We start from the raw sequence: 60,948 nt of genomic DNA, 5'->3' as shown, positions 1-60,948 counted from the left end.
TTTATTAAGCCTGTATTTGATGCTTCAAACTGAGAATGTAGAGTGGTATTAGCTTTTGCAGTACAGTACTTTTAATGCAAAGTGCACAATTTTATTTTAAGACATTAAATACTTAATGCTTTACTAACCAAAAACATTGTGGTACTAGTTTTAAAAGCAGTCCAATAAGCTTTCTGCTCTGAAAACCCGGATGTCCGAGTCTTGCCCGGGCGCATGAAGGCAGCGCCGCTGCTGTGCACGGGGTGTGACGTGGGGGGGGGCGCGCTTAGAGTTGCGGAGTCGGAGCAGAACTCACTTCGCGTTCCACGCAGCGCTGTCAGCACCGCGCGCCGCCGCCGAGCGTAAAAACGCGCCTGCATCCAGCCGAGCCCTGCGGGAGGACCGTGACGAGGCCCGCGGGCCGAAGAGGAGCGCGGAGCGGAGCGGAGCGGGCGCACATGGACGCGCTATGTAGCCGGACGCACGGCTCTTTTCACCGTTTCGCTCGAGCCGAGGCGAAGTGAGCGGCCACATAAACATGCTCACCCCGACGCTGGCCTCGCTGCTGCCGCCGCTGCTGCTGCTCTGTCGGATCTCCTCCGGCCAGTACTCAAGCGACCAGTGCAGCTGGAAGGGCAGGTGAGCGCGACCGTCCTGTTTATTAACGCTTTAAACTGTGGGAATGAGGCGCGAGAGGCGGCCAGTGAACGCAACACACCGCGGGCAGCGGAAATTAGCGAAAAAGCGCCAGTTAAAACAGTCCAGGATGAAAATAGAGCGTGACTTTGAGTTGTACGATGTCACATCATGACAAAGTTAAAAATAACTGTTTACTTCTCTTTTAGTAATTAGCAATATATTTAAAATTAGTTCATTAATCTCTGAAATATGCACATTGTTCCATGTGCAGATGCTTAAAATGGCTCGTGCAGATTTTAAAACCTCAGGCAGCTCATACTGGAAAGTCTCGGCTCCCATCAAACATCTGCTGAAATGTGTTTTGCACTCGAGAGGCTGTGCCTCGAATCGTGCGGTTTTGCTTTTCATCCTCCGCTCAGGAGGCGCAGGCGAGATCCAGGACTTTGAGCCCTCCACCAATAATCTGTTGCTCGTTAGTGAGACTCTCGGCTAATCTGCTCTAATTGCACGCAGAAGCGACGAAGTTAGAACGGACTTAATTAGAGGCGCGCGGGGCCTCGGCTGCATGTGCTCCGCATGTGCCGGGGGTTACTTTAGATCTGTGGCAAATCTGAATTTCAGCATCTCATTTTCAGGAAGCTGGGCGTTTCTTCCCCGGAATCAAACCGCCAGCTTGGCACGCTCGGCCCGGTCCACTGCCGATGGCTCGCCGCCTCTGGCTTTGCCACAGGCTGACTGACACACTGGCTTTTTCAAGGCCTTAAGTTCTGGAGGGAGGCGCCGGCGCCAGGGTCCAAAGCGCTGCCCGGACGAGCCTCTTCCAGTCTCTTTGGAGGCTTGAAAGCGGGGGGGTCGGTGCGTGACCTGCATTCGCACCTGCATGCAGCCGGCCCGGCTACTGTTGCCGTCTGCCCGGGAGCCCCCTATTTCCCCCGTGCCGCTCGCGAGCTCGTCCCCGGGGAACAATGCGGTGGGGCCCTGTCGGCGCCGAGGTCGTTCCCGCCGCCGCGGCTCGTGACCGGTCTCGCGCGCGGGAGGAATGCGCCCCGGCGACCTCGGTGGGGGTCCTGGCTCTAATGAATCCCTCTCTCTGCCCCTCCAGCGGCCTGACCCACGAGGGCCACGCCCGCGACGTGGAGCAGGTGTACCTGCGCTGCTCGCAGGGCTCCCTGGAGTGGCTCTACCCCACGGGCGCCATCATCGTCAACCTGCGGCCCAACACGCTGTCGCCCGCCGCCGCCCGCCTCTCCGTCTGCATCAAGCCCTCGGCGCGCTCCAGCGGCACCAACGTCTACCTGGACCGCGGCGGCGAGCTGCGGCTGCTGCTGCGCGAGCAGGACCAGGCCCGGGGCAGGGCGCAGTGCTTCGGCATCCAGGAGGGGGCGCTGTTCGTCGAGGCCGTCCCGCGCGCCGACATCAGCAGGCGCATCACGGCGTTCCAGTACGAGCTGGTCAGCGAGCGGCCGGGAGCCGGGCCGCACTCGCCGGGGGGTAAGACGAGGCGCTGGTCCGAACGGGCCGCCCCTTTTGTGCTTGGATGCGCCGTGCGCCGGGTGCAGCCATCTACTGGTGGAAACGTTTATGAAGTTGGGCTCGGGTGGCTGGAAAATGGAGGTTTGCTCCAGCTCTGAGTATGGAAATGCTAACACCGAAGCCAGAGTCCATTTTTCTGCTAGGAGTGTCTGTACATTTTGGTTTGTGGGGCCTGTATTTCTTGTACAAAAAGAAAAAAAGAAAGGTGAATATGCATTAATCAGAATGTGTTCGCTTCATGTACGCTGCTCTTTACGGCCGGTGTGTCGAAAGGGGGCCGCGGCCAAAAACACGGGGCCCCGGCTGAAAAACAGCCGTGTGTTTTCACGCGGCGTACCTGCCGAACCTGCACAGCTTCAAGCTGCGCAACTGTGCGAGCCACTGTTTTTTCTCCCCCCCTCCCTCCCCCCCCCCCTCCCTCCCTTTTCCACCAAAAGCAAAATATGAGCGCGTATCGGGCTCACATCTGTTTTACGGCTCTCTGGGTTCACATATCCATCCTGCGTCATTACCTGGCACCGCAGAGCGAGCGAGCGAGCGAGAGACGGGGGAGAGAGAGAGAGTTCAGCTGAGTTGTTTTCCTCCACTGGGCTCTGCTCTGCCACTGTGATGTGGTGTGATAGAGCACTGGGATGATTCACAAAGACAGTGGTCTCGTGTCGTCTGAAGGGTGGACTCATTGCTCCTTCTCCTTCCTCGGTGTGTTTTTTTCCTCCCTCTGCTCCTTCAAACTGGCCTCTCCCTTCCTCTTCTCTCTGACCTGCTGTTCTGGGATTGAGTTGCTCACCATCGACCTGGAATGTATCTCCAAACAGATGTGGGGAGGAACTTGTAGGAGCATATATGCTTCCCTCTCTCCCTCACTATTTCCTACCTCCTAATTTCTCCCTGTCTATTTATCATGCTCGTGCTTTGTTTTCTGTCCTCCTCCCTCCATGCGTCTTCCCTTTCTCCCTCTCTGGCTGTTTGAAGTGGGTTCCTGTCTGTGCCGAGCGGTATTAGCGAGTTGCGCCCCATTACAGTGGAATGCGCCGGGGCCCAGATGTTGCAGGGACGCCGTAGCCCGGCGCTCCTGTGAAGTGGTTCCGATCAGAGCGGGCGCCGCGTGCGCCCGGGCCGCGGAGAGATGCTGACTCGGCGCTCGGCCCATTCCTGCGGTTCTGTTTTATGTCTGACATGTGAGCCCTGCTCCGGCTCCGCTGTGGAGGAACCAGGAGGGGGGAAAAAAACCCATTCCTGGTTTTAGGCTTGGGATCACTTGCGGGCCTGATGCTGCGGCGGCACCGGGTCAGATCAAAGCGAGCTCCGCTCCGAAGCCTCCTGGTTTTCCAGCTGTTCGTCGGCTCGTGGCTGTCCGACCTCCGACCCCTCCGGCGCTGCAGCAGCGCTCCGTGTTGCTGCACACGCTGACCTAAGACACGCTCCCCTCTCACCCTTAAACCCTCGATTACAGGCGAGAAGACTAAAAATAGGCTCTGGCTTCTAAAGATGAGGCACGTCAACCGTCTGCAACAGTTTTTTTTTTTTTATGCCACAATGATTTTTATGCTCAGATGTGTAAGTCACTGTAAATCCTCATGCAGCAAATGTAAGCACATTAATCATTCCGTGTCTACTTCAGTAGGGAGACGTTTACTGCTGACTCAACACCCTGACATCTGCCCCCTTATCTTTGCCTCGCGAGCCCTTGAGTGCCGTTTTAGCACTAAAGACCACAGAGCGTGGGGCCAATAAAGGCGTTCTGGTGTGGCCTGTCGTACGACCACCTGAGTCAACTAATCATCGCCTCCCCTGCTCTCATTTAGGGCCCTTTACGCTGCTGTAAAACACTTAGGAGAGCGGGCCTGTTGTTGTCTGTGGAGGAATCACAGACGCACACTCATTTTTAACAAACAAACCCTTTCGAACTGTTTCCTGTCCGACCAGAACATGTGTTTGTGTTGCTTTGCCAGATATTATAAGTGCATTTTCAAACGTTGGCTCCTCATTCATCCGTTCTCTTTTTATTTCCTTCCAGCACCCTGTAAACCCTGCAGTGATGCTGAGATGCTTCTAGCGGTCTGCACCAACGACTTTGGTAAGTCAGTGCTGGTCAAATGAATTGTATTTCTGCTGGACCTGAATGGAAGCATCATCAAATCCTGCTCCGCGTTCACAGTGGCGCGCGGCAGCATCAAGAAGGTGGAGCAGGAGGAGGAGCAGACGTCTGTGACCGTAGGAATCAGCCGCGTCTACAGGCAGAAGACCCAGGTCTTCGTCCCCGGCGGCGTGAGGGTGCGGACCTGGACCGGCCGCATCCACATGCCGCCGCAGTGTGGCGTGAGGTCCGGCGAGGGCGAGTTCCTCTTCACCGGCACGGTGAGGTTCGGCGAGGCCTGGATGGGCTGCGCGCCGCGCTACAAGGACTTCCTGCGGTTGTACCGCGCGGCGCAGCAGCAGGGGACCAACCCCTGTCACGTGGACACGGACTGAGCGCCGGCAGACAGGACGGGTCCTCACTGGGTGGGGAGGAACGTGGAACCAAATGTGGGGAGAGAGGACGGACGGACGGACGGACCGGCCGCGGCGCGGAGCTCCTTCCCGTTGCCGAGGCAACGCGAACCCAACGCAAACGTCGGCGACCGCGTTTTAATGTAGCAGAACTCATTTGGTTTTTATGTGTATAAAATGTGAATGACTGGTGTATATTTTGAAGCTCCGCTGGCTTTGTGAAAAGCTGGATGTACAGTTGTGAAGGTTTTTTTTTGTTTTGTTTTTTTGACAGAAGTGTACAAAGTAAAAGCCTCTTATTTTTATTTTGTTTAAAAAACTATTTACAATTTTATGCCTGACTTCGTTGGCTTCTCAGGCTGTACAGTTGTAAAAGAAAACCCAACCAAAAAAAGATAAATCCTCTTTTTTTGCCTTTGAGAATAAAAGCTTTTATTCGCTGGACAGTGTTATTTATATAGTGTAATGTGAAATCTACAAATCTACAGAGAAATTCTATTTTTTGGGTTTTGACTTGTATGAAATGGAGAATAAACCAATAGAAGTAGTTTTTCCTGGGATTCGTGGTGTAGCTTCACTCTTAATTTTCTTTAATGGTAGTTTAATTTAATTTGACACTAAGGCTGAAAACCCAAACTTAATATTTAGATACACGTGGCCATGGTGGGTAATAATCGCACCAGCCCTAAAAAAACGTTTCCAATATTTCCTTTGGACTGATAGTCCTCATATGATGTGCATTAGCCCTGAGCTGGAAGCGTCTGCCAGGGGCAGCGAGAGATTGATATCAGAAGGTTGTGGTGGATTCCTCCGCTTTGGTTCCTGTGTTGATGGGGGTGGCTGCGTGTCAAGGTCAACGTGAAAGGCCTCTTTGTTCCAGCGTAGCGGCCTGGTATGAGAGAGAGAGAGCGAGCGAGCGAGGGCCGAAGACAGACCTGAACACGGCCCAGAAAGCAGCGCTCCAAACTTTGATTGACACCTTGCTTCTGCTCGGGCTCGCGGTTTAAATAAAGCTATTTTGTCGCCGTTCCGTCACCTTAAATCAAACACAATCGGCCCAGGTGACGTCCCGCCGGCGCCGCCTGTGAAGGCAGCATCCAGTTCGCGGCCGGGCCTTTCTCCGTCGCCTGCCTTTTCACTCGGAGCGGAAACGCGGCGCAGAAAGCCTTTCAGCGAGACGTGGACGCGGACAAACGTTTTTCCAGACAGCGCGGCGCGTTGAATTGAAACGTCTGAATTCCAGCTGAAAGGCAGCGGTCCTGAAATCGCTCACTGGGAAATGCAAACAGAGTTGCCATGGCAACGGTACCTTACTGAGAACCTCCTCGCTCGGGCTTTGGCGCTGGACGCCTTTTGGAGGAGGGCATTAATTAGCTGTTGAGTTTTCCACTCTTTCAGCTGTCCTGGCTGTCAAACGTCCTTCTCTCTGTCTCTGGGTCGGCGCTGGTCACGGCTGCTGGTGTCATGCACATCGTTCAGGTGGCTGCGGTGCTCGGATCGCATCAAATCTCACTCACAACGTCAAAGCCAGTCCTGGTGTGGAGAAGCTGCAGTCTTTACCTGGATCCGAGGCTCTGACTCAGCGGGACCATCTGGCCCAAACCAGACTTGATGATTGTGATGTCAGACGGGGCTCGTGGCCGGACTTAAGGTTCGGCCACGGCCTCGGAGGGCGAAAGGACCCCCGCGGAGCGGTGGCTGATATTTTATGCCTCTTTGGGGAAAAGCGCTGGAATGCGGAGAATGTGTTGACTTCACACACGCGTGCCCAGCCTCCCCGGGCGCTGCTGCCTTGATTAACTGGAATCAATGGAGCCTCTGTGGTTTTTACGGTGCGTGTGTGTGTGTGTGTGTGTGTGTGTGTGCGCGCGTGGCCCTAACCCCCTGCACATATAAACACACCGCCCCAGCGGCGGCCACCACCCACACGCAGCCACTTGCAGCTGCAGCGCCGACACCTCCGACCCGACCCAGCGCTGCCCAGAGGCCTCACAGGCGTCCATTTCAGGATTAAAATCAAAGGGGTTTTTTTTAGCAACTCCTCAACATTTTTTTGCTCTACTGTTCAGACGTTAGTTAGTCGGATCATGACTCGAGGGGAAAAACTTCTTCATCTAATTTCCACCGGTTGAATAACCTTATCAGTGAAACGAATCCATGAAAGGCATTAGCGCGTGTCCTCCAGGGACCTTGGGGGATGACTTTCCAAACTTCGTGGCAATTCTACTGAGCCAAAGTCAGTAATCCGTGCTGCGCGAGCTCTAACACAGCACACACGGCTCGACAACCCTACAAGCAGATGTGTCGTTACAATCCCATGCCCTCGTCTCAGGCCGGATTGAGACACCTCGAGGTCAACCTGCCTGGAGATGTGCTCCGCGGCCCTCGCTAATCCCCCACTGGGTCATGTGCTTCCTGCAGCCGCTTCCTCCGGCCCGCCGCTCGCTCTGAAGGGCCACGGGCGGATTCAGGGCCGGGGTGTTGGGTGTCGTCTCACAAGGAGCGACGGCGAGGTCAGGGCACGGGCCTGCGCCTCCTACTATCGGGTATCAAAGGGGATCACGGCATTGTGTGCTCTAAATAAGTAAATGAGTATCAGCGGCAGTTCTTCAAACAACAGGTGTCTCGCTCTCCATTCAGACTGATACAGAGTTTTTGGGATCGGCCAAAATGCAGCTAGAAGCTAAATTAAGAAAATTTTGGTGCCCCCTTTTCCTTGTTTTTTCTTGCTTCGACCTCTTTTCTCGCTGCCGTCGGCTCACGTGGCTCCCGGCAACCGAACGGGGCCCCCGGTCATTCAGCCGAACGCGCCCTGTGTCTCCAGGAGTCTGGGGGACCCCTCCGCACCGAGGCGCTGGGAGTCCCGGTGCCGGCGGCTCAATAAGTGAGCAGGACTTGGCTCAGAGGACGCCGAGCAAACACTCCGCAAATGGCACTTTTATTTACTCGCCTCACGCCCCCCTCCCCCCTCGGCACCCTTCATTTACTGGGATCTGCACGGCCATTTCCAGGGACCCCCTGGCAACAGCCTTGTCAATGGAAGGACAACTTTCTCATGATGTCACCGTGGGACACGATCGGTGGTCTGTGGAACGTCGATGATTCTCATATTCACAATCTCACTGGGACACGTGTAATCTTTGCTTTTGGTTTGACCTTGAACCATAAAAGCAGTGTTTTATTTTGAAGGGATTTTTTTTGATGCAAGGCATTATGGGTGGACTATTAAGGACATTTAACTGATCAGAATAACAAAAGCTGGTCCCGTCACTGCAGCTCTCTTGACTCCATCTTGGCTTTGAATGAGCGCGTTGTTGCACGTTCTATAAAAGCTGCCATTCATCAACACTTGGTCCTCGTCAGGCTGCGACGCCGCTCCTCTGCTCTCGGCGCCTCTCACGCTCGCTGTCGGGTCGGCAGATCGGTCCAACAAGCACCGGTGGCTCTTGCCTCGCTGGTGCACTCCTCCTTGGCAACCGGCCCCCAACCCCCATCCGACCTCTGACCTCTGACCGGCGTTCTGGCCTTTGAGGCAGAGAAGAAAAAAATGGTCCCTGTCTAAATTCAGCCATTAGAATGTGGAGGAGACGGGGACGTGCCCCATCAGCCAATGGCGGCACAAGCGTAGAGTGTGATGGATTGCGTAATTGAACACATGACATATGATGGATGTCTAAATGAGCTATATAATAGGTGGAGTGATGGATAGGTAGGAAGCAAACACTTGTATTTTCACACAAGACCGGATGTGAGCTGTTTGGTTCTGGGTCAGAGAATGTCCCAAAAAGACTCACTGCTTCTTATACAGATGAGTCCTGCCGCTGTTTGGGTTATAAATCATTCTGATTTTATTGACCACTGGAAGGTTTGATGTGTAAACACAATAACATAGCCAGACCCAGCAGGCGTCATGATCCAAGTCAAATATTTACAAAGGGCACATGTTGCAATGTCACATTTAATGAGTTGACTGCGTCGCCTTCATTGTTCTGCCTGTGCAACCGCCGCCAAAAAGCAATGAGAAAAAGCTGCGACGTCCTCGCAAACGTGCTCCTTTTCGCACAAACCAAAGCAGACGCACGCTGGACGATTCAGGGCCGCGCTGGAGGAGCTCCTGGACGCGAGCAGAGCGGTTCCATTAAAACCATTACCGCCGCTAACGTAAACTGCGTCTGAGCCGCGGCAGCAGTTATGGAGGGGGGGGGGCGCGAGCCGCCAACAGCTGAGCAGTCAGCTGGGGGGAGGGGGGGGGGGGGGGGATAGCCGAGCGCGGGGAAAGTGGAGCAGCGGGGGGTCTCGCTCTCATGCTGCAGCGGCGCAGGACAGGTGACAGCCCCTCGGCGACCCCTCGGCAGAGTTCAGGCCCCTGTTAGGTTTCCAGGCACGTGGCTCCTTCAGGCCGGCGAGAGTAAACTGTGGGCGAGGGCACGTCGAGGGGGAGAAGGAAAACAGGCCCCTCATGATAAATGAAGCCACAAATATGAGAAACCTATCAAATATAAAGAGTATTTTTTTCACCCCCCACCTCCTCCTTGACTCACAGCTTGTTTCAATTTTTCGTTCCACTTTCCACTGTTTCCACAGCGTTTAGTCTCGAGTATTGAGGAGTTCCTCTGCCGCACGATGAGCAGAGATCAGTGGGATTATCGCCGCTCTGCTGTGGAACGTCTGAGTGGGCTTCCATCGCAGGCAGATGCTGCCCTCCACAGGAGGACCGTGGTGCCGCGGATCTATAGGGTGAATCCCGACAGTAAACATCCTCCCGCCGCGCTCGTCTGCACTGATGGACCACTTATGTACAGTATTAGCCCACAGACCAACGCTATAATGGGAGCACAGAAAGCCTCTCTACAATCCCTCAGAGACTGCTCATATTTCCAGCAATTGTGAAACGTAGACTCACGCGGTAGTCATAACAAACCCCGAACGAGACCGACGCTGCATAATAACAGGACTGGGTTCATTTGTAATGCAGACACGCTATCCACACACTGATGGATGACTTGGGTCTGTCTAATGTACAGTACATGTGGATGTGAGTAATGAGGCGATAATTAAAGTGTGTGAGCCTGAATCTACGTACAGACGCCGTGAGTAAACACGAATAAAGAGCGCTTCTTCCCGACTGGAGGTAGAAAACTGACAACTACAGTATCTGCCCCAAAAACAACCCAAAAAAAAGACCAAGAGAGAGAGAGAGAGAGAGAGAGAGAGAGAGAGAGAGGAACCCTACTCTCTTTTCTGCCGAGTGATTTGGCCGAGCCTCTACTTATAAACTCATCAGTGGATCCACAGGGGCTCGGCTTTCAGTGAGACTCGAAAGGCTTTTTCATACCAAATTTAGAAAGAAAACACAGTCCAACAGATCAAGTTCAGTTCACGACACTTGGAGAGAAATCCGGTAATAAAATAACAGTCGCTGGCGTGTGAGGGATCCGTGAGGCTGTTTATTACAGGCCTGCGAATGGAGATGACCTTTGGCTCCTCTAACAGACCACCACTGAGCATCACTGACAATAGGTCTAATAATGAATTAGCAAAACAACTGTTTCATTTAATTTTTTCTCCGGTTCTACTGCACCTACAGTGGATTTTCATACACACAGTGTACAGGTCTTCAGAGGAAGAAACATCAATATACAGGACTGGGGGTGGTCGTCACAAAACAGGGATTAATCAAAGTGAAATCACGTCGTCAGTCAGGGTGATTATATTTATTATTATACATATATATTATTCCATTTGAAGGGAACCACCTCTTTTTCGTACTGGGCCACACGATATAAACAGCAGCTGTTTTATTCTGGAGGAAAAATAAACAACAAATATTATAAAACATATCTAAGCTAGCGTTAGCAAAGTCAGCGCAACATGTGGGACACGGCACAATTTTTTATATATATAACGTTTTAATTAAACGATATGTTAATAAAGTTAAATGTTTTTGTCAAATTACATTATATTATTTGCCTTGAGTGAAACACGGACCGTTAACGGCGGACCGGAACCGGAAGCGGTACAGGCAAGGTGTATAACGTCTATGATTAAATCTGGGTAACTTGGATCTGAACTGAGCTCCTGAGCGCTAATCGAGTTTTTACAGATAAAGATCTCATCGACAAGAATTAAACAACTAACAAGAACGCGTAACTTGAACCTTGGTCCGGTTTCGTTTCATTGTTGAAATGATAATAAAGGCTCATTTGACTTGACTTCATTTTGAAAGTTGGCAGAAGTGTTTCATCGCCATCCCGGTTATAGTGAGTCAGCGCATAACCATTAAAAACCTACCGTGATTGAATTAGTTTCCGCTAATGAAACCAGCATCTGTGCTTTTAATGTACGTCGCGATTTACCAGATGCTTTTGCACGTTACTGGTTGTTTTGGAGCTTGATGGCTTAAAGAGTAAATTGCCTTGCTATATATTTAGATGTGTTTGCTGACATCTAGCGGTCATATTGGAGAACTGCGGCGCAATATAAACTTAGGCGAAAACGTAATCAAGACATTTTACATGATAAATAGTAAAACTGGTGCTTATTATTTCCTTGTCTTTATATTTTATAAACATTATAAAAATATGAGTATTTTGTGCAAACGTATTTAAATAAAACCATATGAATTTCTGAAACGCATTTGTGTGTACATGATCATTATCATTCTCTTAATGTTTATGTTTAATGTGTCTTAATGTGTTTATTTAAACCCTGTACTTTATTCTTTTAAAATTCTTGATATTGATGCCATGTCTCCATGTGAATCACAGAGATAAACATTAAAGCTACAGTATAGCTGTATTGTTGTTTTACCTTTACCTTGAGTACTACTGTTGGTAAGTCTGATGTCTAAGTTTTCTGTTTCCATGTTTACCAGGTGGTAGTAGTGAAATATAAGAGGCTGGGTGAGCAGGTGTTGTGGCTGCACAAGGACGAAGGAGGCTCAAATCTCAACGGAGACAAAGCTGCTCTGTGGAGGCCAAGTGAAAGTAGGTGATGTGCAAACCAGTATTCAACCTCGGCATAGGTCTGAAAGCTCCAGAACACATCTGGACTTGTTTGAACAAATTACATAACACAGCTACACAGCATTTATCATCTCAATCTTTATTTACTTAAACAATTTTAACAATAATAACGACTTGAACCATTGTACAGCAGTAAAACCGAACACATGCCATACACAGTCTGAAATAAATAGGACCTTAATGCAAGATGTCAGTATGTACAACCATGGTAGGCAAAATCACCTTCCTGCAAGCTTTTTACACTGTAGAACTCACTTCAGTAACAGGTTCAGAGTACCCAAAATGAGAACTTAATATTAAATAACATAATACTAAAGGCTTCAAATTATGCTTCGAGATGTGACACTGATGTATGGCCAGGACAAATGTGGGCAAAATTAATTTAGACTGAATTCTGGGATGTAAAGAAAAATCATTGCCAAATATCCATCATCATGAAAATTCAAGGGTCAGGTCAAATTAACACTAGCTTTATGCAATAACAGGTCAGCTACATCAGTCAAAGTTCCTGGGGTCACATTTTGTTTTGCTTTGTGCAAATTAAGTCAAATTCACCTGCTTGTAATAAGGAGCCACAATCAGAACGAGGTAACAATATTCTGTATTAAAAATCTATACATTAAAAGTAAAAAAAGGCAAAACCTCCCTCTAATGTCAGCAGTGTCCACTGAGGACGACAACGGACTGCTGTAAATCTCTGGGGAGCAGTTTGTTTAGGCGCGGGTTGAACTCAGGACAGAACCAGCTGACGTTTCCATCACCTGACAAGGAAAGTTCTTCCAGATTAAATAGAGCAAGTAGCTCGTAACAGGAGGAACAAACAAACAAACAAACAAACATTCAGTCATCAACATGGGGTCTGACTCTCCCTCCCCAACCCCACGTTACATATGCATACATGCAAAAAAACTGCAAATAAAAATATTGCATTTTAAAGTATACTGAGATAAATTAGATCATATGAACATATCCCTTTAAATATAATACATTCTGAACTAAAATTCAGTTCAACTGTGCGAGTATGAGTATGCAGGGAGAAAAAGCTGCAGCCTGCAGAGGACCCTTTGTCCCCAAATACAGTTTTCAGATGAACCTTGGAACTGAGAACAGAACTGTGCTGCCTCGGACTTGACGTCTAGAGAGCAACGCGTTGCGCTGACATTCATAAGAGCCCAGTTCAGTTTCAGGCACATGCACATTTGAGGTGGAGACATAGGCATTTACTCCCAGTTGTACTTACAGATGCAAAGAGGAAGTTATTTAACGCTGCGGTCGAGCCAAGTGTTAAAAATGCACAATCCCAATACAGGCAAAAACACAAACACACACACACACACACACACACGCACACGCACGCACACGCACGCACACGCACGCACACGCACGCACGCACGCACGCACGCACGCACGCACGCACGCACGCACGCACGCAGCAACTGTCATTCAAGTGTTCTCTCTGTTCCCACGTTGTATTCGGTGGCTCTGTCTCAGCAGGGACCCTTCATACGCTCAGAGGCAGCATGCCTGGTGGAGACACAGCTCTGGAGGAGGCCACGGAGGTCAAGGGGCTGGGGTCCAATCCATTAACAGTCCTGCATTGGTCAAGAAGAGAATAATGGTGATATTACTGTCTGCACATTTCAGTTGTGGCGAGACCTGTGACGCTGGCTCGTGACTCACGCTTTGTCAAAGTAGGTGGTGTGTAGCGAGTGAGAGAACTTGGTGGCGTTGCTGTTGATCAGCGAGATGTTGTCAGTGGTGTAGTTTTTTCTTGCTGCTTGGTCTTTGGCAAAGTTTCTGCAGGCGGCGAGTTTGGATTCCAGGGCCTGGAGACAAAAACCAGACAGCAGACGTTTAGTCTGGTGGTAAACATCTTTCAGTTTATTCCGTGGCTGATCACATTATTTAAACCATCACTTAAAAAGCTTAAAAATAAAACCCATATTTGTTCAAAAGCACTGGCGATGCCTACCCCAACTTTCCTCAGCAGATCACCAACAATGTTAAGAGCTGAGATTCTAGCAGAAGGAGTGAGGGAGGAGCTGCCACAGCCATTGGTCAAAGCTAGAATGTAGAACACTGACATCAGTACACACAGCTAATAATCATCCATGTCCTGTGTGCAAATATCAAAGTGATATTAACCTTTTGGGCTGATGAAGGGGAGCTCTATGCTCTTTCCTACTGGCGTAGCAGGGAGAGATAAGGACGCTTGGACTGCAGAATCAATCTTGTCGATGTCCAAGGTGGGCGAGCTGGGTGCTGACATCCTGTCTGTAGTTCGCTCTCGAACGGCCAGCTCCTGCCTCAGGTCTGCAGAGGAGCGTCAAGATCATTACAAAGCTCTTTCGCCAACCTTAATGCGTACAAAGGTTATGTGGCTCGTCTGTACCTCGCGCTTCATCCTTCAGCCGCTGCACCGACACCAGGAGAGACTCCTTCTCATCCAGCTCACTCTCCAGGAAGGCGTTTCTCTCAATCGCTTGATTTAAACGGCCCTCAAAGTCCTCAAGAGACACTATTGTGGCCCTGCATGTAGAGCATGGAGGGGGAACCGCTGTTAGCACCTTTTCATGTTCTCTGTTGTGCGTTTAGCGTGTAGCATGACGTGGTTGTGGCACTGTGTCGCTCTCACCGCTTGGCTCTTTCCAGGTCATCGTTGGCCTGCTCGAGCTCCCGCACATATTTGTGGAGCTGCTCTTTGATGCTGCGGGTCTGGCTCAGATCGTCCTCCAGCATGGAGATCTGTTTATAACTCTGGGCATACTGCTGCTCCAGCTTATCCTGATGGAGGGAGAGAGAGACAAATGAGTGCATGTAGAGGAACAGCAAGGTCACAGAGCAGGGAATTTCCTCTTTCACTAAAAGCATGTGATGAGAAAGCAACATATTTTAGGTACAATACAAAAGTCCTCACAGTACGGGAAAACCTGGTGAATCACAAGACAGTGAATCAACATGATCTTCACATTTTTTTGCTTTCATAGGGCCTCTTTGTTCCCAGGGGAGGCCCTCCGCTACTTCATAGTACAGTCATCAGCGGGGCTGCATGCCTGAACTGTGGCCCCTGAGGCACAAAGCCAGGAAAGCATGGTCCACGGGCTGGGGTTCATACTTACACACTGCTGCTGTAAGCCTGCTCACATGTTGGGCCATGTGAAGAGTCACATTATTGCACAGTGTAGTCGTTTACTCACTGTATTGTATCTACGTTGCTGTAATTTGCTCAGCATTGTTAATGATTATCACAGGAGCACACTGGAGGCGTTAACACTGGTCAGAATGTTCAGTGGTCAAGGTCCAAACTTGTCCTTTCTATTTTGTTTCCCTTTATCCTGACATCCCATTAAGGAGTACTGGAGGATTACCTCAATGCCTATTAATACCTACTGTACCACACAGATCAGGCATTGGACCTTGTCTTCAGGATCAAAAGAGCTCAGATAACCTCTTGCATAACCACAGATTATTAGATCACTGCTCCTTGCTCCATAAAAACCAAGCGTTATCTAAACCACTGGGCAGCAGGTACCTTGAGGTTCGCCACGTCGTTCTTCAGTCGCTCGTTTTCAGTCTGCAGGTCTCGTAGGCGGTGTTCGGCCTGCGCGAGCTGCGCCTCCAACTCGGCCTCCAGTTCACGGCTCCCCTCCTGAAACTCCTGCAGCTCCTCCTGCGCATCGTGGCAACTGCACACAGACAGAGGGGGGGGGGGGGTACGATGAGCATCAGCGACCAGCTGCCTCTGAACTGCCACGGCCCACCATTCAGTGGCCAGAGCCCACTGAATGACTGAATGAGCTCTAGAAGAGTGGCTGGCTTTTGTCCTGCAACACGAGTCCTCTTCATGCACGTTCTAGTAATAAACTGACTAAATGAAAAGTCAGTCAGATGCTGGTAGATGGTTAAAATCAGTGTGTAGTTCAGCGTTGAGTCTTTGAACAGACAGCTGAACTGTGCCAGTAGCTCACAGAAACAGGCCTGGTCCTCAGCTGCGGACGGGGTCAAAGGTCATGGGTTAAGATGAATGAGAGCGCAAAGAAACAGCATGAGCACGTTGAGAAACAGGATATGTGTACATGCTGACCTCACGTAAGGTAAAAAAAAAAAAAAAAAAAAAAAAAAAGGTGGTTCTTTGACAACTACATATGTATTTACCAAAATAATGAAGCAGGGAACGACTTTTAGCGCTTTTTTTAAAGACAATTTACCAAACACACGCGCCTGTTCGCCTTTTGTGAATGAGACCGGGGTTGAAGCTGTTGCACCATCAGCTGAATAACGGCCTCTCAGTTGTTCTACACAGGAGTGGAATCCAAGAGGCAGTTGTTGGGCCAAGGCCATTTCACACATACCAGTGGAACAGAGGCTGCTTCATCAGCATGCTGGGACCCAGAACGTCCCTGTTTAGGAGAATGATCATCTCTCTCAAACTTTAACATCAGCTTCAACTTCAGTGTGTGTGGAAGCAAGTCCAGTTTATGATGCAAAGTTGTAGTAATTAACTATACTGGGGGGGGGGGGGGTGTCTAACATTTCCTAGAAAAGCACCAGGATCTTAACCCCGTCTACATGCTGATGCCCAACTCCTCAAATAGAAAATACAGATGGAGCAAATTCACCACTGACAAGCGCCACTTCTACTTATCCCTGCGCAGTCTGTGGTCTCTGTGTGAAGAGTCAAGGATTTGGTCATTTCCTCCCGATTACATCACCACTGTTTGTGGCAATGATTTCTGAAAGCTTGTCTGGTCGTTTGCCTTATTAGGTTCGAACCATTCTTCTTTTTTCAAAACTTTAAACAGAAGGAGCCACAAAAACATACTAAAACTTCTACTTAGAAAAGCCAAATTACTGTGTAATGGCATATTTAAAAGTCCACACAAAACCACATAGTACTCAGCAGATTATCATCTGACCAGCCTGTGTGACAGGGTCTACAGTGTCTTACTGCTCCTCAGGCTTTTTATAGTTTACTGTTGACATATGACTTTTTGGTTCAACAATCTGAGGTTAATAATGTTACATAACAATTTGCGATAATACTCTTCATTTACAAAAGGGCTGTAAACACAACAAAATATCCTTAGGAAAAAAGGCTAAACACGAAAAGCAGTTATACTCAAAACATGTGTTGATAAGTGGTGTAACCTACCTTTTCTTATATTTAAGGGCTTGGGACTTCCAGTAATCAACTTCCTCATCTTTTGACGAAAATTTAGGAATCATCTCTGTGTCCATGTCAGGGCAACCTGAAAATGAACAAGAGCCTCACTGTCATTTCCATCAGCTAAGGGTTGATATGAAAGCAATGTAGGTAGTGCTCATGAGCAGAGAGGCTTTCACAGTTTGCATCCTTTGGCATGTGAGCTCAGATTCTGCGCATTCCCCTTCTTATCTCACTGCTGAACAATGAGGCAAATCTAGATGGAAGCATTGCCCTCATTCCTCGGTGGAGACGACAGCGGCGCAGCCAGACTTTGCTTTAAAGTGACAACACAAAGGAACCATGTCACTTTGTCATGTTATGCACCTGACGTCAGCTACAGCGTCTAGGAAAATAAAATGCATTCATTTGATGTTAACATCACTAACTCATTAACAACAATCTATGGTAATTAAGAGTTGCTAATGGCGTGCAGATCAAAGCCGTCTGCTGTAGTGGTTCTGATGTGTTACAAAGTCTTTTATCCTCTGTTGAGCATTTAACGCTTTACTAGCGTCTGTTCCTCTTTACTGGTGAACTGTTACACCGTACCTTACTCTGATCTATGTGGACCTACAGTACAAGACGCCATTATACACATCTGGAAAGAGATGATGTGGGTGTTCTGTAGGGGGAGAATCACAGCAGCTGCTCTCAGTGCTCCTGATCCAAGATTATTTCGAATCCAAGTGGAAGTCATAAGGATTTCCTGCAGATACTGTAGGTTCCAGAGTGAGCGGGTGTAGCACAGGAAGCCCATCAGCTGGACAACAATTTTAGGTGGCCATTTGTCAAGCCTTGGGAAGTTTGTGTAGGAAAGAAGTGGTTGTATTAAAAAAAAAGGAAAATGTGGCAGTGGCAAATGTGGTTTGGCCAGACTACACTCCGCTGACTCTTTGGCAGATCTCGGAGGGATGGAGACGGTCTTGCTTTCCCTATAAACATTCCTCTGCGATGGCGTCATCAACACATTCACTCCTCACGCGTCAGTACACTGGAACTCACAGGAGAAACTGGAAACGCATATCGGGGCGGACAGAGCCTTGTGTTCTCAAGCTGCTTACTCACATACATGTACATGTAGGATGTTAGTTGTCTATTACTGTATGACTAAGATGAGCTAGTTTAACGAAACCACCCAAAAATGTCTTCATATTATGCACACACAAGCGCACACTTGTGTGATTTGTGTTCTTAATAATCTATTAATAATTTCTGTGCTGATCTTTAAATGATATGGAGCAATGAATATAACCCTGTTGTGTCAAATGGGGACAGACAGGCACTGTACTGGTAACACAACACATCACTTAAATTAAGATTAAGGGCTTAAGCTAGATCATGTATCGGAGACTCTGCCAGGACACATGACAGGCCGTTATCTCTTATTTCAGCATCCAGTGGAGCCGTGTCAGCTTGGCCCCTGGATGCATTTTTTTTCCTTTCCAACAATATGAGCATTGGCTGCGATGGGCCCACGGCCAACAAACACTCTGCGGGGACAGGGACGCCCCTCTGACCGTGGAGGCATCTAGAAATATATCGCCAAAGGAAGCTAGAAGTGAAAAGAGAATTTCCTTCCCCACATTCTTGTCTCTACATCCTCTTTTTGCCACAGATGACACATGATGTAGTCACATTTCTACATAGGGGAAAACGACTGTCGTGGTGCTGCTTCCCTGATCTGGCTCCTTATCTTGATCCCCTGTTTTGAGGTTCTGCGTTATCAAGTCAATGGATGAAAGTAAACATCAAATGTGAATGACAACCCACACAAATAACTGCCCCGTCATTTACAGCCAATACACACAACATTCCCTAAACGATAAGCTGAAATGCTCTACGTTAACACAAACAGAGGTATCATGATCAGAGCACATTTAGCTGCTTGTCATTCAGCTAATTTTACCGCTACGGCCAGTGTTCCCCTCTGATAGCGTTAATTAACAGACAATACAGTTTGATATCGAACGTCGCCGTTAATCGAGAAAACAGCGGAAACAACAAGCTGAAATGAATAAAGGGATTTAAAAAAAAAATCAAAGCTGAAACCTCAACAGTCAAACGGGGGCTCGGGCTGTCAACGCGATAATCACAAGTTAGCTCGTCTCGCGCACGGCTCCGCGCGTCGAACACGCCAAAGCGTCACGTTCCCGCAGTTCACGCCGTTACCTGCTCATGTCAGACCGGCGTCGACTCGTCCGTCTCGGCAGCTCGACCGTTCCGCCGCCGTTAGCACCCAGCACTCGCTCCTCTCGCCCGCCCCGCCGTCAGCTGACAGTGTAGCGACCGAGCGGTGTTTAGGAAACTGCCAACGCGTCTCCCGGAACCGACGTAAATGCCGACTTGCGTGCGTGCGTGCGTGCGTGCTTACGTCACAATATACGGGTTTACGTCGGAATTGGGCAGGGCCGTCGTAGAAGTAGATGCACTAAAACGGGTTTATATATAGAATCTGTAATCGGGTAAAATGTAGTACTAAATGTAAAACTGGCCATTTAAAAAATATATTATATTGTACACATTATGTAGGTTTATATTAAAATGGCGCATATATTTAGTGTTTTCCATTAATTTCAATGGATAATGACCACAAGATGGCAGGCAACCGTCAAACTGCGAACCTTTGCATATGGATGAGGAAATTAAGGAACTAAACCTAGCGCAGAAACAACATAATAGTTTTATAATTACTAATCTCACTAATCTCTCAGTCATAAATGTTTGTTGATAGTGTTTTCTAATGTTTTATTTTTCTTTTAGAACCGTTTTCCCATAACCACATTAGACGTTTTTCATATACATATACATATACATTGAATATATCAATTGATTGGTTGAATTCTGTAATATTTCTAATAATATGCTGAGTTGGGACTTGGACAAGCGCAGCCTTTGCTGTCGTAAGTGCTAGAACTAATCCAGTTGAAGATGAAATGTGAACCAGCTTGTCCTCCAACAATACAGCGGCTGCAGCCACAGGTGGCAGGCCCTGTTTTACAAGGTGCCGCTCTCGCCTCCACCCACAGGCGCGTTGACAGTCACGAGCCGAGGGAACAGAAGTTAGAGATGACTTCACTACATTTACCAAGGACTTTGCCTCTACTCTAAACTCTTTCGCTAACAGTCTCTCTGCTTCGTTTTATTTATCTATTTCTATTCCATGGCATTTCACAAAGATGACTCTCAGGAGGACGCGCGCGAGTGTCCAGTGTGTTACGAGAGTCTGTCGGGCATTGAGAGGACTCTGAGCTGTGGACATGTTTTCTGCCACGACTGCCTGGTAAAAACGCTAGTGACCGTCAACGGGGATGGGAACGCCAAAGGCACGATCACCTGCCCGGTCTGCAGGCACCTCACGTTCATCAAGAAGCAAAAGAAAGCGGGTGCGAGCAAAGATGCCCGTCAGGTGCAGACCCTGGCGGTGCCTCTGCCTCTGCGCCACCGCGACCCCGGGGCCACGCGAACCGGGGGGTTTAACGGGATTGCCGGTTGCTTTCGGCGCATGTGCGAACGATTCCACCGACAGCGGCTGATCAGCCCCAACGTGTCTCAGATCTTTATCATAAGCGCCCGAGGCCGACCCATGGCCGAGGAGGATGCGCTCAGCGGTGGGATGACCGTCGTAGCGCCGCAGCGCAGGCGAAGGCGCAGGATTTGCACGACCGCGCGGTGTCTGATCTTTTTGCTGTCGACGTTCACGTTGGTGGCGCTGGTGGCTGCGACGTTACCCTGGATTTTGTTGGCGTAGCCCCGCGGCGTGACTGTGGATTCTGAAGTGCCATTCGGGAGAGATGAACTGATCTTTATAGGAAACCGAACATCACTAAGGAAACAAGCATCGGCTGGACTGTAAAGTGTGTGAGGCAGCTAGAAGCAAAAATGATCTGAGTCTCTTCTCTCTCCACAATGAAATGACTTAATCTGTGTTCAACATGGTCATAATCTATTTCAAAGATGATCAGATCATTGTTGTGTCATTGCACACTTTCACAGCAGACACTAAATATATGGGTGAAATAAAAGCCTTCTAGCTCCATCCCACCTTCAGGACTGTTTATATCTGCTTCTGTAACACATTTCATAAAGTGAGTGAATAACGATAACGAATACTGTTTTAACATGACAGCTAACATCAGTTTTTTTCTCTTCTTCCTATATCAAAAACATTATTTGTTTTGTCCTATATACATGTGGATGTGATGGAAAAGCACCAGCAACACATTTACAGCTCTGATACTGTAAACAGAGACATCATTAACGCTTTCAGACAGGAATAATTTATGCACCCAGGCCAGTCTGAAGATCGATTATAGAGATGGACTGAGCCTGGTAGATTGATGTAAGGAGATACGTTGCTGGACTGTAGCATTAGATTACTGCTTAGGAGTGGAGATGGTGACAGAGCGGCGTGCCCTGGGTTCACTTAGGTAGAGTGAGAAAAACAAGGTCACGCCGCTGATTTCTCCGAACCAAGTTAGGCGTCGCAGCGTTGGTGAAGTCGCAGCGCATTCAGCCGTCGCGTGTGTTCATAACAGCCCAACGACTGGTTCTTCCTATGGGCTTGATCGGTATCAGCGACATCCCGACAAATGAGAACACTCCTAGTTTCCCTATGTAGCAAGCTGTCAGTCATCCTGCTGGTCCAGTTGTACTGGTTACACGCTCGAAAGAGGGCCCGGTTTTTAGTCTCAGTGCCAGAGACGCAGAATGACAATGATTTCTTTGACGAGTCAGACTTTTTAGTCAGGTTAATGGCATGAGACACTGTTACGTTGTTTTCAGTTGAAAGATTGTAAAATATTTCTTCAGCGGGTGCTTATTCTCATTGACAGAGTTGAGAGTGAACCAGCTGTTCATATGTTTCAAATAATGGTAAATGAATTATATGTATTATATTGTTATTGTAGTCTGATTAATATTGTCTGGAGGAACAATATGTCATTATCTATAAGAAATATGTATCCCTGTATTATTTACCTCCAAACTGTTCACTTCGCATCATCGTCTGTGTTCTTCTCTGTAAAACAGACATTGAACGCAAACTGAAATGAAACCCACATGAACCCAGTGATATTCTTAAAAATGTAGATTTTAATATATATATATATATTTATTCATTTCTGACATTCTGATAAGGATTGCAGGTAGGCTTCACAGTACACACTGTGTTCCACTTGATATGCTAAGCAGAAGAGGAAAGGGGTGGGCAGGATGGGCTTGACAAGCGCTGGGGTTCTGTTTGTACACTAGTCGTGAAAGCAGAAGGAGGCAGTACATCCACAGGCAACATCCACTCCTCTATTGTATTGCTCGTAAACCCACAAAGGACCATTTAGCATGATCCACATTCTCTAGAGTCCATCAGTGTTTTTATTCATCGCCCCTCTGGCAATCCCTAAAAAGACAGTGATTGACACAAAACATGGATTATCAAAAGACTATCTAAGCGCATGCATGAAAGTTTTTCAAGTTTTCCTCCCCCCCTCTCCCCCATTTAAAAATCTCCCCCTGAAATGTAAACGAATGAAGCTGAACTTTAAACCAACACACTTGCTGGTGAGGTGAGTTAAAGTAGGATCAATAGGCCTACAGGAGTTAAATCGCTTAATAATCACACTATGTGAATGTACCATTTGGTGCGAAACGTGGCTCCTAAGAATAAGAAAGTCTTGAAAATGTGTTTAGTGAGTGAAATGAAACATGATTAATCGTGAGGATGTGTGTGCTTTAGGGGAGGTTACAGACGTTTTTTAAATTTTTTTCAGCAGCATAATAATCACACCTATTATGAATATGAATGCATGCTTCTATGTGGCTGTAAGTTCCATTTATGATGCACAAAAGCATTACAGTAATACTGCCCTGCACTGGTAATAATACAAGCCGACCGGCCCTAACTAACCTTCATCCATATGCAAACTCGCATTCGCCCTGTCAGGCAGCCTACTGTTGGAAATCTGAGTGAGTCACATTCAGAGATACCCCCCACCTCATCATAGAAATGTATGAATCCAGCACAGAAAAAAAAAACTGTAGTACACACCAATAATGTGTAGCTCCAAAATAACAACCAGCGTGAGGGCACTTGTCATATAATCACCACAACTATCGACATAATTATCAACGTCACCAAGGTCTTCATAAACAGAGTCCATTGAGAACACACACCGAGGCATACCATAGATCACTTTGAGAGAAGGTCATCTAGAATTCATTGTATCAGAAGGAAACTCACTTCAAAAAAGTCAAAATAAAAGAAATTGCTTAGCAGTTAAGTCAATGGCTTTTTGTGGGGTTGGGGAGAGTGATTTTTGACCACTTTTTGTTCTGAGCTGGATCAGTAAACACTGTAATTGCACTTTCGTTGACAAAATTATTGTCCTAAGACATGTATAAAATGAATAAAGTGACACTGCAGCATCTGTTGATGCATCTGTAATATGTTTGTGACTGGAGCCAGATGACAGATGTGTCCGATTTGGTTACGAAACCAAATAAGAATAGGAATTTTATATCGAATTCAGTCAAACAATATACCGTTTTAATTATTCTTATTATAAATGAACTAAATTATCCACGCAGGCTCAAAGTAGTCCAATTATTTACACAAGAGTCTATTAAATAGCTAATTAAAAAGGAAATAGAAACAGGGCATTTGTGTGCTCTAGTACGTCAAAGCTCAGGAGGCAGATTTAGAAAAATTTGATTCAAACATTTAATTTATGCAGAAGTAATAATCTGCATTTCTGCTGCAGCATTATTGTTACCTGGTGTTAAAGTGAAACATTATCAATCTACAGTAAACCTGTTCACTGTGTGCAGGGACAAAAATAACATCGAATTTTGAATCATTACAGTTTCTACACATGATAAATATTAGCACATATATTATTATTATATGTTCAAGATATGCATTTTACATATACTTTTCCTCTTGTATTTATATATACATCAATTCATGTACAGTTTTTGTATTTACACTCGGGGTCAAAGGTCACGGAACCTGAAGCTCTTGAAACTAAGTTAAGAGAGAGAATCATATGAACTGAAGGCAGTGTAGTCATCCAAGCGCGACCATTAACACTCAGGCGCTATTAATTAAGCCCCTAAGAACAAGAATGAATGCACGCACGCATGCACGCACACACACAAACACACACTCTACCATTCCACTGTTCTTGGTCTGAAGCAAGTCGATCATATTGGCTTGTCATGCAAACGCATCATGGGTGCTGTCCTTATAACTGAATCACAGATGCAAATTGGAAGGCCGTCATTTACAATAACATTCTTCTCATACTGTGCTGGTATAAAGTGAGCTAAAGTGTGTTTACCTGTATAGAGGTAAATATCAGCTAAAGACCTACAGATGTTAGATGTGGCTGAGGAGAAAGAAAAGTCTGACTGGGTTAAATGTTTCATCTTGGATGCGAAACCTCCATTTCCTAATGTGCACAAAGCTCTAATACCCTGTGAGCGATACAACCTGACCCCTATGTCACTCTGTCTGTGTTTCAACCTGAGGATGGGCTTTGCTCCTGACCAAACCAGGTTCTGAGATTCCTTAACTTAAAGTTATTCAGTCCTTAAGTGGTGCACATCATATTGCAATTTGATTGCATGTAATAATAAGGCGAAACGAAACAGAAGAATGCACGGAAATACAGACCACTGCATCAAATAACAAAATGCATAAAGCAAAGAATGAAATGAATACTCATCTATATCCCAGTCTTCCTCCTAAAGGCAACTGTTCCTCCACTATGGCATTTTGGTGTTTTTTTATTCTGTAGTCACATTTATGTTCTAGCGAGCAACTGTAAGAGATGAATTTCTTTGCAGCCTGTAGCCGATGCGAGGGAAGGTGAGAGTTCTGGTTTCAGGTGGGGCACCGATGAGGCCAATTGGTGTTTCCATTAGGCCTTGGTGGCGCAAGGTAGGAGCATTTCCAGCCACAGATGGCTGGTAGGATGTGATGCCTCAGAGTCATAGGTCATAGAGTGGTGCTCTGGGGCTCCTCTTCAGGCACAGCGTCCCCCTCTGGAGTGTCTGTCACTGGCAGGGACCTCCTGCAGGGGGCACCGCTGAACTCATCGATGAGGCTGTCCAGATTGACATTGATGGAGGGGATTTCATAACTGAAGATATCTAATGTGAGCATGGTGGGAGAGGGGAGTAGATGATGAGCAGAATGATGGGGATGAGGATGAGCAAGAGAGGAAGGGGGGCATATGATGATGATAATGAGGTGTAAAAATGAAAGAGAGCAGAAATAATATTAATTTTCTGAGTCTGAACTCGTGGTACGTGGAATATAATTTCTGCCCTGATTGAAAAATCAGTAGATTACATGTGCTTCACATTCTACACAGGAAGTGCATTGCTAGAGGCACCTGGAACAATGTGGTATCAACTAGCACGGTGTGTCCTAGGGTTTGTGTCTTTTGAGACAACGGCAGAGATTTCGTCAAATCATTGCAATCACACGTCAAGATTATTATACAGTGACACATTACTGGACAACAATGGCCAGATAAACCAACACAGAGGCAACAGGATGTGTGTGGAACTCTGGAATGGCACTAAATGGCACTAAGACACCGAGAACTGGATATTTGGACTGAATATAGATAAAGACTGAGGTGCTGTGTTTAGTTAAAGCACCAGGTCCAAGCAGAGACCGATGACTAGTCCTGTGTAGGAATGAGATGGAGCGTGGCCGTGTAGTAAGAGGGGAGCATTGGTTATAAAAAAGCAATGGACCTGCCAGAGAAGGATTGGGGGTTACCTGTGGCCCCCCGATACCAGCGGCAGGGGCGTTAGAGGGGGATGTCTGCTGGCACAGGGCCGGGAATGGGGACAAGGAAGAGGAGGGGGCTTTAAGATGGACCTTTTTAAGCGACGGAGTCTGCAATGTGAGTGCAGTGTGGTGCACTCTGGGAAGTCCGTAAGCCATGCGCTGTGGGTTCGAACGGCCATGCCAATTGTCCAGTGGTCAGGGCGTTGGCAGATGTGCGTATGTTTGAGGCAGGCTGCAGGAGACCCCAGAGGCAGCCACAGCACGAGGCCAGGCAGTGAGATGGAGCGCATGGGGCGGGGGGCGGGGAGGGGGAGGGGGGGGGGGGGCGGTCTGGCTTACCCTAAAAGTCCCCCTCACACTTAGCCCACACTGAATCCCTGGCTTCACACAGCTGCAAGGTACACAATAGTAGCAGGGGGAACAAGAGAATGATAAATATAGCAAAGTGACAGAATGATATTGACAGAACACCTCATCATCAGAACATCATACTGGGTCTGGGTAACACAGATAAACAGAGAGCACGTGATGAGTCTAATGGCAACTCCGGTACAAGCAGGACCAGCTATGCTTCTCTGATGTTTCTACACATTACCCAGAAACATCATCACATAACCAAAGCAATGAGTACATAGGTTAGTATTTTCTCACTACAATAGCACAGAAATGCTCATTTTTACACGTGTCATTCAGAGGCATCTGTGTCTAAAAGGCAACTTTTATTCATTCAGACATTCGCTGGGGATCAGTCAATGAAAGGGGGAGTATCTACAAGTCCTACACTCGTCCACCGTCTCCATTGGACAAAGCGACTGCGAGTCTGAGAGAGGGCCGCTGCAGCCCCACCTGTGGTGGTGGTGGTGGTGGCGGGGGTGTTGTTGACAAGGGCTCATGTTTACCTGTAGACATGCTCTCCCCGGGAGACAGTCCATCCAGGAGCCCCTGCTCCAGGGGTTGGGGAACTGGGACTGGGCCAGTGGGCCCCAGTGGGGCTGTGGGCGGCTGAGGAGGGGGCAGGCTGGGTCTCTGCCTGGGCTTAGGGGCGGGCCGAGACTTGGTGAGCGTTCCGGTCAGGGAGGGTGGGGATGAAATGGAGTGAGGCGCCCCCAATGGGGTCTGCCCAGGGGAGGATGGGGGCACTTGACCTGGAGGGCAGGCCAGTCCATAAGGGGAGGGGGTGCTAGGAGGTGTAGGGGACAGGCTGACCGGTGACGGCTGACCTGTGGACTGGTCGGACATCCCGCCAGACTGGCTGTAAGGGACCTTGGGAGGCACTGGGGCCAACTTCTTGGAACCTGTAACCATGCAACACACAGTCATTAGTAACTCCCGTTCACCAAATACAAAGTCTTCAATGGAAGTAATTCAATCAATGCTCACAGGGATGCAGTCGCTGACCTTTGCGCAAGGTGTGTGGACTGTGCTCTGTGGAGTGCGGGGACTGGCTGCTGCTCTGGGGGCTGCTGCTGGGGGGGACGGTCGGACCGGCCACCTGGATGCCTTTGTGTCCAATGACAGGGGAGAGCTCTTTACTCTTCAGTGAACTGAAAACAGAAGCAGACATTAGTGTGCAAATAGCATCAGATGCAGCTTTTTAAGAGCACGTGTGGAATCTGAGCTGTCAGTGAGCTTCGTGTAAAGCCGCAGTGCCACCACCACCACCACCACCACCACCATTAGCATCATACAGCATTTTCAAGTACACCATCACCCACGTCCTGCAGTCAGTGATGTCAAGGCTTCTGCCTGAGGCGTCACCGCTTGTTCTTGAGGTCGGTAAAGTGAAACTACTGTACATCAAACATTACTGACCACCTGATCAACTAACCAAAAAGGAACAGGGAGCCTCTCTAGGCCTTTTAACAAAATACTGACGACCAGACAGATGTCGCCTGAAAGTCCCAAATGATTGTTAACCAAATGACCACCAATAAGCTGCAGATAAGACTCTGACATTTACATCCAACAATTACTGTCCATATACATTTAATAGATAATTAGTAGTAAGTAGGATGGTCATAAACATCTTCATGTCACTTTAAGACCAAAAAAAGGCATCACATAAATTAGTCATTTGGGATTTTGTAAAGAAGGACGTTGAAAGGACCAAGACAAGAATGATTCCCACTGTCCTGACAGATGCGTCTGCTGTATGACGCCGTTCAGAGTCATCAGAATCTTTCCCTGTGCTGGTTAGTAAAAATGCTGCAAACTGTAGAATAAATACATTCATATGCTATTTGATATGCATCACTGTCCATGTATTTATCATCTGCTCAAAACCAGCATCAAACCGAGCACTACATAAGCCCGTAACATCCTTAGTTGCTAGGCAACCCCCACGAGAGGCATCCCTGGACAACCTGAATGTTACACAATGCATGTATGTAATTTGAAGGGGGAGAAAAAAAAGCAAACAGAAGTTATGAGCCAGCGAGCTAGAGGACAGGAGAGACACAGCCACTCTGTGATGCATCCAAAGTGGCCATGGTTGTGTTGTATTTACCTAGTCAGCCTGGGGGGTCCTCTCTCTCGGGCACATGGACAGGCAGCCCACGGCGGGGGAGGGGGCGCAGATGAAGGGAGGCTAGGGGGGTTGCCAAGGGACTGGTCATGGCGGGTTAGTACCAGGGGAGTTCTGATGTAGAGTGGTGAAGCATTAGTGTCTGGCGGGGGGGCATGCGACATGTCACCAGGTGGACTGTGCTTGGGGAAGTGCAGACAGCTGGGTTTGGGGTTCGAATTGATGTCAAGCGACGAGGAGGAGGAGGAAGAGGAGGAGGAAGGGGGCGGAGCGGGGGGAGTGAAGCCAGACCAGCGCAGTGGGGGCGGGGGTGAGGCAGGGGGCTGGGACTCTGGACCTGGTGCCACGGGGCGGGCGCAGGGCGGGGGCTTGGGGTAGAAGTGATGGGGGAGAGAGTGGCACAGGGAGGTGGGGTAAGGGGGGGGCGGGCGGTCCTCCCCTGGGGGTGGGTGGGCATGGGAGGTGTCCGGCCGATTTGGCGACACGTTGTCTGAGCTGTAGATATTAAGAGAATAGACAGCACAAAAGAAACAGCTCTGGTGATTGAACAGGGAGACGACTTTGCTTTGATGATCAGGGTTCGTAGCGTATTAGCGAGCCCGTAGGCAAAAACAGAAGAAAAAGAGTGGAAAAAAAGCATTTAAGGGCGGGTGGTGGGCACCAAGCTTAGCACACAGTCAGCTTAGTGCAAATACAAAGACAAGCACAAAGAATAGCAACAAAAAAAACAGCTGTTTTGCCAAAGGAAATGAACGGTGTGTGATCCCTCTGTGATCACCTTGTGTCTGCACACTGCGTGGACCATCTCTGGAGCCGGCGAGAAGCATTATACTGTAAAGCTGCACTGATGCTGCATATGGAGACCCCGTCTGCCTAAATGCAATGCGACTCCGGGCCCTCCGGGCGGCCCAGGGCAGTGTGGAACAGACACAAACCCCTTTCAATCGGCTGAAGGGGCCACAGAAGAGAGGGGGGGGGGGTAGAGCCAACCAAGCCAGAAGCCATATTATCTCATCTGCCACGCGAGGCAGAGCCAGCGACCATGAGGGTGATTATTCATGTGTTTGTCTATGATAATCACGCCGAGAAATGGTGAAATCAGTGTCAACAGAAAAGAAGTCACAACCAAAAGCTGAGAAAGCCAAGCCACAGCTATGAGAGACTGGAGGTGGTAGCATGCTTGCAAGGACTTGTACATTGAAGCTTAGTGTCATGTACAGAAACAAAACTGCCAAACAGTATTTGGAACCCTGTGAAATTATCCCCTAGAAAAATGGATCCACAATAAAATTCACCCCACAAAGTACAGGGAGAAGTGAATGTAGAGGGTGAGAAACTAATAAGACCATAATGTGAAATGAAGGTGCAGACAGAGACTAGAACAAACATGGAGCTACTGCAAACCAATGAACATTTCAACACAACGAGGACCCCGGTCCCAGAGCTGAGGGTGTTGGCGACGACAGTTAAAATGAACAGAACAGGATGCACGAGGAGGAGGAGGAGGACGGCGTTTCCGCGGCGACTTACCCAAAGCGGTCTCCGGGCGGCGGCGTCACAGACGGCGAGGTGACCAGCTCCCCGGGCTGCTCTGGGATCAGCGCGTCGCCGGGCGAGCCGGGGCCCTGCAGGCCGGGGGGCGTGGACGAGGTCTTCCGCGCCAGCGTCGACGAGCCCTTGCGAGAAACCCAGGAAGTATCCATGACCCGGACGCCCATACTGCAGGCAAACAAACAGAGGGTGTGATAATAAGGTACCGCAATATGAGTGTGGGGTGGGGGTGAGGAGAGACACGGGAAACGGGGCGTGGTACGGTACCTTTGTATTTTCCTAATGCTGCGTTAGTAGGGGAGAAAAGAGGCAAAAGGAACATGAGGTCAGATTTGATATTGACTTCAACCACTCACTCAGCATGAACAGTAAGACGAGTTCACATCCAGCTCGCACTGAGCATCAATTAAAGACTTTTACTAATTAAATCACTTCCTAAGCTGCTAATTACTCCAAATACGTAGATGATACTGTATATTACATATATAACACTGATCATTGCTGATTATGGGGCGCATAGGTTTAGATCAGTGGATCCGCGGCTTTACAGCCCTAATTTTAATGAGGTATTTCGGTGAAGGCGTTGGTGCTAATTCTGCAGTGATTTTCCACCAGCTGGATGAATGACTCAGGCCAGGTGACGCGCTCGCCAGACTGCGAAGGAGGAGATGAGTGTGGGAGGATGGGACGATAGCACCAGAGGAAATATTTCCTGAGAATAAAAAGGATAACCAGCAGCCGTTGCCATGGAGACAACGCCACTCAAGGCAATTCAGTGTCACGTACTCATATTAGACACGTTTTCAGCTCCTCTCCTGATGATTACCGATAATAAGACACTTGGTTCCTCTGATCTATTGTCAGGTGAAATGTGCGATCACCTCTGTGGACTCACTAGACTGAAATCTTTGAATTACTGGACGTATAAGGACCTGAGGCACGCACAGGCATCAAATGTGAGCAAGGATTCAGTATCGCATGCCAGCGAGGAGGTGTGGGTGGGAGGAGAGCGGAGAAGACAGAGAAAGTGAGAAGTGGGCACTTGGAATCATACCCGTCCTTCTTGTAGAACTCCAGCATCATGTTGTCCGTGGCAACGCTCAGTGGGCGTCGGCTCTGGTCGTGCTGCTGCCTGCGTTCCGATTGGTCCATGTCGGGCGAGGGCATGGAGCTGTAGTTGGAATTGTGGTTGGTGTGAACTGGGCTCCCGTAGCTGCCTGTCAAGTTGAACTCAATATCTGAGGGAGGCGTAGTCACAGCATTAGTAAACTGGGTGCACGGTTTAATTTATTATCATATATTCATATAGGGCTGAGCAGAGGAATTGAAAATCAGATTACCTGTGTGACCTCATGCTTTTACTTAATATGCAAATGAAGCCCAAATGTGGGTCATGATCTGATTCTTTGTCCAGCCTGACTACAAAATGACATATTATGCGACGCTCACCTCCAGGGAAGAACCAGTCAGCGTGCTGGATAATGGGCTCAATTATACCAACAATCTGCAGGGACACCGTGGTCATCATCTCCGTCATGTTGCTGTGAAAGGAGGGCGAGGCGCCACCGTGATGGGTTCGGATGAATATGTGCGAAGGGACGTTCACCAGGTATCAAGGGCGTAGGTGGGAATACTTACGGTTCTGTGTGTGTCCAGAGCAGATTGGGGCCGAGGACGATGGCCATGTTGCCTGGAGTCATCTTGTTTGCGTCCTGATACTCGCTCAACTTGGCTAAGAATTTGACAAGGTATCTGAGAAGTCAGAAGAGGACCGAATCTTGAGACTGACTCACAATCGTCAGCAGGGGAGCATCTATTGTACCAGCAGTTGTCAGCAGGCGGTGACAGCTGTACGCTGCACCGAGGAAAAGCAACTGACCTGAAATTGTTCAAGTTGTCCGTGGGGAGTTTCTCACACACTGCCATTAACGCTTGTAGCCGCTTGTCCATGTCCTGAATGCTGAGGAGAAATCATTACGGATCACATTTGCTCCACTTTCTAATAAATGTCACCATCTTTCATCTGGGCACTCAAGGGCCTCTGTAAAATGACTTTGTGTTGTTGTGTGTTTTCCCTATTGTGGGACCAGCAACTCACTTGGAGGCCTGAATCCACTCCTCGTAGAGTTCAGTGGTCATCAGCGGCTCCGGGAGTTCGCGGAGGTACGACTTGAGAGCGCCTGCGGGGCGACAATAACGGGGTGAGCAAAACCTAGCGGTGCCGTTTGAGAGGAGGGGGCTGGGTGGACCGGGGCGAGGCCCTGCCCCACATTTCCAGTCCCCCGAAGCGCCCTGGCGGGAGGCGCCGGTGCCAGATTCAGCCGGCTCAGCACACATTTCGCGAGAGCGCGTGAAATAGACAGCGGCATCGGAACGGCAGTGAGGGCGGCGCTGGTGAGCACGAACCGCTACACGTGCCAAGAATAACTGAGCCACAGCGACATGGCGTAGGGGTGTCGCCATGGGAACGGGCTCAGAGCAAGGCGTTCGCGCGGGCGTCGGCGGGGTTCACCTGCGATGGCGTGTGGGTCCGAGGAGTACTCCTGCACGTCCAGAACACCACAGTCCAGGGAGGCTTTGAGCTTCTTGAGCTTGGATGCAGACGGGGCGACTCTGAAGAGGCCCTGCAGCCCAGACACAGGAAGCAGAATGACCTGGGTTCAGTGTCTGCTCTACCACATTATTAGTCTGCTGTGTAAAATGAAGCAGCTCAATGGGAGGAACAGCTCCACAAGTAGTTTCATCATGCTAGTAAACAAGCCAAAGTCTGGGAAAGAAAAAAGTGGAGGCTCATGCTAAGGGAGATGGCTACTGCCAAGCATTTCACAATGGCAACAACAGCTGAGCGTTGCATCAGTGCAAAGCACAAGGAGAGCAGTCCTGTTAAAATCAAACCTAGACGAGGCCGAAAGATTCAAAAACTTTTGAAAGAACATCTGAAGCAATTGCAATTAGACAAATACTTTTGGTTCAGGTCCATTTCATTGCAGCTGATGAGAATTTGTGTGTGTGTGTGTGTGTGTGTGTGTGTGTGTGTGTGTGTGTGTGTGTGTGTGTGGCCCCTCACCTCTTCTTGCATGCCGCACTCTAACAACATGGTGACACAGGCCTCGATGGGGAAGGCGATCTCTCTCCCGCTAATATTCAGGTGTTCCTCCAGAGATTTGCCAAATGACGGCTTCTCCACCCACGCCTCTGCAAAAAAGAGGAAGCAACAGAGACATTTTGATGAAGCAAACCTAAACACAGACAGAGGCACCTTCATGTCAAGATCCATTAATTACGTTCATCATTATGTGAGAGCAGGTTTGCTATTGTTATGATTCGAAGCATCTGTGTGTGTGTGTGTGTGTGTGTGTGTGTGTGTGTGTGTGTGTGTGTGTGTGCGTGTGTGCGGATACATTTGTGCACTTGAGGCAATATTAGCATTAGTGACTCACCTTGCTGAGCTTTAATTTGGGGCAGAACACTGTGCAGAATCTCTAATGATTTCCTGTGATATTCTGCCTGCGTTTCGATCAGCTACACAGAAAAACAACAAGAAGAAAGCAGACAAAGGGTTATTTGCCAGTAAGTGAAAACCGCCACATTTTCCCACTAGAGCCACAACTTTAATAAAACAATATACTTACTGTCTGAAAGTAATTTGCATAGTCTATTTCTTTGGCCACAAAATTGTACATGTCTGCGGATAATTGATCCTAAAAGACAAAGCAGAGAATGACTGTCTTTTATGGAACCACCGCACAAACGTTCCATAATAATCTCACGCAGTACAACACATCCACGTGGCTGCTGCTCATGACTCACCCGACAAATCTCCATGCGGTTGGCTGCTTCCTCCATCTCCTCTCTCAGGGACTCTGATTTGGCACCTGGCTGCAGATTGCTCGGGTGACTAGATGACTTGGATGACTGCTGAAATCTGTGGGGGATTTAAAAGAAAGTGGCCACTGGATACGTCAGGAGTTATGTACAGAAATGCAAAACAGGAGCTTTTATTTTGAAAGTGACAGTGACAGGGTTTCGTCTGTCTCTTCACCTTGTTCGAGCGGAGTCCATGTCCAAGACTAGTTTCGCTAAGTGCTTCCTCTGTTTCTGGATGTTGGGAATGTCGACCTGTAAAATAAATTTATTTATTTATCTATTTTCTATTTACATTTAAATAAAAAAATAGTGGCCCTTTTTAAGTGATGTCTCACCTCAGCAAGCACATAGAGAGGTTCCACCACATCTCTCTCTATCTGGAACTCAAACTGGATGAGCTCTTGGGCCAACTTCTCCTCTGTCTCCCCACACAGCATAAGCATCTTCCTGTTTGCACACAGCCAAACGCGATTAATGCATATGACTGTAATAAAGGCAGATAAGAATTCAATAATTAAACAAAACTGTGTCTATATATTAGACGTACCCTAGGAGAGAGTCATCTCCCAGCACTGTAGCCCCCTCCAACATACATTGTGCCAGGATCGTGAGTGGTAGTTTTTTCTGTCAGTAGAGGTAAATAATAATATTACTGCATCTAGATCTATAGATCATCACAAACATGTAATAAAATCAATGTGCATCAGATGTCAGTCTCAGAGCGCGATGGATGCAGAAAACTCACAGAAGGCGACTTGACGGATCGCTTCTCCATGTCGGTCCCCTGCTGACCCTGCAGGCAGGCAGTCAGCTTCTTGTGTGTGCTGTGTGTCACCTGCTTAACCAGATCCAAGCGCTTCTCCACCTAGATGAACACACACACATACATACACACACATCAACAACCGCTCTTTTAGGTCTTTTAAAGCGGCAGCAACCGCCAGAATCAAACACACACACACACACACACACACACACACACACACACACACACACACACACACACACACACACACACACACACACACACACACACACACACACCACAGCTCACCTGCAGAAGATCTTCACTCAGCACTTCTGTCTTTTCAGCCCTGTAAAGACGAAGGTGTGTGAACTGTTAATGTTAATTATCTAACAAATCATTAAAAAAAAACAAGCATGAATGAAATATCAGGACGGCAGCGACCATCGGCCGCTGGTTCAAACACACCAGGTCCCACTGAGGAGCATCCTATGCTGCTGTGAGCCCAGCAGACTCTGGCCAGAGGATGATGCGGTGCTGCACTGCAGCTGTCGCAACCAAAACTACTCATCCGGAGTCAAGATAGAGCCACAAAGCGAGAAAAGAGCCAACCACAGAGTATTATGAATGCACGGCGTCAGCTCTGTCCAGGCAGCTCATATTTTAAGAGCTTAGTCTTTTTTCAGTGGCCACATTTCAATATGTCATTTTTATAATTCAGGAGAAAAAAATGAAATGTTTTCATTAATTACTGTTGCTCTCATTTAACACTCCAATGGCAGCTTCAATGCATGTTGCATATATGTACAGTTCATCAGTAGCTCAGGGCAAACAGGCTGAGCTCAGCCTCAGACCCACAGACCCCCTCTAACCACCCAGTGGTGCACGCAGTCCCACGGCGCTTCCCCTTCCTGCCGGCTCAACCCCTTCCTGCAATTGTGCCCTAACCTCGCCAAAATAATAGCTTTCTGTGTGATTTACTTAAAAACTAAATCCGAGTGTATTATCTCTCCGCTGACCCTGGATTGGAAAAGGCCTCGCTTACTTCTGTGCTGGATTATCCATCAGTCAAATAAACAGCATATGGGCTCTATGTTTTAAATGAAACATGTCAGGAATGGCAGGGGTTTCGCACTGAAATGCCGATTATTACGGTGCGCATTTGAGGCGCTGCTGCCAACAGGAAGCAGAGCTTTAACGATGTCAGTTATTATACTTCCAAGCCGCGGTGCCAAGACATAAGCATGGAGCCCTGGGAACTGGGTCAAATCATGGACCAATAGATCTAATCACAGTCAGCCTCCGCTCGACCCAGCGAGCCAGTGCAGGAAGCGTGTGTGAGTGCAGCCTGAGAGAGAGAGCGAGCGAGAGAGAGAGAGAGAGAGAGAGAGAGAGAGAGAGGAATAGATTTCTGGACTGATTTCTTAGTGTGGTGTGTCGCAGATTGTTGATTACATGACAAAGGGGGACCAAAAATAACCCAAGCTGCACAGTGAAGTTTGGCACTCGGCTCTGTCGGTCCAACACTCCGACAGCCGATGAATATCTCCCCAGGTCCACGTTCTGAACAAGGCGCTGAACGTGAGCCGGCCGCTCCATCGCCTGGCTTCTTGTGTGGGTCTGGGTGTGTGTCTGTGTCGCGGGCTTCACTGGAGCACCAGGTCAAGGCTGGACTCTTCTGTACGTCCCCGGTGCAGAGTATGTTTATGTGGGCGTGTTGTTCTCTGTGTGAGAACCTACAGTAGAAGCCAAAAAGACTTGGCTCCATGATGTTTGGCTCCATTTAATGTGCGAATGTACACGCAGGCATCAGCTTTGACTGGATGCACATCAGGACTGAGACGTCCAACGGGTCTGATCGGATCGGATCATCACTGTTTTTTAGCCGGTCTGCTCTCAGACAGTGGCGTTTCCTCTAATATCATACACGATCCTCGTGTGAGGTCAAAATGCTGTTGCTGTGGCTGGAAGATGGAGGTCACCGGAGTCGCTGGGACGTGTGAAACCAGAAGCGCAGGCTGGAGGAGAGCGCTGCCGCTCGGCAAAGAGCGCGTCCTGGGAGGGAAGTAAACACGCGGGACAGTTGGCAGCCATGTGGGCGTTGTGCTCGCGCAGAGGGAAGGAGACTTTGCCACGTTGATGCGAACCATCTGCCACTTCGCAGGCATTCCTTTACCTGGAGCCGCGGATGACTCAGTACAAACACACACTCAAACATTTGCAAACACACATCTATAAATACGTGGATTAATTAACGAGAGGCGGGAGGCGTCGTCCGTCGAAATGACAAGATGTTGCAGGTTTCATTGCGAGTGTCCTCCCGTGGATCTAAGATGATGGAGCTACTGCAATAGACAAATACCTAGCTGCACATTCCACACACATGTCGTACACTTCACTTATTCCCATCCTTTGTGAACACTGGACACGCTCACGCTCAGCCCTGCAGCACGAAACATGGTTTCGAGTCAGAATGTCTCATACTTAAAATAAATATATTGCCCCAGCAGACAGACAACTGCCTGCTCCAAAGCTCTCCATCCACCGGCCCATCGGAGTGCTGATGCCTGGAAGAGCTGAGCTGGATGCTAAGCTAGTGGCTAGTGGAGCGGAAGAGCGGCCCTGGGCCTCAGCAGGGCTCCACACAGCCCGGAGAGCTGGCATCCGGTCCACAGTCAGCCTCACGCACACGAACAGCATCGCCGATGCTGGAGGTGCTCTCTCAATGTTGTTGCATTCATTTATTTATTTTTTAAAATCCAAAACTCCCCGTGGTGATAACACATCCAGCCCCGCTCTCCGCGGTCACGCTGGCGCACCGACGGGCTGCGAGGTTACTAAAACAGAGAAAGCCACTCACTGTAGTTGTCCGGCAAAGTAGGTCACGGTTCTGTTAGGTATGCAAGAATAACTGTGAGCGCAGTGCACACACGCACACACGCATACAGAGCGCCCACAGTGCTCAGCTGTGTTGCACTGGAAACGAAAGCAGCGCGTTATCTCTAATAACCTTACTCATGGCGAACGTCTCCACGAGGGGTGATCCGCCCGGCGAGCTGCCTGTGAGTGTACACTCAGCATCTGCCCGACCACACACACACACACACACACACACACACACACACACACACACACACACACACACACACACACACACACACACACACACACACACACACACACACACACACTTCATTTTCCTGAATGGGAGGAACTACGACATCTGCTTAATTTGCTTTATTCCGATGCTCGTCTTTTATGAACACTCACAAATGAACCCCATAGAATATTTGACATAGTTTGGTGTGTTTCCTCGTCCTATTTGCACCTTTTTTTGCTGCATTTCAAGCAGACCCTGGGGCCGCTTCCTGTTGGGAGATGAAATCACCAGCGACAGACTGGGTCAACACGATATATCCTGGCTTTATACAGAAAAGAGCTACAGAACTTTGCTGCTTCTGTGCCATGTGTTGTCGTCTTTGTGTACACGTCGAGGTACACGGCAAGAAAGAAACAGCGCTTCTGTCTGATATTACATCATCTTGCTTTTGATGGCCAAAATGGCCCCTCCACAAAGGCTCTTTATTAGTAACGCTGCCCTGTAGTGTTCTGCCTCTGAGAGGCATTGATGGGGTCATAGGAGTGTTATCAACGTGGACCGATACTAGCACTGAACGGCACCATGCAATCAAACCAGTAGCTTTGCTTCAAATCAATGTACGCCATTCAGTACCCAGCACTTCAATGAAAGGACCTTGGCCCATTATATACTGTAGTACAGTACAATATATAGAGTTTGCTTTCCAGGCAGAATGTCACAATGTGATCAGCCAGAAACTGAAAAACCCAGAATAACCCTGCGTTGAACCCCCGAGTGACGCCTCGGTTCTGAGACCTCCGTAGTTTAGCGCGCATCTGCCGAGCCAGCAAATAAAGGCGAGCTGAGGAGCAGCGGAGGAGGCGCTGCGCCGGGCAAGCAACAGGGGCTACCTGTCAGGCGCCATATGCTCCGCCAGCGTCCTGCGGACATGCTCGCCGAGCGGTGCACATGTTCCGATGCTGCACTTAGTGTCAAAACAGGGACGCTATTATTGTAACGGCCATTTGCCGACAGGGGTTGAGGCATCATTTTTACCCTTCCTGCCCATTTGTCTGCATCCTAGCAAGAAGCGGTGCAAGTGAATCCACATTAGCACAAAGCTCCCCGCTCAACACTGTTTGTCTGTGTTTGGTACTTTGAAAGTTAAAGCATTGCAATAAATGAGTTGGTCTACAAACGGCTGCCATTTTCTGATAATTGTCCTGTGGAACGAGGTCCACCCCAAAGGCCCCAGGAGACGAAAAGCTATTATCATTACTGTGCTATTGGTGCACACGTGTCAATGATGCAGAGAGTAAGGATGTGCAGGGGTAACAGGCAATTTACCTGGAGGTACAGCATAATAGAAAACAGTATAAATTGGAGCAAGCCACCTTGGTTTTTCATTTCTCTGCTGTGCTAAAGGCGTGGTGTGCTCTTACAGTCGTGTATCATCAGGCTGTCCTAGACCTAGATAGGGCGGAGAGTTGGGAATAGAGAAATAGGTCAAGAGAAATGAAGGGTGGGAGCTGGCTGTGCTCTTATCCTGGCTTCCTCTGAGTGTGAGGGCATCAGCGTTACAGAGCCTTTACAGGGCGAATGCAAACTCACCGGCCTCGGCCTCGAACTTTAGTCATGCAAGCGGGAGGCTTTGATTAAGTAAGAACTAATAAAGCTGTGCCCGCTTGCAGTGGCTCCTGTTGGACTCTTCTTAAGAGTATGCACGGCTGCACATCCTCCAGTGTGAAGCCCCCCCCCCCAGAGGTGATTGGTCAAACAGTGATCACATGACACGCAAAAGGCAGCAGCAGCAGCGGCGGCGGCGGCTGCACCCTTGGAGCGCCAGTGGGATGCTGACACAGCAAACGTGGGTCCCAGCCCCCACCAAGAGGAGACGTTCCTCTCCACAAGGCGCACGAAGAGGCTCAACGCTGTCAGCGTGGAAAGAGTCGGCGTCCCAATATAAAACATGCAAGAAGCTGGAGCCTGCAGTGAGCACAGCTCACTCCTACTTCTGCCAATGCATCCATCCACCCACTCCAACACAGAGTCCAACAAAGCCTCTGCTTCTTTGCATAGAAGGCAGTGAGGTGTGGCCAGAGGTAGAGAACCTGCAGCTTCATGGGAAGTCAAACCAACAGAACCAATGATGGGAGGAGCTGAATAGAAGAGAGCTCATAATCCACTAAACATGAAGAACCAGTCATGTGTTTGAACCCACAGCCATCCCCGACCCAGTCAGCCGCCCCTGTGGACGGGATCTGTTCGTTGGCCAATGAAGTCGTGATGCCAAGCAGCTCAAGTGTGAAGCGACGGTCCTGCAGCGCGATGGGGACGCTTGCTGTGCGGCTGCTCGTGAACCAAGGCGCCTCGGAAATCTGCGTGCGCGTTTGTCTGACTGCGCCCACTGAGCTCGCACTAACTCGGCGAGTCGTGTGTGCAATGCATCATTTATGGGCACGCAGACGCACACCTACGTGTGGCGGCCAGCGACGCTGCAGCCAGTGTGATGGTAGAAGGTGCCGTGATGAGGGGAGCTGGAGTCTGGTCCAGATGGTAAGGATGCTTCTCCATCACTCCCATTATGACATAACCAAAGGCACAAAGTCACTGGAGGACCAGACCCGACCCATAGAACAAGCCCGTGGCACCAGTAGGCACCATTACTGGGGCCTGGCCAGTGCAGGGCTGGTTTTCATCTCAGATGGGGAGTAAGTCCACATGAAAGGCAAAAAAAAAACGACCCCACCTTCTGTGCTCTTTCAAAAGCCTGCCGCTCACATTCACATCCACGTTCACACCCACACCCGCTCACATGAGTCATTCAGAGACGATGAGACCAGGACCGGCGCTGGCAATAAGCAAGCTGAACCGAGGGCCGATCACCCAAACACGAGCCCCCACCCCCCACTTCATCCCCACACCTCCTGCTCCTAATCCCCCGGCGCTGAGCGGAGAACACCTTCTTGGCCCCGGCGCCGCTTGACAAGCTGTTCTGCATCAGTGCGAGGTGAACTAACAGGGTGGGGAAGGATAAAACCCACAGGACCTGTGCGAAAGGTCGCAAATCAGCTGAAGGGGGGGTTCAGAGGCTGAGCGATAGAGGGGAAGACTCCGGGGCGGGGAACGGAAAACCCTTCCATCAAATGCGTCCACATAAAATGGATCTGCTTTTTAATGACCCAATGGAGGTCTTCGCTTCCCCTCGCCTTTAATATTAAAGCACGTACTTTGGGGAAGTGCCAGCGCTGGAACACGACCTTCAGCAGTTGTTGTGGACGTGATGAGCCACGGCCAGGAGGTGCTTCCCTCCTCACAGCTGACATTACTGCGTAATGAAAACATTGCGCTTTTTTTCCCCATTCTCCCTCGCGTCGCAGCCCTCGCCCGCCGCATCCGTCTGCATCACGCGCGCCTACCGACAGGTTTGGTGACAGGACGCAAATGTAATCACGGCGCCGTTTACGCAGTGGCATTCTTCCACTCCCTGCGCGAAAAAGGGGGAGAAGGTCTCTGCATGACGCTCCGTGATACTGCGATGGTTCTATATTTAAAGTGTTTCCGTGGTCAGTTTGTGCTTGGCCAATGCGCCTACACGCTGCCTATGCGGTAGCCTCTTCCAGTGGACATTACGCATAGGAGCAATACGCTGCTTTCAGCAGAGATTTTTCCTATGAATTATTCTCATTGTTTCTGACATGCAACCTAATATCATATGACATAAATTATGCTTGCATGGAAATGATTCTCATCATTTTGGGGCCATGAAGGGGTGTCTTCCCCTTGGCTTGGCCCGGCGAGAATAACGCACGGCGGCGTTGCGCTTACCTTCCCACCGTTTGGTTGGCGAGCTGTCGCATCCGATTGAACTGCTTCTTCATCTTGTATTTTTTCTTTTGCGTTAACACCTACAGGGGGGAAGATTCCGCATTATTTCTCTCAGTGTGACGCTCCGTGCTCCACAGCGGCGCAACGCAAAAGCCAGTCTGCCATGTTTCCCTTCCCTCATCGCAGTGATGTGCCAACGCCGGAAAGTTATTCCACGATTACATATTTTCCAATGATGATTTTGTTTTGCTACACCTACATTCGCCCCATCGCCTGCGCGGGGATGCTGGACCAATTCACCGCGGGCACTCAGGCGGAGAGCCACGGCAGCGACAAAGTAGCGGCTGCGCAGCAGTGCAGTGTGGGAAATGTAGTAAAACAAGGCTGGTCTTGAATAATGAATCCAAATTTGACCGGACTCTATTAATTAAGTGTCATTTATTAAATTATGTTTATATTGTGTTATATGTCTAGTGAGTGTTTGCAACTATATTTATATGAACATATTCCAAATTATTTTAAGTAGTTATAAAATAATGAACCAATTATTTTGGAGAACAGAAATGTGTTATTTGGGGGGTGTTAAACTAATTTATGTTTAAAATGATTTTTTTTTTGTGTTTATATTCATGTTTAATTTTAAACCAAATGCAAGAATGTGACAACAGACGTCCACTCAACCCACTGCTGTTGAGTCTCCCAATCTAATACCTCCATCTAGTGTCTTTCTATGTGCAGGTGCAACCAGAGATGTGCGTGATCAAATACTCAATTCATTTAACTCATTCATTTAATTCTGTGTGTTCAAATATAATCGTTGCTTTTATTAATAGTACAGTAGATTAGACTGTCGCATTTGACACCACTGAATATTTATTAGCAGGTTCACAATAATTTGTTGAACGTTGAACTGATGGTACTGGAAGGTGTGACTTGTCTGACCGGTGCTTCTGTCCAGGAGGGAGCAGTCTTGTCTTATAAACCACTTTGGATGCACGGCCTTGAGGCTCCGCTGTGATCAGCTTCAGAAGTGTGACCACACAGCTCATTCAGACCAGTTACTGTGATGTTGCATGAGCCCGGCCCACCTTGCACTATTTGCTTAGTTCCTTCAGGGGTTTAGAATCTACTCATAGGTGCAGCGCAGGCACGTTGATGCTGGTCACACTGCTGTAAAGTTGAGAGTGACACAAGCTTTTTCGGACTTTGGTAAACACATCAGGCTCTTGTCTTTGCTGTGACCTAGCTGCACCCCCCCAGTCCAGGGTGATGCCCCCTGACTCGGGGTCATAGTGTCCTAATAGGTTAACAGGTGGGCCCCTGCACGCCTGCCGTGGAGCTCTGACGCCTCGGGGAGTAAATGATACAGAGAGATGGCTGTTCTCTGCCCTCATTAATCTACCAAGTGGTAAATTGAGAGGAGAGGGAGGTCCTTCAGCCTTGATCTCAGCCTTTTGACCTTGTCAGATCATTTGTTTTCATCAGCCCTCCGCCCCGGCTTCACAGAGAAGGGAGCATTTCTGAAAGCATCATCTGGGCTCTGAACAAAACTCCGAGCGTCTCTGGACGCTTCTAAATCAGCGCCGGCCGTTCTTCACATCTGCCGGCCCGTCGCTCTCTCACTGATCCCTGCACGGCGAACGGTATGCCCGCATGTGGAGAAACAGGAAACGCGAAGCCGAAAGGCAAACTACGAGACCTGCGTGGCGCATTTCAGCGGACAGTTATCCTCACAGAGCTCCTGGCTTTTTAATAGAACGCAGATCATGAGAGCGCAACATAAAAAAAACCCTGCAACAATCCTTCATCTGGTCTCCTCCTGCTGCTGTCAGTGAGTGGGATGACTGAGTGGCTCTTCCTCCCGCTCTAATGTTCTTCTGCTGGGCGACTGGGGACTAATTGGCCCAATGAAGCCTCCACCAGGTCAGAACCTCTCCGCCTGATGACCTATTTGTGCTACTGACATGTGGGCTGTGCTCCGACGGTGACCCCGGTCAGACGGACGCCCCGCGATGCCTCCACCGCGTTGCGCTGTGTTATTCGCTCCCGCAGAGCAACACTTACGAGTCCCATGCACGCTGTCATTAGATGGGCTAGGTCTCGCCCCAAACAACACGTTCGTGCTTCAAGTGTTAGCTTTGCTCAAAACAAACAAAGGCAGGGCATTAGGAGGAATCTAATGGCACGCTATGAGCTCAGGTTAAAAGCCGCCGGGTCAACAGAGGGGAGATAGATGGGATAATACGTTATGCTTGTGTTTTACCTGCTGACACGTGGCGTCATATTACCTGGATCTATCAATCTGGGCGTGTGAGCAAACCTTTGGTGTCGCAGCGAAGTGAAGTGTGATGCATTTATTCGAGTCCATAGAAGCAAATGTTTGCTCTGGCTGCGATTCCCAAAATAAACACAGAGTCGCTAAATTCGCAACAGCATTATGCAGTAGTCGTGTTTATCACTGGTTAAATTAAATCACAGGAAACTGTCATGGAGGCGTGTTTTCGCTGCGATTGTCTCAAACGCTAGGTGTGGGGAGACGGAGCCGGGTCTGGGTCTTAACTCCAGCCTCTCGGCGCTGCCGGGCCGGTTCCGGCCTTTGTTGTGCATCTTTAAAGGGGTTGTCTGAGGCCCTAATGGCACCGGCGAGCCCGGCGCTGGGACCGTATTACAGGCCTAAACCATGAGGCGTTGTTTCAACACGCATCAGGTGACAGAAGATGACGGTGATCACGAGCACCTTCCACACGCTAAGTGCAGGCCTGCTGGTGAAGGCGCCCGGAGCGGAGAGACACAAGCCGAGCGACAAACCCTGGTGGGGGTCCAACGTGTCGCGTGTGCAGAAACCAGCAAACAGGCAGCGTTCAAATATGTATTTCATGTAAGTGTGGGCGGTGCTTTCAGGGGATCTGCTGCATAAAGGCGTCGCATCACCTTGATCAAGGTTACGTGACAGCCAGCTAGCGGGTGGAGGTTTAACCTTTAAATGCTTGCATGCATCCTCGCTTTCCTCCTTATTATGGGCTTCATGACCTAAATGTCAGCTATAATGGCTCAATATAACATAAAGGATCTTCATTATTTTCTTTTAGCAGCCTTTTAGAAGCTGATAAACACAGGAGGCGTTTACAGGAGTGACAGGTATTAGCCTGCGGCAAAGCCGCTGACGCACTGATTCTTGTAATAACACCGGAGGCATGCGGTTCCTTTGAGCAGCGGCTCGGTGCCGTACGCTGGGGTGTGGCGAGCCCCAGCTGCACCGTATTGTGTGCTGCCGGTGCATGCACACACATGCAAATTCACACGCGATAAACACGGGGTTTTGCTCCTGAGACTCAAAAGCAGGTTCTTGGTGAATGGGGCTGAATTGGGCTTTAGTTAAAGGTTTGGCGCCGCGGCCAAAACAAGGACGGCCGATCTCGTCTGTGGCGATTCTGCCTTTTTTGCTGCTCTGCATTCTCCTGTTGAATCTCAGAATCGCAGCGTCCGGGAGGAGCCTGGGAATCCTGGTGCTGATTCATGTTATATGTATGAAATGCAAATGTCAAACGTTTGCAAATATGAAGCGAGCGCACGGCTCCTCTGTCTCAGCGAATCCAGCGGCAATGTCCCATGATCCCGTTCCTGCGTGAAGGCGTTGAGAGCCGCTCCACGTCAGACACCGAGGCAGGTGGAGACGGAACATCTGTTGCAGGCAAACATGTCCCAGTAGATCATTCACACACCCACACCCACACACAAGTGACCTCCTCCCTCGCCCGGCGGCCATCTTTAATAGATTCACGGGCACGAGACTCCGGACGATTGCTCGTGGGCCGAGGCAAAAGGAAAATATACACGATGTGCAGGAAAGGGAATGCTCCACTGAACCGAACGCACTGGACCTTCTCCAGAATCACAGAGAGAAACACTGGCAAAAGACTCGGTCACAACCTTAGGACATAAAATTTATTTAGATAATACGTATGAAATATAGATCAACTGCACAGCCCTTGAGCGCAGAGGCGTGTTTATCCAGAGCTAATGAGTGTGGTTGGCCTTTCAGGAAGGCTCCATAGTCATCAATGCAATGTTTACGTTGGCTCCATACAACTTGTTTATACTTTATGAATGTGGGATTAAAATGAGAGTTTTTGTGGCTACGAAACAGACTTCAAGTCCAATCGTACTCACAGTCAGAGGGGTAACAATCAGCGCCAGTTCCCACTGATATTTGTGTCGAGGAATGTCGGAACACCACCGTCAGTGTAGGAGCGCTGCCGACGGAGTGACCTTACTTCCCTCAACCCGGAGCTGAACTCCATTAAGGACTGCCTGTAGTCTGTAATTTAACCGAGAGCCTCTTATCATGTTTGTCTTGTCTCTTCCTCGGGGGGAGGATGGGAGGAGGGGGGGGGGCGACTGCATCGCCTGCAGAGCAGCTTCGCTTGGTTTCTGTTGCTGCCGCTCTACGACAAGGTGTGACAAGTGCGTGGCTGATTAAAAATGAAAGAGAGTGAAAAATGACTTTCCCTAATGAGCCTAGTTAGTGTAACAAGCAGCGTGTGCGTTTTAGCTCTTTCTGAATTCCCTGAGTGGGTTCGTTTCAATCTGACTTGTAATTACGTGTTTACCGAGCTTTAAACGTTTTGAGTTTTGCAACGCTGAAGCTCCATTAATCATTTACCGCTCGCAGGGAATTTTTCTGCTCCTCAAATCACTTTATTATTCCAACAAACTCACATATTAGCGAATATTTAAAAGTGCTTGGCTTTTGTACGAATTCATGGTTTCGTTTTTTAACCGTTTTGTTGATATAAAACAGCGTCTTTTACTACAACTCGCTCTCAGATCTCGGCTGCACAGGTTGTGGGTCATGTGTGCGTTTCCCTCTGCTTTGCACTGACCTTGTCATATTGTGCTCGTGGCGCTAGACGAGGCCTGGGGCGCCGGGACCACCCAGCCTTGTCGTCTCAGGCTGGATCCAAGTGAAGTCCGAGAGACGTCAAGCACCTTGACGAAGGCTGCGAGGCGAGCGATCAGAACCGAGGGCAAAGGGCAAAACCTGCTGGCTTCAAAATTAATTCACAACATCTACAGACACCTCAGAATCTAAATCAGTTTAAAACTTTTCCCTGTTTCCATCTTAATTCTCCCGATTCACTAGCTTGACTCGCGACATGATTGTGCTGTACTGTCAAAAGGCCATGTCGTTAATTCCTGGACTTATATTATTATTATATTTTCCCTCTTTTCCCAAAAGGCCACAGCACTGCAGGCCTCTTTGTTGAAAGCACCTGTTCCTGGGGTTTGCATCCAGGTTACACCCCCTGAGGGACCCAGAGCCCCCAAGCTTCAAACTTGAGGGTGTCTGGTTGCCTTGGTCGCCACTGACTGGACTGTAACCTTTTGAAAATCACCAGTCAACATGTGTTCCTCAGTCTGTTCATAGAAACAAAAGATAACAATAGTTTTATCAAACTGTTCATAAATATGCTGCAAACCTCAAGGATCTGAGCATCTGGTAGTGGTTGTTGAGTTGAGACTATTCTTTAAAATCAGTGGCACCTTGTGTGAGACTGTCAGAGTGAAAAATTAAAAATCAAAATAATAATAATATAATAATAAAATACTTATGACATACGTCACAGTGTGCCCAGAAAAATGAAGAACTTTTCACAAAACAGATGTCATTACATAAATGACCTGCGGCATGATTTTTCAAAAGCGGAAGTAGTATATACAGTAAACACAGTTAAAATAGAGCTGAAAATGAGGTGACGAAGCTGCATCACACGCGTTACTGCGCACGTGTTAAAAAAACAGCAACTTGTGAACCATCTGGATTTGGTGAAAAATACATCCAGATACACAACTTTCAGAAAAACAAAACAAAAATTCCCCCCGAACAGAACAATGAACTTAAACCAAGTTAGCACAAATGCTAACTTGTCAGCATGAAATGAAGTGAGGAGTCACAGAGTCCGAATCTGAGTCCACGTGATGACGTGCCCTTGGGCACAGCACCTACTTTGTGTATTTGTTAGATGCAATAATTGCCACATTTGCCTTCAGTAAAGGCTGAGCTCGTTTAAGACTTTGAAGAACTAAACCGTCCAAACCTCTTTGCCGACCTGCCGTCCAGGTGAACCTCAGCCAGAATTAAGACCTCCTCTACAAGATCAAGTAAGGAAATCGGCTCAGTCTGTTCTTTAACAGAAGATAAGATGGTCTTTGGCACAGCTCTGGAGCATTTATAGACATTTTAACCGGCCTTAGAGGGACGACTTAAGGAGTCAGGGCAGTGTCTTGATCTGTCTCTTGACTCACCCAATAAGCCTGTCATTAGAGCGAGGGCTTTGCCTCAGCCTTTCCTTCTGTTGTTTGCATTTGTTTGTCCTTTCTGGGACGGAACAGAAGATGAGATCATCCGTCAGTCTCCTCTAGCCGCTAATGGGCTCAGATCTCAAGCATCTGGAGGAAGCTCCAGCGGTGACGTGAGTGCAGCGTGATGTGTTTATGCCATGTGTATTTGACTACACGAGCACATTAGGCACCAGAAATGTTAATCACAGCCTGCAAAGATACGAGACAAGCGTTTCTGAAGGCTCAAATACCAGACAGTCAGATAGAGTAGTACAGTAGAGTGAGCTGCACACACCGACAAGCCTGAACATCTGTTGAGGGCTCTATTTACGTGTGCAGCCATCAGGTAGGTGCTCCTTAGATCATCTGTTTAGGCTGCAGAAGACGCTTGTGTTAACATGGTGGAGTCAGTGTAATCATTTATAGGATGTGCAGAAGAGGCCGAACGCACACTTTACCGCGTCCGGTTCTACTTCTGCCCGACTCTGACACCAATGTGTGTGTGTGTGTGTGTGTGTGTGTGTGTGTGTGTGTGTGAGTCCTCCCCCAGGTGCCGCTTGTCTCTTCTTACTTTGAGTCTCATATTTCCAGGGCTAAATCCCCTAAAACCCCAGATCCACAGAAAAAGGTGAAAACATCACTTTTGTGGTGGCGCTAAATAAGTCAAAACATCATGTCTCGAAAGAGAATCGTTAGAAAAATGTTCACTTTCTAATTTAATTAATTTACCAGGAAGGTTTGAGCTAAAGCTGTCAGAAAGATAATAAGGCAACTTTCCAATTTAAAAACTAATTTTGTTATAGTTGAACTAGCATTATATAGATTGTGACTCAAACTTTATGATATAAATATCAAGTCAGACCCACACTCAGCAACTCTGTAGCAGTGTAGTTATTTCCTCATGCGGAAGAGAAGCAGGAGATTTGTGAACTTTGGAGTAACTATAAAGTTAATAGTCAAACAACACTTGAACTCAGGCGTTCAACTTCCACCCAGAGAGTTAGCACACAGTGCAAAGACAAACACGGTCTGTACACAAAGCAGAGACACTAATCAAACCCCTGTGACACCACATTCATCCAAACAGGTTATCGTGTCTGTGCACTGTGGAAGTGCCACTATTAGGATTAGAAAACATGCACCAACACACACACATATATCATATATGGTGGTGTCTGAGAGATGAGATAAGGGGCTTAGATGGGAGGGGGGGGGGGGGTTCTCTCTGGTGAAGCTCTGATTGACGTGGCAGCTCTGGGCTAATCCTGCTAATCCTCCGCTAGCTCCGGGGTGCAGGGGGACCGGGGGCCTTTGACCTGCACCGAGAGGAGGCGCTAACAAACACGCTCACACCGAACCTTTGGTGACACGTAGCTCACAGTCGCGCGGCTTCTTCACTGCAGTGACGGCATTGGTGAGGAATTGTTGAGCTAATTGTTAACATTTATGGCTTCTCAAACTACGTTATTTATGTAGGATTGCATGTTCAATTAGTTTGGAATTATTACTGGGCCAATTAAGAAGGATTATGAGGCCAATTAACTTGGACCCACTCAACCGTTTATTGCACAGCGCCAGGAAAAGTGTGAAGCGGTTAAGGAAACAGCTGATCCGTGACAGTTGATTGTGCGCTGGTATCTGGGTGTTACAAAGGCAGAAGGACTCTGATTTGGAAATGCTCTCCTGATTGAAATACACATGTAGACCCATGTAAGCAGTTGCTAGCTAAGCAGTTTAAGGTGCCAGCAGATTCTTGCCATTTGTGGTCTTGCACATTTGCGTAAGAGCGGCTTGACCTGTTTTCAAAAATTGGAATTCAATAACTGCACAATTATTATTTCAGTATTATATAACAAGTTGCAACTATTCATTTAGATGTAATGTTGTTCATTGTGACGCCAGATTTTATCCTTTTGTGAAGTTTGTTTGTAATGACCCTGGAGGCTGAGCTGGTTGTGAGCCGCCCACGGTGTCAAAGCTGAGACAAAGTAGAGAAACTTAAATGACCGGGAAATGTGCAACCTTCAAAATAAAGGTTAGGGTAGTAACATTAATTCTATAAAGAAAAAACAACGCGTAAAGTGAAGCGTTTGAGGCGTCATTAAAGCGTTTTCGAACTAGGATGAATAAACTTTGGGAAACCACAAATTATCCGCAAAATAAGATTAGAGAGACTAGTTTAGTTTTTTAACTTTTACTTTAATAACGTTTACTTTTTTTGCTTTTACCGGCCTTTTTCAGTAGCTGGATATACACGTGCATAACACCCAGTTTTCATATGTGAAATACATCTGCTATAAACTTTTAAAACGCTGCCGTCTTTTCTTTTCTATAGAAAAAGATTACCCAGCTTTTCCTGACTTTACCTGCCGCACGTTTACTCTGAAACCATCTACCGGAAGCGGATCTTGCAGCGCGCGGGCGCGCGCGTCTTGACGGCGCCGCCTGGCACAGTAGATAACTTGATGCTGCCGCGTGAGCGCTCGCACACGGAGAGCAAGTGATGGGAGACGAGCTCGGCGCCTGACGCTCGCGTCGCTCACATGGCGGAGTTTCCAGAGCCTGGTTTATGATTCTTTCCATCTCAGATTTTTGTTGTTTCGCAATAAACCTGAAGCACTGGTGATTTTTTTTACCCCCGTTTTGCCTCTTATTTTTTTGGAATTGTTCGATATTTGAGCCATGATGTGACTCACTGCTGCCAAAATGCCTGTTAACTGGAATATAACTTTTTCACGGCTGTCCTATGGAATATAGTCTGATCTTACACAGCCTTCATGTTGTGCCATCACCCCACGTGAAAAACAAACTCTTCGTCTTCTGCATAATGCTGTCCCTTTGGGTCTATATGATTTATTGCTGCGTTGGCTACTGCTCGACGATGCCGAACCTGGCGTACGGTTCGGTGAACCGAGCCGAGGGCGACGCGGACGGTGACAACCGGGGGTCCTCCTTAGGAGCGTCCAGGGACCTCCTGAACAACGAGAGCGACCTGGACAGCAGAGGGGACGAGTGGGAGGAAACGAGGGCCGACGCGAAGGCGTTGGGAGATAATGTCATGTCAAGTTTCCTAAATGAGTCGGAAAGTAAGAAATTGCCCCAGGCGATCATTATCGGGGTGAAGAAAGGAGGCACCCGCGCGCTGCTGGAGTTCCTGCGCCTGCATCCAGACATCAGAGCGGTGGGAGCAGAGCCGCACTTCTTCGACCGCAACTACGACAAAGGGCTGGAGTGGTACAGGTACATTACGCAGTACAAGTACAAGGTCAGGTACTCAGGCTGAGAGGCTTTAGTGCTTCATGAGCAACAGTAAGCATAATCTAATAATCCATATTTCAGTCAGTTTATAGGAACGATGCTGTATATGACAGGTGATCTAATAATAATAATAATAATAATAATAATAATAATAATAATAATAATAAAGAAAGAAAGAAGAACATTTATAGTAAAATACATTTTACTGAACTGTAGGCAAATTTAGGATTCACAGTGAAAATTTGTTGCAAATTTATATAAATCCCTGTTAAGGAAGGTGGAATAAGTGTAGATGACTTATAATAACCATCGCATTCTATAAATGATATATAATCCATGCCTTAAAAACACAGATCTTAAAAGCCTGTTGGGTGTGAATGTTGTTGTTCAGGTTATTACAGCGTCTGAGAACCCAGGAAGTTTCAACAGGTGACATCAAACTGCAACACAGGCCACAGTAATAGATCAGAGCACAACAGCATGTTTCTCATGTGTTTGGCAACTAATTAAAGGTCCCCAATGATTACACGCTGTCCCTGGGTCTGCGCTAAGAAAACTTTGACCAGGCAGAAAAAAAACACAAAGCAGAGGTTCTGGTTGGACCTGAATCCTGGATGTACAGTACAGTATCTTCTAGGTGAAGGAAAGACTTTTGTTTGTGCTTAAGATCCAGCAAGTCACATCACGCCGTCGTCCTTGAGCGGCGGAGGCAGCGTGACTCAGGCCCGTGAGTTCCAGCGCCTTCAGTCAGTGGCACCGATTCGTTTTTGATCCGGGATCCGAGCTGACACCGGCGCCTCCGGCGGAGCCCGGGACCCCGGGGCCGCTCACACCTTCGGCGTTGTGTGCTGTTACATTTCAATTATGCTCTCTCTCTCACGGCAACTGTCGCTTCCCTCCGACACTTCACATTATATCATTATGGGAGCTCTTTGCCATTGACACAGCCGTTGCGCAACCTGCTGCTCGTGGTGGAAACGAGGTGTTTGACATGTCCAGGTTGTTCCTGCAAACCTTGAGCGACCGGCATCAGAGACTCCCCGTTTGCTGATAAGCGATAAGAGACGCTGCTGTTTCCGGTCTCCGTTCGAGCGCCGGGGGATCAACAGGTAGCGCCAGAGGCTCCGGCCATGAAGCCACAATAGGGGAGGTGGAGCATTGTTCAAAGCGCTTCTCGCTTAAGCTCCTTTGAGAATTTCCGGAAAGGTTCCGGACACGTTTTGACGACCGGCCCGTGAAGGCCTTTTGTCCGTCTCTACCCACCGAGCAGCGGGGACAAATCGAAGGCCTGAGGAGGTTTTCCGCTCGCTGTGCTGTTTGCTCTGTCTTTTCCATCAATCCACGAGTTCTGCATAATAATAATAATGATTCATGGCGACGCTGAGCTGCATCACATACTAAAACGCTCCGATAGCAGCAGTAGCAGCTCCCCGGCAGCCGTGGCAGATCCTCATCATAAGGCTTGTTCTGCTGGAGAGGGGATCTGTCTAATTAAAACGTCTCGGCTTGAGTTGTCCCAGCGAGGGCCCCGTGCCGCAGGTTGACCCCATACAGCACGGCGCCCAACGCAGACCCCACCCCCAACGATCACTTAGCGGAGCTCCAGAAATCCTGGAGCGCTGCTGTTGGGTGACTTTTTGACCAAGTCGTGAGTTCGTTGTATAAAGACAAGATAAGAAGATAAACTAGGGCTAGAAGCATGTCGGCGGATTTGTCCTCTCTATTGCCCCCCACAGTAGTTCGTAGGGAGACCACCCCCCCACCACCATTACTTATCTGCTGTGACTGGTGCTGGAAGTCGCCCGTGTCCATCTTCCTGGAGCCCCACACATTGGAGACCCCCCTCCACACACACACACACACACACACACACACACACACACACACACACACACACACACACACACACACACACACACACACACACACACACAGCAGGACGCCGGCCGCAATATAGCACGATTTCACCCATCGTCACAAAAAGAGGAGCGGGCTGACAATTGTGCCGAGAACACAGGCGGCAACTCCCAGAAGCCGTGGGAACAGCTCCCTCCTCGGCCCTTCCTTTCTTTGATAATAGCATGATTCTAACTTCCTCCGTTGCGCCTTTTGGGGCGAGTTAACCGCTCATGTGCTGAATGCGCGCTCAGGCCGAGGCCTTTTGGGTCCCAGGCGGTAGATGTGACTTAATTGCTGAAATTGTGTTTTTTTTCCTCGCGAGGTTCCTGGTGTAGAACAATGAGCGGCCCTCTTACTAACTCATTCCGGGTGTCAGAGAAGACAGACTAATCCTCCACAGAGCCCCAGGGAGACTCACTGCAGGCGAGTGGCAGATAGAGGGCAGTAAATTTGAAGCGAGTCCTTAGAAAGTGCCACAGTATTACAGAGCTGGGTGAAAAGGGGATAGTGCAGGACCCCCGAGGTTTGTATTAACCCCCACAATAAAGGAGCACACAATTAGTGTGAAACATGTTTTCTCTGCCTTCACTTTGTATGCAAATGTGCTCAGATGGGTGAAAGTGTCCTTTAATGAAGCCCAGCAGGGGTTCATCAGAATGAGCAGTGACTGGAACCCCCCCCCCCCCCCCCTTTTTTTTTCCAAAAAAGACTCACGCACCTCACTTGCACTTGTGAAAGTTGACTTTCAGAGCTCTGCGTGTGGAGAGCAGCGTTTCCCCCAGAGTGGGTTCACGCGAGTCCGCCGGTGGCTTTCTGCTGGCTCGGCGCTTTTTATTTTTTGGGGCCTTTTTTTTTTTTTTTTTTTTTGCGAGGACACCGGAGGATTGGCTCGAGTCTGAGAGCTCCCAATATATGTATCTCCCATCTCAAAGCAATGTGTCAGCACAGCGGCAGGAAGACAAGTCGGCTGATAATGAGGCGCTGAAAAAATAATTCTCACGCGCTCTGCGCTGCGTTCAGCTTCCTGTATGATTAACATCTGTCCCACTAAGGTGATGCTAGCGTTTCTACGAGGAGGGTCGACCCCCTCCCCGTGCTGGAGATTTAAGGTCTAATTTGCGCTGGCGGCCCCCCTGGGCTTCTACTGAAGGGAATTTGTCAAATCACAAAGTTTATTACAGCACTTTGGAAACGCTGAAACAAAACAAGTTCACTTTTTTCCCCCCTTGGGTCGTTGACTTCCTCCACTCGCCTTTTTGTAGTATTTTTTTTTTAGATGTGTTGTTTCCTGCTCCCTGACAGCAAGTCAGAACAGCTTCAATCTGCCTCAGCCATCTCTGTTTGGCCTCTTTGAGCTCTCGTGTGTTTTCAGACCAGTATGCTGGCACCAAAGCTGAGACACACAATGCACTCAAATAAAAAAACAAAGTGCATGCATTGATGTCGTAAAACCATATTTAAAGGGTTGATCAGTGTGTGTGATCCCGGTGCTCGGTCTAATGTGTTGCTCCAGCTCCACCGCCCTCATAAAAAGCTCTGCGCTCTCTGGCTCTGTAAACAACCGGCTGACAGAACAGTTATGTGTTAATGCAAGGCTGACAGTTGTGTGAGGGAAGCCAGACTGGCTCACACACTGTTCCCCTCCTCTTCGTCGTCCTCCTCCTCCTCCTCCTCCTGTCTCCGACAGACAGCCAGGTGGCCTTGAGCTCTGCATACTGAAAGTGATAACGGCGCATGGGAAAGAGCCGTTCCCTGCACCGTCACTGCGGCTGCTCAGGAATGCTGAACGCTCGATGTCAACGCCGTCGACTAAAGGTGCCGTGATTGTAACTGCTGAATTTATACAATGGGCTGCTCCCTACAATTGTTTTAATCCACGATTTGTGCCTGGAACCTGTCTGATTGTTCTAAGTGGCTGCATACCATCACCTCTTACTGTGTCTTGGTGAGCGCACAATAGCTTTTTTTCCCGTTGTCTTGGTGTGATATCAGAGCGACAGGTGACAATTAGAGTTCATCAAGTGGAGGAACAGTAGCTGTGATTCCCCCGTTCGTCGCCCGGGTGAACTTAGAACTTATCTGCGTCGTGCAGCAGCTGAGCCGGAGCGGCGGCGTCGCACAGCTCCACCTTTGAACTCCACTGATAGCGGTGACTGTACAGGAGCCAGCGTAATGGACGTAGCAGACAAAACAGGCAAATCACACACACGACACAGCCCTGCTGCTGTAATACAAAGAACATCTGCATGATCTATCCTACAGCTACAGGTACAGAAACACAACATCCTTATTCCACATGTGTCTTTCTTTAGATCTATTTACTTCTTATAATGCATGAACCTTCAATTTTATAGTGGCTTTATTCTAATAAGGGACTCCCTTTGTGTTGGATTGGTGCTGGGTGATGATGCCTCTGACAGACGAGGATGCTGAAGCCTATTGGTTGCGGGGGACATTGCTCATTAAGCAGAACAAATTGTGAAAGCTTGCTGCTTCTGCCCCCTCGGGCAACGCTCTCACTCTTTTCCCAGTCAGGGATCTTCTCACGTGCGCTATCGGCGCTAAGATGAATAATGCATGCGCTGTTTTGCTCTGGGACTACGTAGAAAGTTAGTCTGGTGGGTGTTTGAGTCTCCCAAGGCCCAACGAAGGTGCTCCTGTTGTTTGTGATGTGTGAAGAGATGTGAGAGGATAATTGTAGGGGCTTCTGAGATGTTTCTCTCGGGTGATTTAGTTTGTAGATTTTCCATCACAGCAGATATGACTGTATGTGACAAAAAACAGACATGAAGAGCACGTGTTGACATAGGGAACTCCTTGAAGTTTCCGTGGCGCTAGTGAGTGACATGTAGCAGATTCTCTCCTCACCTGCAAATTTACTCTAAAAATCTTGCAGATGATTTTTTTGCTCCTCATATCGTAAATTGTTGGGATGGGTTCATGTTTGTACTAACAGATGGTTGGAAATTATGGTAATCACTTGTGACATGGTGCCTCTGCTTTCCTGTTGTTCAGTTTAAATTGAACATTCACTATGATGTAATAATTGACCATTTACATATTATGCGACTAAAGCCAACATGGATCTGATTCTTGTGCTCAAAAATAATTCTGCACAGTTCATCCCAGACATTTGAAACCGGAGATGCTTATTCTGACAGGAGACTGCAGGGAAACGTTAGATGTTGTCCGCTGATTAAAATCTCTCCAAGATGTTGTGTCTTTCATGGGGTTGCTTTGGTTCAAGCCTTGTGCAGTTCAGTACTGTAACAAGTTATTGCCACCACACATTGTAAAATTGTTGCAAGGAAACATTTATGTTCTTTTTTGCAACTTTATAAAAAAAACTGGTGATTTCATGTATTCACGGATCAATTGTAAACTTTAATTTACAAGCTTGTAATAAAAGAGTTACGACTAAATCATATCCATCAACATCTCCAAAATACTCCCATAAAATACAGAGTTCACTGAGTGACGCGGGTTTTAAGTTGTCCTTAGGTTCGACTGTACCCTGGGTTGTGTTCACATGTCCTGGCAGTTGTGTAATTGTACCTTTGTGGAGGCAACTGCTTCAATTCTTCCCCTTCCTTTGCCGAGTGTCATCGCTGCGGCCGCGAATCTGCCTCACACTTCAGCCACCCAGTCAGCCAGCGAGGCAGCCAACCAGCCGCTAATGCGCTAATGCTAGCTTAGTCCTAATCCCCCTTGGCTCACTTTAGCCATTATCCAGCCAGGGCCGCAGTTAACAGGCGATATTATGATCAAGCAGCGCCTGCCAGGGTCAGGTAGAATATCTAGTCTAGGTATGAAAATAGACAGATCCTGAGCTTTACGTTTTCACATGAAGGGATGCGCGCTTCCGGACAAAGCGTTGGGGAGAAAGGTGCTCGCGGGCATAATTCTGCTGCCTATTCGGGGGTGAACCAGCTTTTGTGCAATGTAATGGAAGCGTGCAGTACTTCAGAGTGAGAATGGTGGAGTTTGAAAGAGGATTGGGGTCTTAAGGTAGATTAAACGCAACCGCAGGAGATGAATGTCTTCCTCCAGGGGTTTTTATTTAGAACAAGTCGTGAGCTGTATGTTGTCTGCACACGCAATCCCACATGATGGATAGGACACCTCTAGCAGCCAGCCCCTGTCGTTATCCCGTTAATGTGGCCCGTGATGTCTGCATTTGTCTTCCTGATGAAGACTGACTAGTTCCCTTAAAACCTGCCGCGAAGGGTCTGCGTCGGTGTCAATCACGTTTTCCTTTATGAGGTTCTCTGTACAAAGTCTGACGGCGCAAATGTGAATCAGTGTGTTTGTGCCCTTTGCAGGGAATTGATGCCCAAGTCAGCCGAGGGCCAGCTGACGATGGAGAAGACCCCCAGCTACTATGTCACCAAGGAGGTCCCGTCTCGAATCTACACCATGTCCAAAGACACGAAGCTGATCGTGGTCGTCCGCGACCCGGTCACGCGCGCCATCTCGGACTACACGCAGACGCGCTCCAAGAAGCCCGACATCCCCTCCTTCGAGAGCCTGACCTTCAAGAACGCGTCGTCGGGCCTGATCGACACCGCGTGGAGCGCCGTCCAGATCGGCATGTACGCCAAGCACCTGGAGCGCTGGCTCCAGTACTTCCCCATGGGCCAGCTGCTGTTCGTCAGCGGCGAGCGGCTGATCAGCGACCCCGCTGGCGAGGTGGCCCGCGTCCAGGACTTCCTGGGCCTCCGCAGGGTGGTCACGGAGGAGCATTTCCACTTCAACCCAGCAAAGGGCTTCCCCTGTCTGAAGAGGCCCGAGGCGAATAGCAAGCCACACTGCCTGGGCAAAACCAAAGGAAGGACCCATCCTAATATCGACCCAGAGGTGGTGCAGAGGCTACGGGACTTCTATAAACCCTTTAATAGTAGGTTTTACCAGCTGACTGGTCATGACTTTGGCTGGGACTGAGATGAAATCCATGATGCTGGAGGCTGCTATTGGTCACTTGCTGAATGATGTCATCACTCTGGAGATATTGTTATACATCGTATGTACAGTATTTGGTGGATGTGTAAAAAAATTCAGAAGTCTATTTTATGGTAATTTATTGCTATGATACGAGCTCACTAAGCTGCCTAACCAGGGTTACTCATGGTTCACTGCGTCAGGTCCACTTTTATTTGACATCAAGGACAAAAATAGTTTGTGAAAGCACAATAATTTACGGGTATTATGAGAAGGGGCCGGTTTTCCGTGGTTCACCAACTTTTTCTTTTACCTTTGCTTTCGCTCGGCCGTCTTCTGAATGAGATCCAACTTTGCAAACAGCTGGTAATATCCCCTTAACATTTGTCTGACCCTCAAAAGGTCTGTGGACCCACTTAGCATGGTCGATACAGGCCCCCAGCTGATCCAGTAGCACTCGCCAGGTGGATCAATACTGTAATAGCTCCTCATCATGTCAATTAGATCTGAGTGATTGCGCTGCTGCGGTCTCCGGAGTACTGCAATAAAACACAGATCCATTAATGGCAGGAGGGTTACGGTTGAAACGTCCAGTTAATATAATATACATTTCCACATTTCTCCCAAGGAATGTTGATTAGGGTTCAATAGAGGCGTCTCCTGAGGTTTATTCCTTTAAAAGAAATTATAATTTATTGCTCTTTCTAAAGTTACCTTTACATGTTTGAGTAGCACTTGGTATTACAGCTTGATAAGTCACGAGCAACTGGAATAGAAATGTAATAATAAAGAATTATTATCACTGTAATTACCCGCTATAGATATTCTTAATGAATATCTATGTTGCAAAGATGGAGTTTGTGAAGTGGAAAAGCGTTTACAGTGCAGGTGAAACTGAGCCCATCTTCACACGGACCCCGTGAACGCATCCTTCTCTTCAACCTCTTCGAGCGCTAAGAAGCTGCTTCTTGTTCGGAGAGGCCACACTTTTGCGTTTTGTGTTCGTTGCTTTGCCGACATGGAAACCGAGCAGAGTTGACTGAAACGTCCTGTCATTTTTATGAAGTAAGAAATAAATATGTTTCATGAAAATCCTTTTTGGCTTCATTCATAGAATAGTTTTTACCACCTCACCTGTGCGGATTCCTCGGTCCCTGCAGGCGAAAGAAAGGGCACCGCTGCGTCTAATTCACTATGTGGCACATTATTGCCCTAACCGGCCAATTAAAGCCGCACTGTTAACTACTTTTAGCCGTGGCAGCCTCCTGCTGCCACCAGTCGAGAGGATTCCGTTGCCATGGCTCCCACAAACACATAACAAAGTGTCAGGTGTCTCATCTGCAGGAGAAGTGGCGTATTATGACAAACACTAGCGTTCTTCGCCGTCCCTCGACGGCACTTACCGTAACGCCACACAGCGCGAAGCGAGGTCGTGTTTCACACCACTGTCTTATAGGGAGCGTGCGTGGATGTGAGCAGGTCTGACCCTGATTCGTGCAGAAACGGCTTGCATTTTCCCCACGCGTGTCGCTCAACAGCCCAGCAAAGGTCAAAGTTCACATGAAATATAATTCAGCGAACGCTAATAACAAACAAACCTTCATTTACCCAGCCAGTGAAACAGCCTCATCTACCTGAGGCTGCCAGAGGTGATGGAGCCAGTCTCCCCGGTGGCGGGCTGGTCTGAAAACGCAGGAAGCAGCTCCCTTTGCAATTACAGGGATAGAGGGGGAGTGCTGTAATTGCCAGGCTCCCGACTGGGGAATTGCTGTTAGCACACATCCCTTCAGGCTGTTGTAAGGGAGGCTGCTGTTGTTTGAAGGTGGGGAAGACAAGGAAAATAGACACCTGGCAGCCCTGAGCATCAGGCACACTTCACACATCCACTTGGCAGCTACCACAGGGGAACGGAATCAGAGCCGCTGAATAAAAGCGGGGGGAAATAAAACATCACACAGCGGCAGACTGTTTGGTTTAGATAACAGATGCAGAGGAACCGGGAGCCTGTGCAGACAGCGGGATGAACTGCAGCCTCATTATAATGTCAGCTGAAAGGCGCCGTTCTCAACCAAGACGTCAGTCACCAGGAGTTATTTATTAAACGTAGCTGGTTCGTCCTCTGTCTCACTCCTGGTCACGTCAGCCATGGATGTTGCCAACAGCTCATCCGCCTCGTGCTACAGATGGAGATCAGGTCCTCGTCAACCCTGGTGAAACCCTCGCCCCGTCACTAAACCCGCACTTGGATCGAATGAGCTTTTATTATTTTCTGGTGCGCATTTAATCTCACGACCGAGTGAGCTCTTGCACGAGTTTCAGTAATGAGCCGGATATTAAATCTATTTCAAAGCATCTGAGTGTGTTTTTCTTTAAATGGGAATCTTTTTTTAGACTGTGCCAGTGCAATATTTCTTATGAAACCGAGGTAAGAGCACAAAAACAAAATAAGAGTGTTTCCTCAACATGATGTAGAGTTCAGGATGCTGTAATCACTGCTTTGTTTTAGTTAGGGACACAATTACCCTTCTTCTTGGCCCCTAATCTGTTGTTCTGCATTGTCCAACCCCTAATCCTAATCCGAAGACAAGGGCAAGATGGGCCATGAGACAGTAGACTTGGAGTTGATACACACTGTATGTGCTGACGCTGCTAATCCACGTCCCTCAACCAAAAGGCACCGATCACCCTCACGTTAGGTTCATCGCCGTCCAATTCCCTGCGGTCAGATTGTAATGGGTGGTTTCTGTCGGCGCACACCGCGTCCTCATTGGCAGGAATTAGTCATATCAATTATTGCGTCTGAACGTAACGTGTCATAACAGGTGGCGCGTTGAATCGCTTCTCAACGCCAGACCGATTTCTCAGACGTCTGTTCGAACCCGGGACAAGCGTTCGTAACAAGAAGCTAAAATAAGTCCAAATAAAAGCTTTGTATCTTTCAGATCTTTCTGCAGATTCATCCTCTCGGTGGCTGCAGCCTTTAACATAGCAGCTGTGGATTTAATGGTCTCCCTCCAACACGCTGCTCATACTCAAGTCCTCGATCAGTGTCTTATTTTAAGCTGAGACAGATGGACAGAGAGTCTTTTTCTTTTTTAATTAACTAATTGCTTTGACTCTAATTAGCCTTTAAACATTAGCATAGCTTCGCTTCTTCTGCTTGTCGGTGTCGGTGTTGAAGTTTTACTGGCAAATCATCCGCTGTGGTTCTGGTGTTGAGATCACAAAAAAAAAACAACCTTTAA

At 48.4% G+C, this 60,948-nt stretch overlaps 5 protein-coding genes and 1 long non-coding RNA gene across 16 annotated transcripts; 3 read left to right on the top strand and 3 right to left on the bottom strand.

Annotated features, from left to right (window-relative positions):
- The first annotated feature begins 262 nt into the window (after positions 1-262).
- Positions 263-5,083, top strand: metrnla (meteorin like, glial cell differentiation regulator a). The gene is made up of 4 exons (XM_029159842.3): positions 263-618; positions 1,721-2,109; positions 4,169-4,228; positions 4,310-5,083. The coding sequence occupies exons 1-4, from the start codon at positions 518-520 to the stop codon at positions 4,621-4,623; spliced, it is 864 nt and encodes a 287-aa protein (XP_029015675.1). The 5' UTR covers positions 263-517; the 3' UTR covers positions 4,624-5,083.
- A 6,641-nt stretch (positions 5,084-11,724) lies between these two features.
- Positions 11,725-19,210, bottom strand: ndel1b (nudE neurodevelopment protein 1-like 1b). Its single transcript, XM_029157856.3, has 9 exons — positions 19,042-19,210; positions 16,819-16,915; positions 15,199-15,352; positions 14,302-14,450; positions 14,059-14,195; positions 13,812-13,979; positions 13,639-13,730; positions 13,347-13,492; positions 11,725-13,258 (listed from the first exon to the last, which is right to left on the bottom strand). The coding sequence occupies exons 2-9, from the start codon at positions 16,902-16,904 to the stop codon at positions 13,168-13,170; spliced, it is 1,023 nt and encodes a 340-aa protein (XP_029013689.1). The 5' UTR covers positions 16,905-16,915; positions 19,042-19,210; the 3' UTR covers positions 11,725-13,167.
- A 586-nt stretch (positions 19,211-19,796) lies between these two features.
- On the top strand, positions 19,797-21,925 carry LOC114859832 (RING finger protein 222). The gene has a single exon (XM_029157857.3). The coding sequence runs from the start codon at positions 20,033-20,035 to the stop codon at positions 20,618-20,620; it is 588 nt and encodes a 195-aa protein (XP_029013690.1). The 5' UTR covers positions 19,797-20,032; the 3' UTR covers positions 20,621-21,925.
- An 18-nt stretch (positions 21,926-21,943) lies between these two features.
- Positions 21,944-41,610, bottom strand: arhgap44a (Rho GTPase activating protein 44a). Of its 9 annotated transcripts, none has more exons than XM_029157846.3 (23): positions 41,267-41,610; positions 34,669-34,708; positions 34,360-34,479; positions 34,162-34,238; positions 33,950-34,061; positions 33,790-33,866; positions 33,558-33,672; positions 33,380-33,448; positions 33,188-33,269; positions 32,815-32,942; positions 32,260-32,371; positions 31,846-31,927; positions 31,627-31,707; positions 31,386-31,499; positions 31,197-31,288; positions 30,802-30,985; positions 30,015-30,032; positions 29,727-29,915; positions 28,179-28,691; positions 27,053-27,216; positions 26,572-26,967; positions 26,012-26,063; positions 24,881-25,020 (listed from the first exon to the last, which is right to left on the bottom strand). In XM_029157846.3, exons 1-22 carry the CDS (start codon positions 41,317-41,319, stop codon positions 26,056-26,058), a joined length of 2,826 nt encoding a protein of 941 aa, XP_029013679.1. In that variant the 5' UTR covers positions 41,320-41,610; the 3' UTR covers positions 24,881-25,020; positions 26,012-26,055. The 9 variants fall into 9 exon arrangements, with proteins under 9 accessions (XP_029013676.1, XP_029013680.1, XP_029013677.1 ...); XM_041071862.2 differs by having other exon boundaries at positions 26,893-26,967; XM_055510712.1 differs by having other exon boundaries at positions 26,893-26,967; positions 27,071-27,216.
- Positions 41,611-47,285: 5,675 nt separating this feature from the next.
- Positions 47,286-58,795, top strand: hs3st3b1a (heparan sulfate (glucosamine) 3-O-sulfotransferase 3B1a). 3 transcript variants are annotated; one of them, XM_029157852.3, is made up of 3 exons: positions 47,286-47,428; positions 49,944-50,848; positions 57,088-58,795. In XM_029157852.3, the coding sequence occupies exons 2-3, from the start codon at positions 50,355-50,357 to the stop codon at positions 57,704-57,706; spliced, it is 1,113 nt and encodes a 370-aa protein (XP_029013685.1). In that variant the 5' UTR covers positions 47,286-47,428; positions 49,944-50,354; the 3' UTR covers positions 57,707-58,795. The 3 variants fall into 3 exon arrangements, with proteins under 3 accessions (XP_029013685.1, XP_029013687.1, XP_029013686.1); XM_029157854.3 differs by lacking the exon at positions 47,286-47,428 and adding an exon at positions 48,169-48,236; XM_029157853.3 differs by lacking the exon at positions 47,286-47,428 and adding an exon at positions 48,875-49,022.
- Positions 57,894-59,096, bottom strand: LOC129604444 (uncharacterized). Its single transcript, XR_008695301.1, has 2 exons — positions 58,838-59,096; positions 57,894-58,752 (listed from the first exon to the last, which is right to left on the bottom strand). It is a non-coding gene; the product is annotated as an uncharacterized LOC129604444 (long non-coding RNA).
- Between the last annotated feature and the right edge of the window lie 1,852 nt (positions 59,097-60,948).

The sequence above is a fragment of the Betta splendens genome, chromosome 8, assembly GCF_900634795.4.
Source record: "Betta splendens chromosome 8, fBetSpl5.4, whole genome shotgun sequence".
NCBI lineage: Eukaryota > Metazoa > Chordata > Actinopteri > Anabantiformes > Osphronemidae > Betta > Betta splendens.
The sequence above is the reverse complement of the archived record's forward strand: the minus strand, read 5'-3'. Positions and strand labels throughout refer to the sequence as shown.

Excerpts from the sequence above, each read along its gene's own strand:
- arhgap44a (XM_029157843.3), bottom strand. The coding sequence starts at position 41,319 with ATGAAGAAGCAGTTCAATCGGATGCGACAGCTCGCCAACCAAACGGTG. Across the intron at positions 26,968-27,052 it reads AGGTCAGCGACTGCATCCCT|GTTCCAAGAAGTTGGCCCCA; the intron begins GTGAGCATTGAT and ends GCATGGTTACAG. Across the intron at positions 25,021-26,571 it reads CGGGGAGAGCATGTCTACAG|ATATCTTCAGTTATGAAATC; the intron begins GTAAACATGAGC and ends TGCTCACATTAG.
- metrnla (XM_029159842.3), top strand. The coding sequence starts at position 518 with ATGCTCACCCCGACGCTGGCCTCGCTGCTGCCGCCGCTGCTGCTGCTC. Across the intron at positions 2,110-4,168 it reads CGGGCCGCACTCGCCGGGGG|CACCCTGTAAACCCTGCAGT; the intron begins GTAAGACGAGGC and ends ATTTCCTTCCAG. Across the intron at positions 4,229-4,309 it reads GGTCTGCACCAACGACTTTG|TGGCGCGCGGCAGCATCAAG; the intron begins GTAAGTCAGTGC and ends CCGCGTTCACAG.
- ndel1b (XM_029157856.3), bottom strand. The coding sequence starts at position 16,904 with ATGGACACAGAGATGATTCCTAAATTTTCGTCAAAAGATGAGGAAGTT. Across the intron at positions 13,731-13,811 it reads CCCCTTCATCAGCCCAAAAG|CTTTGACCAATGGCTGTGGC; the intron begins GTTAATATCACT and ends TCTACATTCTAG. Across the intron at positions 13,493-13,638 it reads ATCTGCTGAGGAAAGTTGGG|GCCCTGGAATCCAAACTCGC; the intron begins GTAGGCATCGCC and ends TTTTGTCTCCAG.
- hs3st3b1a (XM_029157852.3), top strand. The coding sequence starts at position 50,355 with ATGGAATATAGTCTGATCTTACACAGCCTTCATGTTGTGCCATCACCC. Across the intron at positions 50,849-57,087 it reads AAAGGGCTGGAGTGGTACAG|GGAATTGATGCCCAAGTCAG; the intron begins GTACATTACGCA and ends TGCCCTTTGCAG.
- LOC114859832 (XM_029157857.3), top strand. The coding sequence starts at position 20,033 with ATGGCATTTCACAAAGATGACTCTCAGGAGGACGCGCGCGAGTGTCCA.